Genomic DNA, 72,089 nt, shown 5'->3' with positions numbered 1-72,089 from the left:
ATGATACAGATAAACATAAATAGTGAGCATACAGGTGGGTTATCCGAGCGCACCGTGAATGCATACATATCTGATCAGCAGTGGCGGTTTTACACGGAGGCCAAGGGTGGCCCGTGCCTCTGTAGACATGTCCCTGGACACCCCTGTGGCCACCCCGTGCTGACCAAATAAAAAAGTATAAATTTATTTAGATTTTACACGCGAGGAACTAATGCGACGCAACGTTCTACATGGGCAAATAAGAACGGCGCACCCAACCATTGTTGCTGGCTGCGGGTGCTGCTCGGCGAGTGTCTCAATTCGTTCAAGCTCCCGATGTTGTGAATGTGTATGCAGGTTTGGGCACTGGTAAGGATTCTAACTCACTTGACATTGAGACACTGTTCACTTGTTCTCCTGTGACGTGGCTGCTTAAGGGCGTTTGGACATTTGGACTGTGCTTCCTCCTCTGCTAATTTGTTTTCATCTGCTTATTATAACTCATTATTATGCCCCACATTTTGGCTATTTGGATGATATCTCCTGTCTTTGATGAATTGTATTGTTGTCTATGCCCTGCTGCTGATGATTACAATTAGCAATTTATTGCCCAACAGCTGAACATGCTTGAGTGAAAGGGGATAAAAAACTGTTTATTTGGGAGAGATGGGTTCTTTCTGGGGAACTGTGATTTTTGCTGCCAATGTGTAATACACTTCCCTGCTCTGCAAAGAAGGTTTGGGTTCCCAGGACATTTGTCGAACACCGGTGTACTGCTCTGGATTTCCTCAACGCTCTCTATTGTTGCCTAAGGGCTGTAAATATATTTTTACTACTGAACCGTGTGAATGTGTGTCCATTTGCTATTTGTGGTGTTGGTGTTTATGGTGGTTGCTTGCTTCTAGTCCCAGCAATACCTATCTGGTAGTTCCAGCGGGTGGCGTTGTCCTGAAGACCATGGTTATCCTCGAAACTTTCTCAACGCTTGCTATGGTTGCCTGAAGCCTCTGCAATACCTTTCTTGTGGTCCCGGTAGTGGAGTTGTCCTGAAGACAGTGGTTACCCTCGAACCTCTCTCAAGGCTCGCTATTATCGCCTGAAAGGCCGTAACTTTATTTTGTCGTACTACAGTGAGAGTGTGACCTCTGCTGTCTGTGGTGCTGGTGGTTATTGTTGGTGCTCTCTTCTAGCCTTTGGGTTGTCCTGCTGGTGGTCTTGGCCCAGTGCTGCTGTGAAGCCTGTCTTGGTTACCCGGAATCTTCCTCGACGCTTGCTGTTTGCTGCTTAAAGTACCGTCACTTTCTCCTGTGGGTTTGACGACTGCCGTGACTTTCTGATGTATCTGCTCGACTGTTTGGAGGAAAGACGCTGGAGCGGACTGCCAAGAAGCCACCGAACCTTAACCTCGCCCCCATTTTCTATATAGACTTTAGTGAACTTCTTTCCCCTATGTAACAGTGTTTCCTATTTAATGCTTTCTGGCCTAATAATAAATAGTATTTTTGCATTCATACATTGACTGTCTGTTTTGTTTCCGTGGCTGGGACCTGAGTCATTTTATTTTTTAACGTTGTCACTAGGTCGCAGTTGTTTGCCGCCCGCGGGGGGAGGGCGAGCAGAAAGACCACCTGAACTCGAAACGGCGTAGACAATACTTTAAGAACGTATCCCGCTCTCGGTCTGAGGATCACTTCGCTATCATTAGGACCAAATTTCAGACATGAGGGGTCAATGGAAAACGTCTCGGTTACGGATGTAACCCTCGTTCCCTGAAGGAGGGAACGGAGACGTCACGTCGTGACCGACGAATTGGGAACTCGCTAAGAGAGACCAATCTTCTTCGAATACTACTAAAATGCCAATGAACTTGGCATTGAGATATTTGCATAATGCTGGCGCCGCCCCACCAGGGCGTATATAAGCAGCAGGTGCAAATAGGGAAATTAGCTTATTTTTCGCTGAGAAAGCCAGAAAGTGTGACCGGCCGTAACAGCAGGTGGTAGCACCTGTTGCGACGGGACGTGATGTCTCCGTTCCCTCCTTCAGGGAACGAGGGTTACATCCGTAACCGAGACGTTCCCTTTCAGTCGGTCACTATGACATCACGTCATGACCGACGAATTGGGAATCCCTACCAAAACGCCACTAGGGGCTGACCTCTTCCAGTGTCTGCAGAAAAACCCTCCAAATCCCCTTAAGGAATGGAGAAATAGGATAAGGCAGAAAGGCCGGGCACTAGATGTTCCTTTAACCCCACAGAAGTGCCAGCGACTAGGAAGCGCCCTACCTGAGCGGGATAGGATACAGCTAGTGAAAGGCTGACAGCCAATGATCCGCAACAAAGGCTGCCAAGTCAGCGGAGGAAAAACAATTCAAACCATTACGCATTTTTGTTCTGAAGGCCTTCCATACTGACACAGCTATGGCGCATCAGTTGGAGGCTGCAAGCCGACCTGCGAGACTGCTCTCCGTGCTCCCCCTGATGAGGAAAGAACACGAGAGGAAACAGGCTCGATACGAACACTGTATTTCAATCTAATGAACATATTAGGTGTCGCCCAACCAGCAGCTCTGCAGATGTCTGTTAGTAAGGAACCACGAGCGAGAGCCCAAGATGAGGCAATTTGTTGCCTGTAAAAAACTGTATTGAGTGAGCCCGGGATGTAAATGGCACGAAGGGACCTCAGATGCTTCTGACTCCAAAGGAGGAGATGACGAGCGAGATGCGACAGGTGACGGGAGCGCAAACCGCCTTGACGGTTGATATACGCAACAGTCACAGTGTTGTCGGTGCGTACTAGTACATCCTTCCCTCGCAGCTTTGTAGCGAAGCGTACAAGTCCCAGATATACAGCCCACAACTCGCGGCAATTGATATGCCAGTGCAACTGGGGTGCTGTCCACACCCCTGAAGCTGTAAGCTAGTCGTACGTGGCTCCCCAGCCCGTGTCGGACGCATCTGTGTGGACAACAGCATGCCGAGAGACCTGTCTCATGGACACACCGGCCCTGAGAAACGCGGGGTCCGACCACGGGGGGAATGTTAGGCGACACGCAGGTGTAATAGCTACACGATGGATGCCGGCACGCCACGCTCTCCTCGGGACTCGATCGTGAAGCCAACGCTGAAGCGGTCTCATATGGAGCAGCCGGAGCTGTGTCACAGCCGCTGCTGCTGCCATATGCCCCAGGAGCTTCTGAAATTGTTTCAGCGGGACCGCATTCTTCCCTCGAAATGAACCGAGGCAAGTCAGAATTGACTGGACGCGCTCTTCTGTCAAACGCGCCGATAAATCGATTTCCCATTTCCCAGTTGACCCGAAGACCCAAACGGGCGAGATGCCGAAGCGTTAAATCTCTGTGCTCGCAAAGCGTCCGCCGAGAATGCGCTATTATAAGCCAATCGTCGAGGTAAGCCAAAATGCGAACACCGCTCTCTCTTAGGGGTTTTAACGCCGCCTCCACTACTTTCGTGAACACACGGGGAGAGAGAGACAGCCCAAACGGTAAAACTTTGTACTGGTATGCCCGGCCCTCGAATGCAAACCGGAGAAACGGTCTGTGAAGAGGGAGAATGGACACATGAAAGTATGCGTCTAGATGTGGATCCTTCGCCAGCAGGACTTCGACCTCTGCACGCAGTACATGTGCACCGGACGCTTTCACCGTGGTGAAACGGATGCCCGAGAATTTGGGTGTGTGCTGGTTGAATTGTATTTCGTAACCGAGGCGGATCGTGCATAAAACAGCACTACAGGTGTACTCGCGGTGGGGCAGCGAAGCAAGACAGGTGGTACTGCCGGTACGTCTGCTGTGACATCATAAGTATCTACAGTATGTGTGTGTGTGACAGTGACCTGAGCCCGCTGAGGGTGACGGTCGTCTGGTCTCCTCAGCGGAGAGGGCGCCCTCGGCGAGGAGCAGACGGGACAGCCGGCGCTGGAGGGCGAGATGCAGGTCGCTTGCGCCAGGGCATGATCTGGGCGATCGCCTCCGTCTCCTTCTGGGCGGCAGAGAACTGCTGGGCGAAAGACTCCACCAACTCACCGAAGAGACCAGTCTGGGACACTGGAGCGTCTAAGAACTTGTTCTTCTCCACGTCTGACATGTCCGCTAGACATAGCCATAAGTGGCGTTCCTTTACCACCATCGTGGACATGGCACGACCAATCGCCTGCGCTGTCACCTTCGTAGCGCGGAGAGCCAGATCAGTGGCAGCCCGGAGCTCCAATAGGATAGGCGAGTCGTGTCCTCCCTCGTGCAGATCCCTCAAGGCCTTCGCTTGGTGAACGCCATTGCGTGCAGGGCTGAAGCCGCCTCTCCACATGCCTGGTGGGCAGCGCCCGTTAAACCGGACGACTGTCTGCAAGCACGGGAGGGGAGGGTTGGGCGGTCCTTCCAGGAGGGAGCAGTGGCCGGACACAGCTGCATCGCGACCGCACGCTCCACGGGGGGAACCCGTATAACCCTTAGCGGCTCCGCTGGTAAGGGAGGTGAGGGGGGTGGGCTGAAACGGCCATAATCGGGTTGAAAACGGCAACTTCCAGGTTCTAGTCAGCTCCTCGTGCACCTCGGGGAAGAATGGCACTGGCGGAGAGGGTTGTGAAACCCGGGCAGCTCCAAAGAACCAATCATCCAGGCGGGACGGCTCGGGCTGAGGGGGGTTAACCCACTCTAACCCTACGGTCTCCGCTGCTCGAGCGAGCACGGCCACCATCTCTGGATCGAACTCCGGCGTCCCAACCCGACCAGAGGGAGGAAGGGCGTCGGGGTCCACGTCAGGGGGAGGAGGCCCACCCCGGGATGCTGCGGCTTCCGTGGATCCGGAGGGAGGCACAACAGATTCTAGAGACATCGTAGAACACGACGCTGAAGTATCCATTGGCACATCTACCGGCTGTGGATGAGGAGGCTGAGAGCTGGAGGACGAATCCCCCGACCGGCTCAGCACAGTGATGCGCAGGTCGTCTTTTGAGAGCTTAACAGCCGCACCGTGGCGGCGCTCAGCACTCGCATGATGCGGGTTGCGTTTTTCCCGAAGGAAAGACAACCGTCTCCGCAAATCCACAAGGGACATGTTCTCGCAGTGAGAACACTTACCCCCAGCAAACGCTGCCTCCGCGTGCTCGATGCCCAAGCACGAAAGACAACGCTCGTGACCGTCCTTTGGACCCATATACTTGCCGCACCCAAGATCCCAAGGACGAAAAGCCATCCTGAAAAGGACGCTGATCTCCGGATATACGAGAGAGTGGCTGCCTTTAACAAGGCACAAAGCTCTCTCGTATCACTCTTTTAGGGAAATTCACTCAGATGCTCAGTTGATGATGCGCACAGGGAGATGCAACGCACACACTAAACTCAAAACAAACAGATGCAGAGCCGTGGAATACTGCAAAGCGTCCGCTGTGGTACTGTCAGTCCAACCAACTTCAGCAATCGATCCCAACAGAGTAAAGTAGCTTCTCAGTAGCAGATACTGCCGGCTTTCGAAGCGATAAAAAGCTAATTTCCCTATTTGCACCTGCTGCTTATATACGCACCTGGCGGGGCTGCGCCAGCATTATGCAAATATTTCAATGCCAAGTTCATTGGCGTTTTAGTAGTATTCGAAGCAGATTGGTCTCTCTAAGCGAGTTCCCAATTCAACGGTCACGACGTGACGTCGTAGTGACCGACTGAAAGGGAACGCATGTTTTAAACGAGAGAGCTCACAAGTCTGCCTGTTCGAGAGGCTCGAAGGGAGGACTGCGTAGCACTTTCAGGACCGTGGATAGATCCCATGATGGAACAGTGCGCGGTCATGACGGGTTGAGTCTACATGTGCCTCTAAGGAATTTAACGACAAATCATGCTTTCCAATAGAGTGACCGTCTATAGAAGCATGTTTCGCTGCAGTCGCCGCTATGTGAGTCGCCTGATTCGCTGTGCGCTGCCGGGACCGTCTCCATAGCGTCCTTTAATAGTAAAGAGCGCACCTCGTCTCTGAGGATCTGTATGCAATCGTCTGAGACTGTGGTGTGGAGAACGCCATAAAACCTGGGTGGTCTGCGAGCGAATTTAAGTTTTGAATTGAGCCCGGCATACCGGGGATGGATTGCCAAACGTGAAGTTTTATGGGGAGCTTCCATGTGAGTTTGGATGGCGAGCCGTGTGTGTGTGCGTGCATGGAGGAGGAAATAACTCTTTTTGTGAAAAGGTACATTTTTTTGTTTCGCTATTGCAGCGAGGGTGTGTCCAGACTGAAGCACGCAGAACTTTCGAAGGTGGGCTGGCCGAAGCAGGACCTAAGCCTTGTTTCCTCCTCAGACTCTCTTCAGGGAAGCGGCGGTGGCGCTGGGTCCAGCGTGATCTTGGGACGGGGACCTTGATGCCTCGGGGGGTGGGGGGGGGTTGGGGAGGGGCAGCATGCCCTGCTGGACATTGGCGCTTGACGTCAGGCTCTGCGCTTTTGAGGTTGCACCAATGGTGTGGGCTTCGGGCGTTGTGCCGGCGGCGGTTTTGGATGGCCGAGGATGCAGAGGATGCCTGTTAAGGCAGGAAGTGCCGCATTGCCTGTGAAGACTTCTGAGCCTCAGTGAAGCGCTGGGTAAAGCCCTCCACGGCGGCACTGAAGAGACCCGATGGCGAAACAGGAGAGTCCGGGAGAGCTACGCGATCAATGTCCTTAATCTCCATCAGGTTCAGCCACAAGTGTCATTCCAGCACAACGAGGCTTGCCATAGCTCAGCCCACTGCCTGGGTGGCGATTTTGGTAGCACGTAGGGCCAGGTCTGTGACGCTGTGTAGGTCTTTAAATGACGCGGGGTCTGGGCCCGACTTATCCATGTCACAGAGGAGCTTTGCCTTGTATACCTGCAGCACTGCCAACGTATGGAGGGCATAAATGGCGTGGCCGTCAGATGTGTAATACTTGGTCACCAGGGAGGATGTAAGATGGCAGGGCTTCGAAGGGTGGTTCAGCTGGGATCTCCAGCTGCTGGCCGATGACAGGCAGAGGTGGGCAGCCACAGATTCTTTGAGCAGAGGTAGTTTCAAATAGCTGCGTTCGTCCGCGCCGTCTACCACTGACAACACCCGGGTGACAGAGCTCTGGGAAAGAGTGGAATGCGAGGCATGCCATGAAAGTGTGAGCTGCTGATGGAACCACTCATTGATCCGGCTGTGTTCGTCCGAAACCGCCCAATCCTCCAGCTCGAAGGCGGATGACATCAGCTCCACCATGTCGTCCAATACACTGAACGAGACCATGCCGCTGGCACTCGGCAGGGGGCACTGGTCATCATGGTTGAATGTAACAAGTTGATGGCGAGGAGTTGGAGCACACTGAGCCGGCGTGAGCTCGTCATTCTGACGTCTTTCAGGTTCACGGCTCTGCTGCTTTTTAGGTGGTGGAGCACGGGAAGCGGTGCCTCTGAAGGCAGCGACGCGGGCGCACAGCACAGCGAGAGGGAAACACTCGCAGTGGACGCAGCCGGCCTCGAGCCTGTCTCAAGCGCTGTCTCGGCGTGGGCGGGACCCAGGCAGGTGACGCACTCAGAGTGGAAATACTCCATTGGCAAAGGAGCTCTGCAGAAGCCACAATGCCAAGCGATAATATAACAACGTACTTCTGCTCTTTTAGAGGATATTTGCTCTAGGAAATTCAGCGATCCGGAAAGCAGCAGGGGAAGACGCCAGGGCATGGATTCCGCTGCAGGGCTTAAATCAACGATGAGTACAGATAAAGGCTTCTTCTTCGGTGCAGCGAGATGATCGCGCTGAAGGAGAAAAATTGTGAGTTTATGCGTTGGACCTGGACTTATAAAGGGCGTAACCCTGCCCCTGTTGCGAGCTCAAACGCCCTTTGCCTGTAATTTTTACAGACATGAACCAATAGGCTTCAATCGCGAAGTAAACAGGAGTTTCCCCATATCGTCAGATACCGGCGCAATGTGAAGTGAACCGTATTGAAAGGGAACGTGTTGTTTTGTTTGCAGACAGCAAAAGCATATTTTGCTAAATTAGCATAGATGAACAAATAAGATTTTACTTGGATCAGTGATTCGCTCAAGATGAAATAGATTTGACGATTTGACGAAGACCCCAACTCATATCAGCAGTCCACTTCAAAATAAACTAAATATTATGGACAGGAAATTACATTATGGCATTTGGATTATCATGTCAGGATAACAAGAAAACAACTTTTATTATCTCGAGATCATGAAAAAATCAAGTCGTGATCACGAGAAAACAACTTTTGTTATCTCGAGATCACGAGGAATTAAGTCATGATCACGAGAAGAGCAAGCAAAAATAAAAATATAGATGACCTCTCTCGGCTTCCGAACTTTTTTTTTGTTTCTGTCGGTAATGATTTGCTCTTGGTATTAATTTTTTTTTTTTTGCTCTGGGTCGTCTAAAAGTGCTAACAAGAAAATAACAACAAAATATCCACATTCTTAGAATTACAGTGCTTGTCTGATCAAAGTAATGTACACGATGAGATCTAACATAAATAACACCAAATTTGCTGTTGTTGGCACACTTTGTAGACAAAAAAATAAAAATAAAATGTTTTCACAAAAAAAGAAGACTTGAAGAGTTGAAAGGGAGGCTGCAAAGGCAGTTCAACATTGCAAACATGGATTCAAAGCTTCAGCACGTAAATCGTATAGAATATTAAGCAGTAACACTTTAAAACACTTTAATTCTTGTTATTAAGTATATTTCCCATTATAATCACTTCTCTTATTTGATACTTATCTATAACACATCATATTCATCTATTCATCCCTGATAATAATGTCTTTAAATGGTTAACAATTTAATTAAAATTTGACATTCAAATAGTTTAAATGCATGACATGGAAGGTCACTCTTGCTTTGTGTATTAAAATTATGTTTATTCAAAAGAGCATTGCTGCTGTCAGGTCACAAGGGTGTCAATTAAAAGGTACAAATGAGCACAAAATGTGTATTAATGGCCAAGAGTTTTCATACACAAACTGAAAAAAACTACTGTGACATCAAAACCTCAATTCACACAGCATTTTGGTCCCAGAAAATTTCCGTAAAATTGGCAGAGAGGCTTCTGTGTGAACACAAACGCGTCCCGTAAAGAGGACCTAGTAACATTGCCGTAACACTCACTGAAAGCATTCTGTGTGAACCTAAGCCGTTTTTAAGCTCTGCCAAAATCAACATTTTCACTTCAGAGCACTTATATTATTATACTACATGTATAAACATACAGTGCACTTCAAAATGAACATAAAATAGCTTAAAACACTGGGTTACATTTTATATTCTATGCCACTACTGTTAGCAATGTTCCGTATACTGCCTGTGGAAGGGACGCACCTCGCTGTCCCATGAGCAGCAAGTTAGGAGTGAGGGGATCAGGGTCAGATACATCTGAAGATGCATATCCAAGAGGTTTCGAGTTCATAATGCCCTCAACTTCGATGAGTACTGTTCTTAATACTTCTTCAGGAAGTATCAAATCCTTAAGAACTACTTGGAGAGAAGCTTTGATGGATTTTATCTCCCTTTCCCATGTCCCACCAAAGTGAGGAGCATGTGGTGGATTGAACTTGAAATTAATATTTTGCTTTGCTAGTTGTTTTTGCAATGCAGGCTCTAGATCGGCAAATTCTCATGTAGTTCTCTCTTTCCTCCCCGAAAGTTCATGTATATGAGTGCTAATAAGAAGGAGTCAGTATCCATACTACAAAGAAGGTCCAAATGTACACATCTCATAGTTAGGCACTTGAAAACGATTCCCCATCGTTTTTATATGCCGTTTCCCAGTTTTCACATTGTATGGACCAAAACAGTCCACGCCAGTTGACCAGAAGGGGGGTTTGAACAGACGTAATCGTGCAGTAGGCAGATCAGCCATTTTAGGCACAGTGGGCTTGTTGCGCCATTTGACACAGTCTACACAACTGCGTTGGTGTTTCTTGACAGCCTGTCTACCTCTTAGAATCCAGTAGGTCCTTCTTAATATAAAATACCCTATCAGGACCAGCATGAAGAAGGCGATTGTCAAAGTCCTTGATTATTAGTTTTGTGACTGGATGACTGGGTTCAAGTACCATAGGGTGGATTTCATCCTCCTCTAGTATCTCCGCTTTACGAAGCCGGCCAACAACACGAATTACACCAAGGGACTGATCATAAACTGGAGACAGGGGTCTCAGGCGACTGTTGGTAGAGACTAGTTTGTGATTTTGAAGGGCTTTGAGTTCGTCAGGAAAACTATCTGCTTGAACTATACGCAAGAGGGCAGTTTCAGTCTTTATGCGTGCTTCTGCGGACATGGATGGTGCAGCTACTCCATAAATGTGCTGGTACATAGCATCAACTAACTCATCCCAAGATTCATACTTTGTTAGATCAAATTTTGGGTTATCACTAACTGAGAGGTTGCCACAGAAGGTAGTCTTACGTAACTCTTCTTTTCCTGCCAAATTAAATGAAGGGCAAGTGGGCCACTGATTTGGAGGTTGAAGCAAGAAAGAAGGACCATCTCTCCAACAACAGGGAACAGACAACTCCAACAATGTCCTTCCTCTCGTTATGTCATCTGCTGGATTGTTGTTAGAATCAACGTATCTCCAATTCTCAGCTCCTACAAGATCTTGAATCTCTGAGATTCGGGTGCCCACAAACACTTTATACTGGCAGGACTCTGATTTTATCCAACTCAGTACTATTGTGGAGTCTGACCACATGGTTGTTTGCTTGAGATTAATGTTGAGTTCTGTGTGAAGTACTTTGGCTAGTTGAGCTCCCGTCAATGCAGCACAAAGTTCTAAACGAGGCATAGATAACTGTTTCTTTGGGGAAACTCTGGACCTGGCCATTACGAAAGACACATGTATATGACTCTGCTCATCCTCCAAACGAAGGTATGCTACAGACCCGTATGCCCTTTCTGATGCATCACAAAAGATGTGAAGATCAGCAACAATGGATGGTAAGTCAGCACATATGGGAAAATAACATCTTGGCAGAGATATTTTCTGTAGAGTGGGCAGTTCGTTTTGCCATGTTTGCCATACTGAGAGAAGACGATTCTCAATAGGAGGCCCTCAGTCTATCTAGCGGTGTCCCTCAAGGATCAATTTTAGGACCTTTGTTGTTCTCACTCTATATAGATGACCTACCATCTGTTTGTCCAGATGTTTTTGTGCAGATGTATGCTGATGACACTGTAGTGTATGTTCATGGTAGCAGTATCTCTCAGGTAGCTGAGAAAATCACCAACTCTATGGTTAATATTACAGATTGGTTGAAACAGTCTCGCCTGCAATTGAATACATCAAAAACAGTAGCAATGTTTTTCACCAAGTCTAATAATAATTTTAGTGTTGAGCCAGATGTTTTTGTGTCAGGGGAAAAGTTACAGATTGTGTCAGAGTACAAATATTTGGGGGGTTTTAATTGATTCAAAGCTGTCTTTTAAATCACATGTAAAAAAGGTTTGTCATATGATCAAATTCAACCTCAGTAATTTTAGATATATTCGCCATCAAATGTCCACACAGGCAGCAAAAATGTACATGTACTCTATGATTCTTTCTCACATCTTTTACTGTTTGCCCATTTGGTCACAAGCTAGTGTTACAACTCTGAAACCACTGCAATCACTTTACAAACAAACTGTAAAAATTCTGGATAAGAAACCGAACATTTTTCATTAATGTCCAATACTACAAAAATATAGATTACTCAGTTGGGAAAACATGGTAAAATTTTCAAATCTATGTCTTGCTTATAAAATTATTCATGGTTTATCTTCCCCTCCCCTCCATCAGTTTATCAACATCCGAACAGCTGATTATAGTAGAACCAGAGGTGCAGTGAGGGGGGATTGTATCATTCCCCTTAGGAAAAGTGTTTTTGGTCAAACAGCTTTCTCTTTTCGAGCTGCTACTGAATGGAACCTTACTCCTATAAACATCAGAAACCTGAACACGTACAGTACATTTAAGATCCAGTTAAAGAAATGGTTGCTTAATAACCAGAGCTGTCAACATTAGCTTACTTTATGACCTTTTCTTGTTGCTCCCTGACGGTTTCTTGCTTGTGTGTGTGTGTATATGTTCATGTATTTGGCTAATGTTTGTTTGATTGTTGATTGTGTTTTTAATGAAAATTCTTAGTTTAATAGTATTTTTAGTAAATATACTGAAGTTGTTTTATTGTTATTTAAATATGTACTTTTATCATTTTTTTTGTGTGTGTTTTTAGAGTGACTATTACCATCTGTCTAGGGACTACAGGTGAAAAATAGCCATTTGGCTAACTCTGGCATATTGGCTTAAATGTTTATTAATATGCACTGTCCCTGTAATAAAAAAATAAAAAAACTGATTATCCCATCCTCTATCCTTTTTCCAAAGACACTGAATGAGAACTTTGGCACGAGTCGTATATGGAATAAGGAACCCAAGAGGGTCGTATTGGCTTGCCAGTGTTTTGTACACATTTCTCATGGTGGGTTTCATTTCAGGCAGGGTTCGGTGTTTATAACCAATAGTGTCAGAGAGACAATGCCACTTCAGCCCTAATGTAGATTGTTGGGGGTCATCTTTGTCATCCATTAGCCAAAGTTCACACTCAGGTGATCTTGCTTCAGTTGGAAGATGAGCTATAATATCTGGGACGTTGCTCGCCCATTGCCATATCTTGAAGCCTCCAGTAGCGAGTAAATTCCTGAGCTTACTGATGAATTATTTGGCTTGGTTTGGAGAATGGAACGACTGCAAACAATTGTCTACATAGAAAGAGTGTAGTATGGACTCCATCACATCCTCGTTGCCAGTTAAATGATCTCGAACGTACCGCTGGAGAGCATAGACAGCACAGCAAGGGCTACAAGTTGTTCTGAAGGGTAAAACTCTCCATTCATATATGTCTGGGCTGCGCTCTCTTTCCATGTTTCTCCACACGAAACGAAGCAGGGGTTGGTCTTCAGGTAGAAGTCTCACTTGATGAAACATGGCTTTAATGTCTCCACTAATAGCTACTGCATGTTCTCTGAATCGTAGGAGTACACCAAGTAATGAAGACCCAAAAGTAGGTCCTGGTAGCAGGTTGTTATTCAGACATTCTTGCTGATATTGATACGAGCAATTAAAAACAACTCTGGCCTTTCCATTGTGATATACCATGTGATGTGGTATATACCACGACTCAGAGGATTGCTTAGCATCATCGGTAGTGATTTTTACAGCGTAACCAGCTAGTTTATCAATTTCAGCATTGAATAGTGTCGCTTTCTCAGGATCACAACTCAGCCTGCGTTCCGTAGATCTGAGGAGAGACATCACAGCAGTCGGAGGAGCCTGGAGAGGTACAGCATTCTTGCGGCAGAGAAGAGGTGTAGCATACCGTTCTACTCCATCCACCAAAACTGGTAATGTTTTCTCTTCCAGAATTTCCAGAGCCATTTGGTCCTGTTTAGAACGAGTCACATCCTTGGTATTCTGAAATGGTAATGTGTCAAGCTGCCAGAGTTTCTCAATGTGCTGACGCAGAGTTTGAGCAGGAGAAAGAAACGTGGTGTGCAGACAAGAACTTGGACTTATTGGATGGTTTAGGAAGCTAGTAGGACCTTGAACTGTCCATCCCAACATTGTATGGGCAGCAACAGGAGTCCCTGATGGACCCAAACGAACAGGGCTGATAGGAGTTATCAGATGAGGATGATCAGATCCAATAAGAACCATGGGGTGCACTTTATTGAAAGTATTTAATGGGATTCCTTTCAGATGGTCATACCTTTGTTGTAGGGTATATGCTGGGCATGACTGTTGAGCCAGGTTAAACTCACTTGCTGTGAAAGCATGTCCTATCTGATGTTTTAGCCTTGGGTTGGAGATAGCAGACACTTCAAATGAAACAGCAGTCCCTTTTAGTTGCACAATGTCCTGTCTAATTGTTCTTAGTGTCAAGACCTCATCTGTACCGTTCAGACCGAGATGCTTAGCAGCTGCTTCCAGTAAGATTGTCCTCTCGGATCCATCATCCAATACTGCATATGTGTTAAGTGTTATCTTGCCATTTCGTAGCTGAACAGGTACTACCTTTAGCATGACCTTCCTGAATGGCTGACTTTATCCATGTAGATGTTACGGGAGGATGTACTAAGTGTGAGAACACTGGGGGTTTCTGCTGTTGCGATCTCATGTAAAACATCAAGATGTTGCCCGCCGCAACCAGAGCAAGGTTTCTAAAGTGTGCACTTTTCAGGTTTGTGCCCGCGACCACACCGCCAACACCTTTCCTTCTCCTTTATCCAGTTTGTCTTTTCTGATCGGTTCAATTTGGCAAATTCAGTACAAGCATTAAGATAATGGTCCTGATTACTACAGTAAGGACAAAATGGCTTGAATCGCTCTCTTCTTTTCGTTGTTACTGGAACTGTAGGGCGAGGAGGTGTGAGAGAAGGGTTTGATGCATCACCAGTTTTGTGCTTGTTTCCAAGAAGAATAGTGGTGGTCTTGAATCTTTGAGGCTTTGGCTGTCTTGTTTCTCGGCGTGTGGGCTCTACATGTGTTGTCTCTGAAACTCTACGAGAAATCTGGATAGCTTGAGATTTCTTATCTAGCCATTGAGCTAAGTGACACAATGTGTAGGTACGAGTAGTACCACTTAGTAGAATTCCCTGAGCGAGACAATGTTCAATAAATGAGTCTCTGTAATTAACAGGCAACTTAGTGAGTAAAGTGTCCACATGAAACCCACTCTGTAGTTCAGCTCTAGCAGGGCCATCTAGTGTGCTTAACATACTGCCTAAAGTGTTTACTGCAGCTGCAAAATCTTCCAACGCTTGAGCGTCACCTGGTTTAATGTTTGAAGCATTAAGTATCCCCTTAAGTTCACTTTGAACCAACAGTCTTGGTTGACCATAACGTTGCTGTAAGGCTTGCATTGCATAGGTGTATGGCATTAGACTGTTAACAAATCGTTTTGCAACCTGATAGGCCGTCAGAAATTTAAGATGATCCAAAAGAACATGGTACTTGTAATCTTCAGTTAAATGGGGGTGAGGACCAAGTATGCTATCAAGGCCCTTTCTCAGTATGAGAAAATCACTTTCTTTGCCTGTGACGCTGTGTAGGTCTTTAAATGACGTTGGGTCTGGGCCCGACTTATCCATGTCACAGAGGAGCTTTGCCTTGTATACCTGCAGCACTGCCATCGTATGGAGGGTAGAAATGGCGTGGCCATCAGATGTGTAATACTTGGTCGCCAGAGAGGATGTAAGATGGCAGGGCTTCGAAGGGTGGTTCAACTGGGATCTCCAGCCGCTGGTCGATGACAGGCAGAGGTGGGCAGCCACAGATTCTTTGAGCAGAGGTAGTTTCAAATAGCTGCGTTCGTCCGCGCCGTCTACCACTGACAACACCCGGGTGACAGAGCTCTGGGAAAGAGTGGAATGCTAGGCATGCCATGAAAGTGTGAGCTGCTGATGGACCTCCGGGAAAAACAGAGCTTGTCTCTGACGAGCCGGCTGCCGGTGCCCCGGCTGCAGGAACCACTCATTGATCCGGCTGTGTTCGTCCGAAACTGCCCAATCCTCCAGCTCGGAGGCGGATGACATCAGCTCCACCATGTCGTCCAATACACCGAACGAGACCATGCCGCTGGCGCTCGGCAGGGGGCACTGGTCCTTATGGGTGAATGTAACAAGTTGATGGCGAGGAGATGGAGCACGCTGAGCCGGCGTGAGCTCGTCATTCTGACGTCTTTCAGGTTCACAGCTCTGTTGCTTTTTAGGTGGTGGAGCACGGGAAGCGGTGCCTCTGAAGGCAGCGACGCGGGCTCACAGCACAGCGAGAGGGAAACACTCACAGTGGACGCAGCCGGCCTCGAGCCTGTCTCAAGCGCTGTCTCGGCGTGGGCGGGACCCAGGCAGGTGACGCACTCAGAGTGGAAATACTCCATTGACGAAGGAGCTCTGCAGAACCCAAAATGCCAAGCGATAATATAACAACGTACTTCTGCTCTTTTAAAGGATATTTGCTCTAGGAAATTCAGCGATCCGGAAAGCAGCAGGGGAAGACGCCAGGGCGTGGATTCCGCTGCAGGGCTTAAATCAACGATGAGTACAGATAAAGGCTTCTTCTTCGGTGCAGCGAGATGATCGCGCTGAAGGAGAAAAATTGTGAGTTTATGCGTTGGACCTGGACTTATAAAGGGCTTAACCCTGCCCCTGTTGCGAGCTCAAACGCCCTTTGCCTGTAATTTTTACAGACATGAACCAATAGGCTTCAATCGCGAAGTAAACAGGAGTTTCCCCATATCGTCAGCTACCGGCGCAATGTGAAGTGAACCGTATTGAAAGGGAACGTGTTGTTTTGTTTGCAGACAGCAAAAGCATATTTTGCTAAATTAGCATAGATGAACAAATAAGATTTTACTTGGATCAGTGATTCGCTCAAGATGAAATAGATTTGACGATTTGACGAAGACCCCAACTCATATCAGCAGTCCACTTCAAAATAAACTAAATATTATGGACAGGAAATTACATTATGGCATTTGGATTATCATGTCAGGATAACAAGAAAACAACTTTTATTATCTCGAGATCATGAGAAAATCAAGTCGTGATCACGAGAAAACAACTTTTGTTATCTCGAGATCACGAGGAATTAAGTCATGATCACGAGAAAAGCAAGCAAAAAAAAAAGCTCTAGATCGGCAAATTCTCATGTAGTTCTCTCTTTCCTCCCCGAAAGTTTGTACCCTGATCACAAAGGAGTTCATAAGGTTTCCCTCGCCTTGCCACAAATCGTCGGAGTGCTAATAAGAAGGAGTCAGTATCCATACTACAAAGAAGGTCCAAATGTACACATCTCATAGTTAGGCACTTGAAAACGATTCCCCATCGTTTTTATATGTTGTCTCCCAGTTTTCACATGGTATGGACAGTCCACGCCAGTTGACCAGAAGGGGGGTTTGAACAGACGTAATCGTGCAGTAGGCAGATCAGCCATTTTAGGCACAGTGGGCTTGTTGCGCCATTTGACACAGTCTACACAACTGCGTTGGTGTTTCTTGACAGCCTGTCTACCTCTTAGAATCCAGTAGGTCCTTCTTAATTCAGAAAATACCCTATCAGGACCAGCATGAAGAAGGCGATTGTCAAAGTCCTTGATTATTAGTTTTGTGACTGGATGACTGGGTTCAAGTACCATAGGGTGGATTTCATCCTCCTCTAGTATCTCCGCTTTACGAAGCCTGCCAACAACACGAATTACACCAAGGGACTGATCATAAACTGGAGACAGGGGTCTCAGGCGACTGTTGGTAGAGACTAGTTTGTGATTTTGAAGGGCTTTGAGTTCGTCAGGAAAACTATCTGCTTGAACTATACGCAAGAGGGCAGTTTCAGTCTTTATGCGTGCTTCTGCGGACATGGATGGTGCAGCTACTCCATAAATGTGCTGGTACATAGCATCAACTAACTCATCCCAAGATTCATACTTTGTTAGAACAAATTTTGGGTTATCACTAACTGAGAGGTTGCCACAGAAGGTAGTCTTACATAACTCTTCTTTTCCTGCCAAGTTAAGTGAAGGGCAAGTGGGCCACTGATTTGGAGGTTGAAGCAAGAAAGGAGAACCCTCTCTACAACGACAGGGAACAGACAACTCCAACAATGTCCTTCCTCTCGTTATGTCATCTGCTGGATTGTTGTTAGAATCAACGTATCTCCAATTCTCAGCTCCTACAAGATCTTGAACAACCTGATCTCACGAATTTCCGTGGCATAGTCACAGAATTTTTTGCTCATTTTTCCGTGGCATTCTCACGGATCTCCGCATATTTCACGGACTTTCTTTTCCATGGCATTCTCACGGATTGGTTACTCAACTGTTTTGTCCTATTTTCTTACCATTGTCGCTTCGTTTTAGGGTTAGATTTACATAAAATGACATCCCTACCCAAACCCAACTCTAACCCCAATGCCAGGCGACAATTGATTAAAGTTTAGAAAATATAAAAGAATACATCAGAAAAAATTGTATAAACCAAAACTTACAGTGACATACTAACGCAAACACCAAATCTAACCCTAAACCGAAGCGACAATGGTTTGAAAATAGGAAAAAGCAGTTGAGTAACCAATCCGTGAGAATGCCACGGAAAAGAAAGTCCGTGGCAGGGCCACGGAAATATGCGGAGATCCGTGAGAATGCCACGGAAAAATGAGCAAAAAATTCCGTGACTATCCCACGGAACTTTGTGAGATCATGTTGTCTTGAATCTCTGAGATTCGGGTGCCCACAAACACTTTATACTGGCAGGACTCTGATTTTATCCAACTCAGTACTATTGTTGATTCTGGCCACATAGTTGTTTGCTTGAGATTAATGTTGAGTTCTGTGTGAAGTACTTTGGCTAGTTGAGCTCCCGTCAATGGAGCACAAAGTTCTAAACGAGGCATAGATAACTGTTTCTTTGGGGAAACTCTGGACCTGGCCATTACGAAAGACACATGTATATGACTCTGCTCATCCTCTAAACGAAGGTATGCTACAGACCCGTATGGCCTTTCTGATGCATCACAAAAGATGTGAAGATCAGCAACAATGGATGGTAAGTCAGCACATATGGGAAAATAACATCTTGGCAGAGATATTTTCTGTAGAGTGGGCAGTTCGTTTTGCCATGTTTGCCATACTGAGAGAAGACGATCCTCAATAGGAGGCCCTCAGTCTATCTAGCGGTGTCCCTCAAGGATCAATTTTAGGACCTTTGTTGTTCTCACTCTATATAGATGACCTACCATCTGTTTGTCCAGATGTTTTTGTGCAGATGTATGCTGATGACACTGTAGTGTATGTTCATGGTAGCAGTATCTCTCAGGTAGCTGAGAAAATCACCAACTCTATGGTTAATATTACAGATTGGTTGAAACAGTCTCGCCTGCAATTGAATACATCAAAAACAGTAGCAATGTTTTTCACCAAGTCTAAGAATAATTTTAGTGTTGAGCCAGATGTTTTTGTGTCAGGGGAAAAGTTACAGATTGTGTCAGAGTACAAATATTTGGGGGGTTTTAATTGATTCAAAGCTGTCTTTTAAATCACGTGTAAAAAAGGTTTGTCATATGATCAAATTCAACCTCAGTAATTTTAGATATATTCGCCATCAAATGTCCACACAGGCAGCAAAAATGTACATGCACTCTATGATTCTTTCTCACATCTTTTACTGTTTGCCCATCTGGTCACAAGCTAGTGTTACAACTCTGAAACCACTGCAATCACTTTACAAACGAACTGTAAAAATTCTGGATAAGAAACCGAACATTTTTTATTCTTGTCCAATACTACAAAAATATAGATTACTCAGTTGGGAAAACATGGTAAAATTTTCAAATCTATGTCTTGCTTATAAAATTATTCATGGTTTATCTTCCCCTCCCCTCCATCAGTTTATCAACATCCGAACAGCTGATTATAGTAGAACCAGAGGTGCAGTGAGGGGGGATTGTATCATTCCCCTTAGGAAAAGTGTTTTTGGTCAAACAGCTTTCTCTTTTCGAGCTGCTACTGAATGGAACCTTACTCCTATAAATATCAGAAACCTGAACACGTACAGTACATTTCAGATCAAGTTAAAGAAATGGTTACTTAAATGTCTATTAATATGCACTGTCCCTGTAATAAAAAAATAAAATAAAAAATAACAAAAAAATTATCCCATCCTCTATCCTTTTTCCAAAGACACTGAATGAGAACTTTGGCACGAGTCGTATATAGAATAAGGAACCCAAGAGGGTCGTATTGGCTTGCCAGTGTTTTGTACACATTTCTCATGATGGGTTTCATTTCAGGCAGGGTTCGGTGTTTATAACCAATAGTGTCAGAGAGACAATGCCACTTAAGCCCTAATGTAGATTGTTGGGGGTCATCTTTGTCATCCATTAGCCAAAGTTCACACTCAGGTGATCTTGCTTCAGTTGGAAGATGAGCTATAATATCTGGGACGTTGCTCGCCCATTGCCATATCTTGAAGCCTCCAGTAGCGAGTAAATTCCTGAGCTTACTGATGAATTATTTGGCTTGGTTTAGAGAATGGAACGACTGCAAACAATTGTCTACATAGAAAGAGTGTAGTATGGACTCCATCACATCCTCGTTGCCAGTTAAATGATCTTGAACGTACCGCTGGAGAGCATAGACAGCACAGCAAGGGCTACAAGTTGTTCCGAAGGGTAAAACTCTCCATTCATATATGTCTGGGCTGCGCTCTCTTTCCATGTTTCTCCACACGAAACGAAGCAGGGGTTGGTCTTCAGGTAGAAGTCTCACCTGATGAAACATGGCTTTAATGTCTCCACTAATAGCTACTGCATGTTCTCTGAATCGTAGGAGTACACCAAGTAATGAAGGCCCAAGAGTAGGTCCTGGTAGCAGGTTGTTATTCAGACATTCTTGCTGATTTTGATACGGGCATTTAAAAACAACTCTGGCCTTTCCATTGTGATATACCATGTGATGTGGTAAATACCACGACTCAGAGGATTGCTTAGCATCATCGGTAGTGATTTTTACAGCGTAACCAGCTAGTTTATCAATTTCAGCATTGAATAGTGTCGCTTTCTCAGGATCACAACTCAGCCTGCGTTCCGTAGATCTGAGGAGAGACATCACAGCAGTCGGAGGAGCCTGGAGAGGTACAGCATTCCTGCGGCGGAGAAGAGGTGTAGCATACCGTTCTACTCCATCCACCAAAACTGGTAATGTTTTCTCTTCCAGAATTTCCAGAGCCATTTGGTCCTGTTTAGAACGAGTCACATCCTTGGTATTCTGAAATGGTAATGTGTCAAGCTGCCAGAGTTTCTCAATGTGCTGACACAGAGTTTGAGCAGGAGAAAGAAACGTGGTGTGCAGACAAGAACTTGGACTTATTGGATGGTTTAGGAAGCTAGTAGGACCTTGAACTGTCCATACCAACATTGTATGGGCAGCAACAGGAGTCCCTGATGGACCCAAACGAACAGGGCTGATAGGAGTTATCAGATGAGGATGATCAGATCCGATAAGAACCATGGGGTGCACTTTACTGAAAGTATTCAATGGGATTCCTTTCAGATGGTCATACCTTTGTTGTAGGGTATATGCTGGGCATGACTGTTGAGCCAGGTTAAACTCACTTGCTGTGAAAGCATGTCCTATCTGATGTTTTAGCCTTGTGTTGGAGATAGCAGACACTTCAAATGAAACAGCATTCCCTTTTAGTTGCACAATGTCCTGTCTAATTGTTCTTAGTGTCAAGACCTCATCTGTACCGTTCAGACCGAGATGCTTAGCAGCTGCTTCCAGTAAGATTGTCCTCTCGGATCCATCATCCAATACTGCATATGTGTTAAGTGTTATCTTGCCATTTCGTAGCTGAACAGGTACTACCTTTAGCATGACCTTTCCTGAATGGCTGACTTTATCCATGTAGATGTTACGGGAGGATGTACTAAATGTGAGAACACTGGGGGTTTCTGCTGTTGCGATCTCATGTAAAACATCAAGATGTTGCCCGCCGCAAGCAGAGCAAGGTTTCTAAAGTGTGCACTTTTCAGGTTTGTGCCCGCGACCACACCGCCAACACCTTTCCTTCTCCTTTATCCAGTTTGTCTTTTCTGATCGGTTCAATTTGGCAAATTCAGTACAAGCATTAAGATAATGGTCCTGATTACTACAGTTAGGACAAAATGGCTTGAATCGCTCTCTTCTTTTCTTTGTTACTGGAACTGTAGGGCGAGGAGGTGTGAGAGAAGGGTTTGATGCATCACTAGTTTTGTGCTTTTTTCCAAGAAGAATAGTGGTGGTCTTGAATCTTTGAGGCTTTGGCTGTCTTGTTTCTCGGTGTGTGGGCTCTACATGTGTTGTCTCTGAAACTCTACGAGAAATCTGGATAGCTTGAGATTTCTTATCTAGCTATTGAGCTAAGTGACACAATGTGTAGGTACGAGTAGTACCACTTAGTAGAATTCCCTGAGCGAGACAATGTTCAATAAATGAGTCTCTGTAATTAACAGGCAACTTGGTGAGTAAAGTGTCCACATGAGACCCACTCTGTAGTTCAGCTCTAGCAGGGCCATCTAGTGTGCTTAACATACTGACTAAAGTGTTCACTGCAGTGGCAAAATCTTCAAACCCTTGAGCGTCACCTGGTTTAATGTTTGAAGCATTAAGTATCGCCTTAAGTTCACTTTGAACCAACAGTCTTGGTTGACCATAACGTTGCTGTAAGGCTTGCATTGCATAGGTGTATGGCATTGGACTGTTAACAAATCGTTTTGCAACCTGATAGGCCGTCAGAAATTTAAGATGATCCAAAAGAACATGGTACTTGTAATCTTCAGTTAAATGGGGGTGAGGACCAAGTATGCTATCAAGGCCCTTTCTCAGTATGAGAAAATCACTTTCTTTCCCTGTGACGCTGTGTAGGTCTTTAAATGACGCTGGGTCTGGGCCCGACTTATCCATGTCACAGAGGAGCTTTGCCTTGTATACCTGCAGCACTTCCATCGTATGGAGGGCAGAAATGGCGTGGCCGTCAGATGTGTAATACTTGGTCGCCAGCGAGGATGTAAGATGGCAGGGCTTCGAAGGGTGGTTCAGCTGGGATCTCCAGCCGCTGGCCGATGACAGGCAGAGGTGGGCAGCCACAGATTCTTTGAGCAGAGGTAGTTTCAAATAGCTGCGTTCGTCCGCGCCGTCTACCACTGACAACACCCGGGTGACAGAGCTCTGGGAAAGAGTGGAATGCGAGGCATGCCATGAAAGTGTGAGCTGCTGATGGACCTCCGGGAAAAACAGAGCTTGTCTCTGACGAGCCGGTTGCCGGTGCCCCGGCTGCAGGAACCACTCATTGATCTGGCTGTGTTCGTCCGAAACCGCCCAATCCTCCAGCTCGGAGGCGGATGACATCAGCTCCACCATGTCGTCCAATACACCGAACGAGACCATGCCGCTGGCGCTCGGCAGGGGGCACTGGTCCTCATGGGTGAATGTAACCAGTTGATGGCGAGGAGATGGAGCACGCTGAGCCGGCGAGAAGGGTCTAGCTGCGGCTTGGGTGTTCCCGTAATGACACAAGAACGCCCTCAGGGCGTTCCTGGTAGCGTTTCATCGACCAATCGCGAAGAGTTTCGCGAGCCCCGGTACAGTAGGTGGCGGTATATGGCGAGTGGATGCTGACAATTCAAAGCTTTCCCAGAAGAAGGAAAAGGAGCAGCCTTCCCTTATGTCGCCGTCAGTCCGTGTGAAGTTTTGAATGGATTTGATTGTGACTGCAGACGAAAGACCGGCGGCGATGTCACGGCGAGTGCATGAAGAATCGTTTACCGGCGGCGACGCGACGACGGCGCATGTTCGAAATTTATATAAAAATGTACGTATACTAAGTACGTCTGAACTATGTACGTCGCCTTATAACACGCCTGATACATAGGTCGCCACTAAGCAAGTGCCATCCAAACGTCATCGCCAAATAACTGTGTGGTTAAAACGAGTTTTACTGTTACAGACCCAACTGATTGAACTTCATTTTCAGCAACAAAAGGACACTAATGCAAGGTGGACAATAATCAGAGGGTGAGTGACCTACTGAATGTAAATTAACTTTCATGTCTTTAACTTTTTTGTGCAGTTTAAGGCATCAGAACTGGTTTGAAAGTTAGCAGATTTGCTAATATAGTTAAAGCCACTACATATTAGCTTCTGATAGCTTTTTGTGTGATCACAACTGTGTTGATCCTTTATTCTAGACTCTAGAGGAACATCAGTGTAAGTTTAACAAATCAGCTGTCTTTAGTATTAAAGTTAATTTTAACATTATTTTTTGTTTTTATTAATATAGACTAATCAAACTAATTTAACTCGGGCAGTTATTGATCTGCTAACTACTGTGGTAGATTTAGTCTGTAATCATTCAATGTGTTTTATTTATGTACTAACTATACAGTCTTCCTCTTTGGCCCAGTTTACCATCACAAGAAAAATGTTAAAGTTTTTTCATGACTGGTGTACACCTTTCATGTGTTTCAAATATTTATCCTTAACAGTGATTGTTTTCTCTGTTTATTAATTCAGTGAAGTGGAGGGATTTAACAGAGTGTTTACTAGTTCACCTGCCCATTTAGTCTTAATTAACTTTGCTTTCTGTCCTCAAAGGGAGTTGTGAACCTGAGGCCAAGGCTTGAGCCCAAATCCCCCGTAACAGAACTGCAGAGAGGAAGAAAAAAACTGTGAAGGAGAAGATGGAAAGGAGCTAGGCTTGGAGGCACAGACTGGTGCTTTTATTATGTTCTTGATGATTGACAGGCCTAAATGATTAGGCTTTTCAAGAACCATATAAACAAACAATTGAGAAAAGAGGGGGATAATCTTAACAATCAAAGGTTTAAATATTTAACCTCTTAAGACCAGAGCTTTGGTTTCATTTTAATTTCAGATTTCTATGGAAATTAAAAAGAACCAATTAATATAATATCCAAATATTTTTCTTTGAACTTGAAGCAGTGTAATTGTCCACATTTGTGTACAACATGTTCCAGTTACACAGAAGTAATTATTATGGTGCAAACAACAAAAACATCTAGGTCTTAGGAGGTTAAAGGTCAGTTGAAGACATATGTCAACAACTTTATTTATTGAGATGATACTAAGTTATTTAATTATATTCAGACAGTACACAATAACAGCAACATGAACATTAATTAACAGTAATAATATTATATATTATGATAGTGTTTCTTTCATGCATGTGTGTGCGGATGCATACATTGGCTACAGTATGTGTGTCCTAATGATTCACAGTTGTAAGTGAACTTTGTGGCATGTTAAAACTTATTGGACAGCAGTATATGTCCCGTCTTCTTAAAGCAGTATTTACAATTTTAAGAGGTCATTAAGCTTTTTTAATTTAAAAGTTACATCTTAATGAATAAAATAGTAAATTAATATTTTGTAATTTGTATTTGATAGGGTTAATGAAATGCATTTGTATTTTGTATCAAAATACTTAAGTGTTTTGTATTTTTAAAATACTGTATAATACGTTGTACAATACTTTGCCTACTGAGTAGTTTGCCTAGCCCTAGACCGGAAAATGTATTCATGTGAAAGGTGGTGGTCAATGTTAGAAACGTGCAGGCTGCTGCGAGCAAATGATTAAATAGTTAGAAAGCTGCTATGAATACAGGTGCCATCAGTTGTCTTCTTATGAATTACTTTTTTGTCAGTGTTGCTAATGCAATGTAGGCCCTTCAGTTCGTACCCGGTTGCATATGTCAGATTTTTTCATGAATCAGAGCCAATGTAAAGGTGAAGCAAAAGATCAAATAGCCCAACTCAGGTTTGCAAAGAAATGTCATGCTCCCCTCTAAAACTATTTTTAGTATTTTCAAAATACAAAAATGCAGTAGTTCATTTTGATACATGTTGTGGCTGCTGTATTTTGTAGTTTATTTTGATACACTTGAATCTAAGGTATTTGGTATTCTGGTTAAAATACATTTTTAATGTATCTTTGCCCAACTCTGATATTTATGTAATTGTAATTCACAAAACTGCATACTGTTTATAACTTCATTGTAACAGGAGCTGCAAAATTAGTTGTATTGACAATCTCATGTAGTTTAAGCTATATACGGCTACCTGCTGCTGCAACCCACATTTTGGAAAACATTGTAAAGCATATGGCTAAAAGGAGCAGTGTATAATAAGTGTTGTCTGTGTATAATAGCTTACTCTTCTGTAGTAATAAAATGGTGTAATTATACAATTTTTATGTTCTCCTGGTAGCTCATCATACATGGTCTGGCTGTGCAAGCAGGAAGCTGAGCAGATTTACTTCACGAGCCAGTTAACTCTACAGCAGTTTAATCCATATAGCAGCTGATGAATTAAGTTTTTTTGTGAGTAAGGGTTGGGGTTTGTTGTGATGTTATTATTTTGCACCACAATGAACAACAAAATGTGTCATTTTTCTTTATTTCAGAAATTCCCAAGAAAAAGTACAAATTATTTACATCAATGTCTATAAAAATATCAAAAGTTAACAATGGCATGTTTAAAAAATATGTATGTGTGTGTATGTGTGTGTTTATACTAGATTGTAATTATTTAACTTACGTGTTGACTTTAAAACATATTGACCACCATACTGTTGGTTTTAAACTATTAAAGATGATTGTGCAACATACAGCTCTGTGTTTAATTTTGCAATGTTATTAATACATTTGCATTTTGCTGATTATAGTTTACAGTGGCACTTATAACAATGTGTAGGCTATTATCCTAAATATTATAACACAGCCACACACTTAACTGGGCACATACTGTATATTTGCCTTTGGGATTCTCTAGTAGGAAGGTTTTGTAGTTAAAATTCGTATATTCTAAACTTAAAATAGAGTCAATGCTTATAAATACAAATAAGAACATACATTCCAGCCTCCTGAATCAAAAACAGAATATTTACGTTTAGCTTTTAAGACCTTTAGCTACACCTGCTGAGGTTTGTACGATCACACACACACTTTTAAAAAGATCTGACAGCATCTGCAACTACTTTTGAGTTAAGTGTCCATGGCGGCGACGCGCTTAACCACAACGTTGGTGTCTCGCGGCAGTGGAGGCGACGTATCCTTATCTCGCGTAAAAGTACACGACTGTCCCCTTTGCTTGGTAATCCGTGTCATTATCCACTGTTGTTATATTAATCCGGATAACCGGATGTTGACAGTTAACGTTACAGTTCAGCAAGGCGGCGAAGAAGAACGGGGCGTGTCTGTCTGCGAAAACGGGAACCCCCAGCAGTACGAGACCGCCCATTTGTGGCCGCAGTTGGATGATATTGGAGCCGGCGTGAGCTCGTCATTCTGACGTCTTTCAGGTTCACGGCTCTGCTGCTTTTTAGGTGGTGGAGCACGGGAAGCGGTGCCTCTGAAGGCAGCGACGCGGGCGCACAGCACAGCGAGAGGGAAACACTCGCAGTGGACGCAGCCGGCCTCGAGCCTGTCTCAAGCGCTGTCTCGGCGTGGGCGGGACCCAGGCAGGTGACGCACTCAGAGTGGAAATACTCCATTTGCAAAGGAGCTCTGCAGAAGCCACAATGCCAAGCGATAATATAAAAACGTACTTCTGCTCTTTTAGAGGATATTTGCTCTAGGAAATTCAGCGATCCGGAAAGCAGCAGGGGAAAACGCCAGGGCGTGGATTCGGCTGCAGGGCTTAAATCAACGATGAGTACAGATAAAGGCTTCTTCTTCGGTGCAGCGAGATGATCGAGCTGAAGGAGAAAAATTTTGAGTTTATGCGTTGGACCTGGACTTAGAAAGGGCGTAACCCTGCCCCTGTTGCGAGCTCAAACGCCCTTTGCCTGTAATTTTTACAGACATGAACCAATAGGCTTCAATCGCGAAGTAAACAGGAGTTTCCCCATATCGTCAGCTACCGGCGCAATGTGAAGTGAACCGTATTGAAAGGGAACGTGTTGTTTTGTTTGCAGACAGCAAAAGCATATTTTGCTAAATTACCATAGATGAACAAATAAGATTTTACTTGGATCAGTGATTCGCTCAAGATGAAATAGATTTGACGATTTGACGAAGACCCCAACTCATATCAGCAGTCCACTTCAAAATAAACTAAATATTATGGACAGGAAATTACATTATGGCATTTGGATTATCATGTCAGGATAACAAGAAAACAACTTTTATTATCTCGAGATCATGAGAAAATCAAGTCGTGATCACGAGAAAACAACTTTTGTTATCTCGAGATCACGAGGAATTAAGTCATGATCACGAGAAGAGCAAGCAAAAATAAAAATATAGATGACCTCTCTCGGCTTCCGTACTTTTTTTTGTTTCTGTCGGTAATGATTTGCTCTTGGTATTAATTCTTTTTTTTTTTTGCTCTGGGTCGTCTAAAAGTGCTAACAAGAAAATAACAACAAAATATCCACATTCTTAGAATTAGAGTGCTTGTCTGATCAATGTAATGTACACGATGAGATCTAACATAGATAACACCAAATTTGCTGTTGTTGGCACACTTTGTAGACAAAAAAATAAAAATACAATGTTTTCACAAAAAAAGAAGACTTGAAGAGTTGAAAGGGAGGCTGCAAAGGCAGTTCAACATTGCAAACATGGTTTCAAAGCTTCAGCACGTAAATCGTATAGAATATTAAGCAGTAACACTTTAAAACACTTTAATTCTTGTTATTAAGTATATTTCCCATTATAATCACTTCTCTTATTTGATACTTATCTATAACACATCATATTCATCTATTCATCCCTGATAATAATGTCTTTAAATGGTTAACAATTTAATTAAAATTTGACATTCAAATAGTTTAAATGCATGACATGGATGGTCACTCTTGCTTTGTGTATTAAAATTATGTTTATTCAAAAGAGCATTGCTGCTGTCAGGTCACAAGGGTGTCAATTAAAATGTAGAAATGAGCACAAAATGTGTATTAATGGCCAAGAGTTTTCATACACACACTGAAAAAAACTACTGTGACATCAAAACCTCAATTCACACAGCATTTTGGTCCCAGAAAATTTCCGTAAAATTGGCAGAGAGGCTTCTGTGTGAACACAAACGCGTCCCGTAAAGAGGACCTAGTAGCATTGCCGTAACACTCACTGAAAACATTCTGTGTGAACCTAAGCCGTTTTTAAGCTCTGCCAAAATCAACATTTTCACTTCAGAGCACTTATACATGTATAAACATACAGTGCACTTCAAAATGAACATAAAATAGCTTAAAACACTGGGTTACATTTTATATTCTATGCCACTACTGTTAGCAATGTTCCGTATACTGCCTGTGGAAGGGACGCACCTCGCCGTCCCATGAGCAGCAAGTTAGGAGTGATTGGATCAGGGTCAGATACATCTGAAGATGCATATCCAAGAGGTTTCGAGTTCATAAGGCCCTCAACTTCAATGAGTACTGTTCTTAATACTTCTTCAGGAAGTATCAAATCCTTAAGAACTACTTGGAGAGAAGCTTTGATGGATTTTATCTCCCTTTCCCATGTCCCACCAAAGTGAGGAGCATGTGGTGGATTGAACTTGAAATTAATATTTTGCTTTGCTAGTTGTTCTTGCAATGCAGGCTCTAGATCGGCAAATTCTCATGTAGTTCTCTCTTTCCTCCCTGAAAGTTTGTACCCTGATCACAAAGGAGTTCATAAGGTTTCCCTCGCCTTGCCACAAATCGTCGGAGTGCTAATAAGAAGGAGTCAGTATCCATACTACAAAGAAGGTCCAAATGTACACATCTCATAGTTAGGCACTTGAAAATGATTCCCCATCGTTTTTATATGTTGTCTCCCAGTTTTCACATTGTATGGACCAAAACAGTCCACGCCAGTTGACCAGATGGGGGGTTTGAACAGACGTAATCGTGCAGTAGGCAGATCAGCCATTTTAGGCACAGTGGGCTTGTTGCGCCATTTGACACAGTCTACACAACTGCGTTGGTGTTTCTTGACAGCCTGTCTACCTCTTAGAATCCAGTAGGTCCTTCTTAATTCAGAAAATACCCTATCAGGACCAGCATGAAGAAGGCGATTGTCAAAGTCCTTGATTATTAGTTTTGTGACTGGATGACTGGGTTCAAGTACCATAGGGTGGATTTCATCCTCCTCTAGTATCTCCGCTTTACGAAGCCGGCCAACAACACGAATTACACCAAGGGTCTGATCATAAACTGGAGACAGGGGTCTCAGGCGACTGTTGGTAGAGACTAGTTTGTGATTTTGAAGGGCTTTGAGTTCGTCAGGAAAACTATCTGCTTGAACTATACGCAAGAGGGCAGTTTCAGTCTTTATGCGTGCTTCTGCGGACATGGATGGTGCAGCTACTCCATAAATGTGCTGGTACATAGCATCAACTAACTCATCCCAAGATTCATACTTTGTTAGATCAAATTTTGGGTTATCACTAACTGAGAGGTTGCCACAGAAGGTAGTCTTACGTAACTCTTCTTTTCCTGCCAAGTTAAGTGAAGGGCAAGTGGGCCACTGATTTGGAGGTTGAAGCAAGAAAGGAGGACCATCTCTCCAATGACAGGGAACAGACAACTCCAACAATGTCCTTCCTCTCGTTATGTCATCTGCTGGATTGTTGTTAGAATCAACGTATCTCCAATTCTCAGCTCCTACAAGATCTTGAATCTCTGAGATTCGGGTGCCCACAAACACTATATACTGGCAGGACTCTGATTTTATCCAACTCAGTACTATTGTGGAGTCTGACCACATGGTTGTTTGCTTGAGATTAATGTTGAGTTCTGTGTGAAGTACTTTGGCTAGTTGAGCTCCCGTCAATGCAGCACAAAGTTCTAAACGAGGCATAGATAACTGTTTCTTTGGGGAAACTCTGGACCTGGCCATTACGAAAGACACATGTATATGACTCTGCTCATCCTCCAAACGAAGGTATGCTACAGACCCGTATGCCCTTTCTGATGCATCACAAAAGATGTGAAGATCAGCAACAATGGATGGTAAGTCAGCACATATGGGAAAATAACATCTTGGCAGAGATATTTTCTGTAGAGTGGGCAGTTCGTTTTGCCATGTTTGCCATACTGAGAGAAGACGATCCTCAATAGGAGGCCCTCAGTCTATCTAGCGGTGTCCCTCAAGGATCAATTTTAGGACCTTTGTTGTTCTCACTCTATATAGATGACCTACCATCTGTTTGTCCAGATGTTTTTGTGCAGATGTATGCTGATGACACTGTAGTGTATGTTCATGGTAGCAGTATCTCTCAGGTAGCTGAGAAAATCACCAACTCTATGGTTAATATTACAGATTGGTTGAAACAGTCTCGCCTGCAATTGAATACATCAAAAACAGTAGCAATGTTTTTCACCAAGTCTAATAATAATTTTAGTGTTGAGCCAGATGTTTTTGTGTCAGGGGAAAAGTTACAGATTGTGTCAGAGTACAAATATTTGGGGGGTTTTAATTGATTCAAAGCTGTCTTTTAAATCACATGTAAAAAAGGTTTGTCATATGATTAAATTCAACCTCAGTAATTTTAGATATATTCGCCATCAAATGTCCACACAGGCAGCAAAAATGTACATGCACTCTATGATTCTTTCTCACATCTTTTACTGTTTGCCCATTTGGTCACAAGCTAGTGTTACAACTCTGAAACCACTGCAATCACTTTACAAACGAACTGTAAAAATTCTGGATAAGAAACCGAACATTTTTCATTATTGTCCAATACTACAAAAATATAGATTACTCAGTTGGGAAAACATGGTAACATTTTCAAATCTATGTCTTGCTTATAAAATTATTCATGGTTTATCTTCCCCTCCCCTCCATCAGTTTATCAACATCCGAACAGCTGATTATAGTAGAACCAGAGGTGCAGTGAGGGGGGATTGTATCATTCCCCTTAGGAAAAGTGTTTTTGGTCAAACAGCTTTCTCTTTTCGAGCTGCTACTGAATGGAACCTTACTCCTATAAATATCAGAAACCTGAACACGTACAGTACATTTAAGATCAAGTTAAAGAAATGGTTACTTAATAACCAGAGCTGTCAACATTAGCTTACTTTATGACCTTTTCTTGTTGCCCCCTGACGGTTTCTTGCTTGTGTGTGTATATTTTCATGTATTTGGCTAATGTTTGTTTGATTGTTGATTGTGTTTTTAATGAAAATTCTTAGTTTAATAGTATTTTTAGTAAATATACTGAAGTTGTTTTATTGTTATTTAAATATGTACTTTTATCATTTTTTTGTGTGTGTTTTTAGAGTGACTATTACCATCTGTCTAGGGACTACAGGTGAAAAATAGCCATTTGGCTAACTCTGGCATATTGGCTTAAATGTCTATTAATATGCACTGTCCCTGTAATAAATAAATAAAAAAAAATAAAAAAAAGATTATCCCATCCTCTATCCTTTTTCCAAAGACACTGAATGAGAACTTTGGCACGAGTCGTATATGGAATAAGGAACCCAAGAGGGTCGTATTGGCTTGCCAGTGTTTTGTACACATTTCTCATGGTGGGTTTCATTTCAGGCAGGGTTCGGTGTTTATAACCAATAGTGTCAGAGAGACAATGCCACTTCAGCCCTAATGTAGATTGTTGGGGGTCATCTTTGTCATCCATTAGCCAAAGTTCACACTCAGGTGATCTTGCTTCAGTTGGAAGATGAGCTATAATATCTGGGACGTTGCTCGCCCATTGCCATATCTTGAAGCCTCCAGTAGCGAGTAAATTCCTGAGCTTACTGATGAATTCTTTGGCTTGGTTTGGAGAATGGAACGACTGCAAACAATTGTCTACATAGAAAGAGTGTAGTATGGACTCCATCACATCCTCGTTGCCAGTTAAATGATCTCGAACGTACCGCTGGAGAGCATAGACAGCACAGCAAGGGCTACAAGTTGTTCCGAAGGGTAAAACTCTCCATTCATATATGTCTGGGCTGCGCTCTCTTTCCATGTTTCTCCACACGAAACGAAGCAGGGGTTGGTCTTCAGGTAGAAGTCTCACCTGATGAAACATGGCTTTAATGTCTCCACTAATAGCTACTGCATGTTCTCTGAATCGTAGGAGTACACCAAGTAATGAAGGCCCAAGAGTAGGTCCTGGTAGCAGGTTGTTATTCAGACATTCTTGCTGATTTTGATACGAGCAATTAAAAACAACTCTGGCCTTTCCATTGTGATATACCATGTGATGTGGTATATACCACGACTCAGAGGATTGCTTAGCATCATCGGTAGTGATTTTTACAGCGTAACCAGCTAGTTTATCAATTTCAGCATTGAATAGTGTCGCTTTCTCAGGATCACAACTCAGCCTGCGTTCCGTAGATCTGAGGAGAGACATCACAGCAGTCGGAGGAGCCTGGAGAGGTACAGCATTCTTGCGGCGGAGAAGAGGTGTAGCATACCGTTCTACTCCATCCAGCAAAACTGGTAATGTTTTCTCTTCCAGAATTTCCAGAGCCATTTGGTCCTGTTTAGAACGAGTCACATCCTTGGTATTCTGAAATGGTAATGTGTCAAGCTGCCAGAGTTTCTCAATGTGCTGACACAGAGTTTGAGCAGGAGAAAGAAACGTGGTGTGCAGACAAGAACTTGGACTTATTGGATGGTTTAGGAAGCTAGTAGGACCTTGAACTGTCCATACCAACATTGTATGGGCAGCAACAGGAGTCCCTGATGGACCCAAACGAACAGGGCTGATAGGAGTTATCAGATGAGGATGATCAGATCCGATAAGAACCATGGGGTGCACTTTACTGAAAGTATTCAATGGGATTCCTTTCAGATGGTCATACCTTTGTTGTAGGGTATATGCTGGGCATGACTGTTGAGCCAGGTTAAACTCACTTGCTGTGAAAGCATGTCCTATCTGATGTTTTAGCCTTGTGTTGGAGATAGCAGACACTTCAAATGAAACAGCAGTCCCTTTTAGTTGCACAATGTCCTGTCTAATTGTTCTTAGTGTCAAGACCTCATCTGTACCGTTCAGACCGAGACGCTTAGCAGCTGCTTCCAGTAAGATTGTCCTCTCGGATCCATCATCCAATACTGCATATGTGTTAAGTGTTATCTTGCCATTTCGTAGCTGAACAGGTACTACCTTTAGCATGACCTTTCCTGAATGGCTGACTTTATCCATGTAGATGTTACGGGAGGATGTACTAAGTGTGAGAACACTGGGGGTTTCTGCTGTTGCGATCTCATGTAAAACATCAAGATGTTGCCCGCCGCAAGCAGAGCAAGGTTTCTAAAGTGTGCACTTTTCAGGTTTGTGCCCGCGACCACACCGCCAACACCTTTCCTTCTCCTTTATCCAGTTTGTCTTTTCTGATCGGTTCAATTTGGCAAATTCAGTACAAGCATTAAGATAATGGTCCTGATTACTACAGTAAGGACAAAATGGCTTGAATCGCTCTCTTCTTTTCGTTGTTACTGGAACTGTAGGGCGAGGAGGTGTGAGAGAAGGGTTTGATGCATCACTAGTTTTGTGCTTGTTTCCAAGAAGAATAGTGGTGGTCTTGAATCTTTGAGGCTTTGGCTGTCTTGTTTCTCGGTGTGTGGGCTCTACATGTGTTGTCTCTGAAACTCTACGAGAAATCTGGATAGCTTGAGATTTCTTATCTAGCTATTGAGCTAAGTGACACAATGTGTAGGTACGAGTAGTACCACTTAGTAGAATTCCCTGAGCGAGACAATGTTCAATAAATGAGTCTCTGTAATTAACAGGCAACTTGGTGAGTAAAGTGTCCACATGAGACCCACTCTGTAGTTCAGCTCTAGCAGGGCCATCTAGTGTGCTTAACATACTGACTAAAGTGTTCACTGCAGCGGCAAAATCTTCAAACCCTTGAGCGTCACCTGGTTTAATGTTTGAAGCATTAAGTATCTCCTTAAGTTCACTTTGAACCAACAGTCTTGGTTGACCATAACGTTGCTGTAAGGCTTGCATTGCATAGGTGTATGGCATTGGACTGTTAACAAATCGTTTTGCAACCTGATAGGCCGTCAGAAATTTAAGATGATCCAAAAGAACATGGTACTTGTAATCTTCAGTTAAATGGGGGTGAGGACCAAGTATGCTATCAAGGCCCTTTCTCAGTATGAGAAAATCACTTTCTTTCCCTGTGACGCTGTGTAGGTCTTTAAATGATGCTGGGTCTGGGCCCGACTTATCCATGTCACAGAGGAGCTTTGCCTTGTATACCTGCAGCACTGCCATCGTATGGAGGGCAGAAATGGCGTGGCCGTCAGATGTGTAATACTTGGTCGCCAGCGAGGATGTAAGATGGCAGGGCTTCGAAGGGTGGTTCAGCTGGGATCTCCAGCCGCTGGCCGATGACAGGCAGAGGTGGGCAGCCACAGATTCTTTGAGCAGAGGTAGTTTCAAATAGCTGCGTTCGTCCGCGCCGTCTACCACTGACAACACCCGGGTGACAGAGCTCTGGGAAAGAGTGGAATGCGAGGCATGCCATGAAAGTATGAGCTGCTGATGGACCTCCGGGAAAAACAGAGCTTGTCTCTGACGAGCCGGCTGCCGGTGCCCCGGCTGCAGGAACCACTCATTGATCCGGCTGTGTTCGTCCAAAACCGCCCAATCCTCCAGCTCGGAGGCGGATGACATCAGCTCCACCATGTCGTCCAATACACCGAACGAGACCATGCCGCTGGTGCTCGGCAGGGGGCACTGGTCCTCATGGGTGAATGTAACCAGTTGATGGCGAGGAGATGGAGCACGCTGAGCCGGCGTGAGCTCGTCATTCTGACGTCTTTCAGGTTCACGGCTCTGCTGCTTTTTAGGTGGTGGAGCACAGGAAGCGGTGCCTCTGAAGGCAGCGACGCGGGCGCACAGCACAGCAAGAGGGAAACACTCGCAGTGGACGCAGCCGGCCTCGAGCCTGTCTCAAGCGCTGTCTCGGCGTGGGCGGGACCCAGGCAGGTGACGCACTCAGAGTGGAAATACTCCATTTGCAAAGGAGCTCTGCAGAAGCCACAATGCCAAGCGATAATATAAAAACGTACTTCTGCTCTTTTAGAACATATTTGCTCTAGGAAATTCAGCGATCCGGAAAGCAGCAGGGGAAAACGCCAGGGCGTGGATTCGGCTGCAGGGCTTAAATCAACGATGAGTACAGATAAAGGCTTCTTCTTCGGTGCAGCGAGATGATCGCGCTGAAGGAGAAAAATTTTGAGTTTATGCGTTGGACCTGGACTTATAAAGGGCGTAACCCTGCCCCTGTTGCGAGCTCAAACGCCCTTTGCCTGTAATTTTTACAGACATGAACCAATAGGCTTCAATCGCGAAGTAAACAGGAGTTTCCCCATATCGTCAGCTACCGGCGCAATGTGAAGTGAACCGTATTGAAAGGGAACGTGTTGTTTTGTTTGCAGACAGCAAAAGCATATTTTGCTAAATTAGCATAGATGAACAAATAAGATTTTACTTGGATCAGTGATTCGCTCAAGATGAAATAGATTTGACGATTTGACGAAGACCCCAACTCATATCAGCAGTCCACTTCAAAATAAACTAAATATTATGGACAGGAAATTACATTATGGCATTTGGATTATCATGTCAGGATAACAAGAAAACAACTTTTATTATCTCGAGATCATGAGAAAATCAAGTCGTGATCACGAGAAAACAACTTTTGTTATCTCGAGATCACGAGGAATTAAGTCATGATCACGAGAAGAGCAAGCAAAAATAAAAATATAGATGACCTCTCTCGGCTTCCGTACTTTTTTTTTGTTTCTGTCGGTAATGATTTGCTCTTGGTATTAATTTTTTTTTTTTGCTCTGGGTCGTCTAAAAGTGCTAACAAGAAATAACAACAAAATATCCACATTCTTAGAATTACAGTGCTTGTCTGATCAAAGTAATGTACACGATGAGATCTAACATAAAAAACACCAAATTTGCTGTTGTTGGCACACTTTGTAGACAAAAAAATAAAAATACAATGTTTTCACAAAAAAAGAAGACTTGAAGAGTTGAAAGGGAGGCTGCAAAGGCAGTTCAACATTGCAAACATGGTTTCAAAGCTTCAGCACGTAAATCGTATAGAATATTAAGCAGTAACACTTTAAAACACTTTAATTCTTGTTATTAAGTATATTTCCCATTATAATCACTTCTCTTATTTGATACTTATCTATAACACATCATATTCATCTATTCATCCCTGATAATAATGTCTTTAACCCTTGTATTGTGTTCGATTTTTGTGACGATTTTGATGGAGCGGGTCAAATTGACCCGCATTGGATTCAATGCAATTCCTTAAATATCACATTATGAAAAACAAGAAGGAATTAGGTATGAACCAAACCATTTTAGTATCAGTCTTTGTCACACATTACAAACATTTAAAATTAAAAAGTATGATTTTAAAAAAATGCATTTAACCACAATTTTTAACATGTTTGTTTTAACAAATGTTGCACAAAAACTGTTGCAACATTTAACATTTTAAATTTTAATTCAACATGTTTTTTTAACATACCTATGTTTAAGACATCCTAAATGAACTATTTAATATTGCTTTGAAATGAAATGAAGCTTTTCTTTTTCTAAATAGGCCCATCTTTTGTTCTTGAGGCTCATTGTACAAATTCAAGAAATCACTGTTTACATGATCTGCATACATCAAGCATGTGCTTTCTGACTTCTTGCATTTTACACAAATGGTGCTTATTTTGGTGTCATGTTTTATGGGGCACAGCTAGCATCACCTGTATTCACCTCTGGATTTTCTGTGGGTCTGAATTCATCAGCTATACACAGTATTTCATTTACATTGAAAATAGAAATGATAGTTTACATTTACTTTTCTGTGTCTGAGGAAGTCTTTATCAGTACAAAAAAAGTGGGAAAAGCCCACTTTCCCTTTCCAGGGTAGTAAAACACCAAAATATATGCAATAAATGTATTTAATTTGTGTCTGTACAGTTGCCTTGGAACAAACAAATATGGGTCAAATTGACCCGCGAACATCAAAATCGTACCAAAATCATTATTTGTGCTAAAAAAAAACACTTCAAAACACATCAGTGTATCCTAACTTTGCATGCATGTTCATGGCCCTAAATGAGAAAAAGTGACAAAATTTCTGGAAGAAAACTTTAACTTAAGTAGTATTTCATATAAATTGTAAATAGAAATTATAGCTCACTTTTACCATCTGTGTCTGTAAAAGTCTTTTTCAGTACTCAAAATAGTGAGGAAAAGCATTTTTACCCCCATTTTAGGGTAGGTAAACACCAATATAACAACAAACACTAAAAATATATATTTAATTTAGGTCTATACAGTTGCTTTGGCGCAAAACAAAATGCGGGTCAAATTGACCCGCGAACCTCAAAATCGTTACAAAATTATTTTGGTACACTTCAAAACATATCAGCATGTCTAAACTTTGCATGCATGTTCATGGCCATAAATGAGAAAAAGTCACAAAATTTCAAGAATAGAATCACAGGTTAACTGGTTTATCCGACAGCTTAAAAATCAAAACGGGTCAAATTGACCCGGAACATAATATGAGGGTTAAATGGTTAACAATTTAATTAAAATTTGACATTCAAATAGTTTAAATGCATGACATGGAAGGTCACTCTTGCTTTGTGTATTAAAATTATGTTTATTCAAAAGAGCATTGCTGCTGTCAGGTCACAAGGGTGTCAATTAAAAGGTACAAATGAGCACAAAAATGTGTATTAATGGCCAAGAGTTTTCATACACAAACTGAAAAAAAACTACTGTGACATCAAAACCTCAATTCACACAGCATTTTGGTCCCAGAAAATTTCCGTAAAATTGGCAGAGAGGCTTCTGTGTGAACACAAACGCGTCCCGTAAAGAGGACCTAGTAACATTGCCGTAACACTCACTGAAAGCATTCTGTGTGAACCTAAGCCGTTTTTAAGCTCTGCCAAAATCAACATTTTCACTTCAGAGCACTTGTATTATTATACTACATGTATAAACATACAGTGCACTTCAAAATGAACATAAAATAGCTTAAAACACTGGGTTACATTTTATATTCTATGCCACTACTGTTAGCAATGTTCCGTATACTGCCTGTGGAAGGGACGCACCTCGCCGTCCCATGAGCAGCAAGTTAGGAGTGAGGGGATCAGGGTCAGATACATCTGAAGATGCATATCCAAGAGGTTTCGAGTTCATAATGCCCTCAACTTCGATGAGTACTGTTCTTAATACTTCTTCAGGAAGTATCAAATCCTTAAGAACTACTTGGAGAGAAGCTTTGATGGATTTTATCTCCCTTTCCCATGTCCCACCAAAGTGAGGAGCATGTGGTGGATTGAACTTGAAATTAATATTTTGCTTTGCTAGTTGTTTTTGCAATGCAGGCTCTAGATCGGCAAATTCTCATGTAGTTCTCTCTTTCCTCCCCGAAAGTTCATACCATGATCACAAAGGAGTTCATAAGGTTTCCCTCGCCTTGCCACAAATCGTTGGAGTGCTAATAAGAAGGAGTCAGTATCCATACTACAAAGAAGGTCCAAATGTACACATCTCATAGTTAGGCACTTGAAAACGATTCCCCATCGTTTTTATATGCCGTTTCCCAGTTTTCACATTGTATGGACCAAAACAGTCCACGCCAGTTGACCAGAAGGGGGGTTTGAACAGACGTAATCGTGCAGTAGGCAGATCAGCCATTTTAGGCACAGTGGGCTTGTTGCGCCATTTGACACAGTCTACACAACTGCGTTGGTGTTTCTTGACAGCCTGTCTACCTCTTAGAATCCAGTAGGTCCTTCTTAATTCAGAAAATACCCTATCAGGACCAGCATGAAGAAGGCGATTGTCAAAGTCCTTGATTATTAGTTTTGTGACTGGATGACTGGGTTCAAGTACCATAGGGTGGATTTCATCCTCCTCTAGTATCTCCGCTTTACGAAGCCGGCCAACAACACGAATTACACCAAGGGACTGATCATAAACTGGAGACAGGGGTCTCAGGTGACTGTTGGTAGAGACTAGTTTGTGATTTTGAAGGGCTTTGAGTTCGTCAGGAAAACTATCTGCTTGAACTATACGCAAGAGGGCAGTTTCAGTCTTTATGCGTGCTTCTGCGGACATGGATGGTGCAGCTACTCCATAAATGTGCTGGTACATAGCATCAACTAACTCATCCCAAGATTCATACTTTGTTAGATCAAATTTTGGGTTATCACTAACTGAGAGGTTGCCACAGAAGGTAGTCTTACGTAACTCTTCTTTTCCTGCCAAGTTAAATGAAGGGCAAGTGGGCCACTGATTTGGAGGTTGAAGCAAGAAAGGAGGACCATCTCTCCAACAACAGGGAACAGACAACTCCAACAATGTCCTTCCTCTCGTTATGTCATCTGCTGGATTGTTGTTAGAATCAACATATCTCCAATTCTCAGCTCCTACAAGATCTTGAATCTCTGAGATTCGGGTGCCCACAAACACTTTATACTGGCAGGACTCTGATTTTATCCAAATCAGTACTATTGTGGAGTCTGACCACATGGTTGTTTGCTTGAGATTAATGTTGAGTTCTGTGTGAAGTACTTTGGCTAGTTGAGCTCCCGTCAATGCAGCACAAAGTTCTAAACGAGGCATAGATAAATGTTTCTTTGGGGAAACTCTGGACCTGGCCATTACGAAAGACACATGTATATGACTCTGCTCATCCTCTAAACGAAGGTATGCTACAGACCCGTATGCCCTTTCTGATGCATCACAAAAGATGTGAAGATCAGCAACAATGGATGGTAAGTTAGCACATATGGGAAAATAACATCTTGGCAGAGATATTTTCTGTAGAGTGGGCAGTTCGTTTTGCCATGTTTGCCATACTGAGAGAAGACAATCCTCAATAGGAGGCCCTCAGTCTATCTAGCGGTGTCCCTCAAGGATCAATTTTAGGACCTTTGTTGTTCTCACTCTATATAGATGACCTACCATCTGTTTGTCCAGATGTTTTTTGTGCAGATGTATGCTGATGACACTGTAGTGTATGTTCATGGTAACAGTATCTCTCAGGTAGCTGAGAAAATCACCAACTCTATGGTTAATATTACAGATTGGTTGAAACAGTCTTGCCTGCAATTGAATACATCAAAAACAGTAGCAATGTTTTTCACCAAGTCTAACAATAATTTTAGTGTTGAGCCAGATGTTTTTGTGTCAGGGGAAAAGTTACAGATTGTGTCAGAGTACAAATATTTGGAGGTTTTAATTGATTCAAAGCTGTCTTTTAAATCACATGTAAAAAAGGTTTGTCATATGATCAAATTCAACCTCAGTAATTTTAGATATATTCGCCATCAAATGTCCACACAGGCAGCAAAAATGTACATGCACTCTATGATTCTTTCTCACATCTTTTACTGTTTGCCCATTTGGTCACAAGCTAGTGTTACAACTCTGAAACCACTGCAATCACTTTACAAACGAACTGTAAAAATTCTGGATAAGAAACCGAACATTTTTCATTATTGTCCAATACTACAAAAATATAGATTACTCAGTTGGGAAAACATGGTAAAATTTTCAAATCTATGTCTTGCTTATAAAATTATTCATGGTTTATCTTCCCCTCCCCTCCATCAGTTTATCAACATCCGAACAGCTGATTATAGTAGAACCAGAGGTGCAGTGAGGGGGGATTGTATCATTCCCCTTAGGAAAAGTGTTTTTGGTCAAACAGCTTTCTCTTTTCGAGCTGCTACTGAATGGAACCTTACTCCTATAAACATCAGAAACCTGAACACGTACAGTACATTTAAGATCCAGTTAAAGAAATGGTTACTTAATAACCAGAGCTGTCAACATTAGCTTACTTTATGACCTTTTCTTGTTGCCCCCTGACGGTTTCTTGCTTGTGTGTGTGTATATGTTCATGTATTTGGCTAATGTTTGTTTGATTGTTGATTGTGTTTTTAATGAAAATTCTTAGTTTAATAGTATTTTTAGTAAATACACTGAAGTGGTTTTATTGTTATTTAAATATGTACTTTTATCATTTTTTGTGTGTGTTTTTAGAGTGACTATTACCATCTGTCTAGGGACTACAGGTGAAAAATAGCCATTTGGCTAACTCTGGCATATTGGCTTAAATGTCTATTAATATGCACTGTCCCTGTAATAAATAAATAAAAATAAATAAAAAAAAGATTATCCCATCCTCTATCCTTTTTCCAAAGACACTGAATGAGAACTTTGGCACGAGTCGTATATGGAATAAGGAACCCAAGAGGGTCGTATTGGCTTGCCAGTGTTTTGTACACATTTCTCATGGTGGGTTTCATTTCAGGCAGGGTTCGGTGTTTATAACCAATAGTGTCAGAGAGACAATGCCACTTCAGCCCTAATGTAGATTCTTGGGGGTCTAGCCAAAGTTCACACTCAGGTGATCTTGCTTCAGTTGGAAGATGAGCTATAATATCTGGGACGTTGCTCGCCCATTGCCATATCTTGAAGCCTCCAGTAGCGAGTAAATTCCTGAGCTTACTGATGAATTCTTTGGCTTGGTTTGGAGAATGGAACGACTGCAAACAATTGTCTACATAGAAAGAGTGTAGTATGGACTCCATCACATCCTCGTTGCCAGTTAAATGATCTCGAACGTACCGCTGGAGAGCATAGACAGCACAGCAAGGGCTACAAGTTGTTCCGAAGGGTAAAACTCTCCATTCATATATGTCTGGGCTGCGCTCTCTTTCCATGTTTCTCCACACGAAACGAAGCAGGGGTTGGTCTTCAGGTAGAAGTCTCACCTGATGAAACATGGCTTTAATGTCTCCACTAATAGCTACTGCATGTTCTCTGAATCGTAGGAGTACACCAAGTAATGAAGGCCCAAGAGTAGGTCCTGGTAGCAGGTTGTTATTCAGACATTCTTGCTGATTTTGATACGAGCAATTAAAAACAACTCTGGCCTTTCCATTGTGATATACCATGTGATGTGGTATATACCACGACTCAGAGGATGGGTTAGCATCATCGGTAGTGATTTTTACAGCGTAACCAGCTAGTTTATCAATTTCAGCATTGAATAGTGTCGCTTTCTCAGGATCACAACTCAGCCTGCGTTCCGTAGATCTGAGGAGAGACATCACAGCAGTCGGAGGAGCCTGGAGAGGTACAGCATTCTTGCGGCGGAGAAGAGGTGTAGCATACCGTTCTACTCCATCCACCAAAACTGGTAATGTTTTCTCTTCCAGAATTTCCAGAGCCATTTGGTCCTGTTTAGAACGAGTCACATCTTTGGTATTCTGAAATGGTAATGTGTCAAGCTGCCAGAGTTTCTCAATGTGCTGACACAGAGTTTGAGCAGAAGAAAGAAACGTGGTGTGCAGACAAGAACTTGGACTTATTGGATGGTTTAGGAAGCTAGTCGGACCTTGAACTGTCCATACCAACATTGTATGGGCAGCAACAGGAGTCCCTGATGGACCCAAACGAACAGGGCTGATAGGAGTTATCAGATGAGGATGATCAGATCCGATAAGAACCATGGGGTGCACTTTACTGAAAGTATTCAATGGGATTCCTTTCAGATGGTCATACCTTTGTTGTAGGGTATATGCTGGGCATGACTGTTGAGCCAGGTTAAACTCACTTGCTGTGAAAGCATGTCCTATCTGATGTTTTAGCCTTGGGTTGGAGATAGCAGACACTTCAAATGAAACAGCAGTCCCTTTTAGTTGCACAATGTCCTGTCCAATTGTTCTTAGTTTCAAGACCTCATCTGTACCGTTCAGACCGAGATGCTTAGCAGCTGCTTCCAGTAAGATTGTCCTCTCGGATCCATCATCCAATACTGCATATGTGTTAAGTGTTATCTTGCCATTTCGTAGCTGAACAGGTACTACCTATAGCATGACCTTTCCTGAATGGCTGACTTTATCCATGTAGATGTTACGGGAGGATGTACTAAATGTGAGAACACTGGGGGTTTCTGCTGTTGCGATCTCATGTAAAACATCAAGATGTTGCCCGCCGCAAGCAGAGCAAGGTTTCTAAAGTGTGCACTTTTCAGGTTTGTGCCCGCGACCACACCGCCAACCCCTTTCCTTCTCCTTTATCCAGTTTGTCTTTTCTGATCGGTTCAATTTGGCAAATTCAGTACAAGCATTAAGATAATGGTCCTGATTACTACAGTAAGGACAAAATGGCTTTAATCGCTCTCTTCTTTTCGTTGTTACTGGAACTGAAGGGCGAGGAGGTGTGAGAGAAGGGTTTGATGCATCACTAGTTTTGTGCTTGTTTCCAAGAAGAATAGTGGTGGTCTTGAATCTTTGAGGCTTTGGCTGTCTTGTTTCTCGGTGTGTGGGCTCTACATGTGTTGTCTCTGAAACTCTACGAGAAATCTGGATAGCTTGAGATTTCTTATCTAGCTATTGAGCTAAGTGACACAATGTGTAGGTACGAGTAGTACCACTTAGTAGAATTCCCTGAGCGAGACAATGTTCAATAAATGAGTCTCTGTAATTAACAGGCAACTTGGTGAGTAAAGTGTCCACATGAGACCCACTCTGTAGTTCAGCTCTAGCAGGGCCATCTAGTGTGCTTAACATACTGACTAAAGTGTTCACTGCAGCGGCAAAATCTTCAAACCCTTGAGCGTCACCTGGTTTAATGTTTGAAGCATTAAGTATCTCCTTAAGTTCACTTTGAACCAACAGTCTTGGTTGACCATAACGTTGCTGTAAGGCTTGCATTGCATAGGTGTATGGCATTGGACTGTTAACAAATCGTTTTGCAACCTGATAGGCCGTCAGAAATTTAAGATGATCCAAAAGAACATGGTACTTGTAATCTTCAGTTAAATGGGGGTGAGGACCAAGTATGCTATCAAGGCCCTTTCTCAGTATGAGAAAATCACTTTCTTTCCCTGTGATGCTGTGTAGGTCTTTAAATGACGCTGGGTCTGGGCCCGACTTATCCATGTCACAGAGGAGCTTTGCCTTGTATACCTGCAGCACTGCTATCGTATGGAGGGCAGAAATGGTGTGGCCGTCAGATGTGTAATACTTGGTCGCCAGCGAGGATGTAAGATGGCAGGGCTTCGAAGGGTGGTTCAGCTGGGATCTCCAGCCGCTGGCCGATGACAGGCAGAGGTGGGCAGCCACAGATTCTTTGAGCAGAGGTAGTTTCAAATAGCTGCGTTCGTCCGCGCCGTCTACCACTGACAACACCCGGGTGACAGAGCTCTGGGAAAGAGTGGAATGCGAGGCATGCCATGAAAGTGTGAGCTGCTGATGGACCTCCGGGAAAAACAGAGCTTGTCTCTGACGAGCCGGCTGCCGGTGCCCCGGCTGCAGGAACCACTCATTGATCCGGCTGTGTTCGTCCGAAACCGCCCAATCCTCCAGCTCGGAGGCGGATGACATCAGCTCCACCGACATGGTCCAATACACCGAACGAGACCATGCCGCTGGCGCTCGGCAGGGGGCACTGGTCCTCATGGGTGAATGTAACAAGTTGATGGCGAGGAGATGGAGCACGCTGAGCCGGCGTGAGCTCGTCATTCTGACGTCTTTCAGGTTCACGGCTCTGCTGCTTTTTAGGTGGTGGAGCACGGGAAGCGGTGCCTCTGAAGGCAGCGACGTGGGCGCACAGCACAGCGAGAGGGAAACACTCGCAGTGGACGCAGCCGGCCTCGAGCCTGTCTCAAGCGCTGTCTCGGCGTGGGCGGGACCCAGGCAGGTGACGCACTCAGAGTGGAAATACTCCATTTGCAAAGGAGCTCTGCAGAAGCCACAATGCCAAGCGATAATATAGCAACGTACTTCTGCTCTTTTAGAGGATATTTGCTCTAGGAAATTCAGCGATCCGGAAAGCAGCAGGGGAAAATGCCAGGGCGTGGATTCCGCTGCAGGGCTTAAATCAACGATGAGTACAGATAAAGGCTTCTTCTTCGGTGCAGCGAGATGATCGCGCTGAAGGAGAAAAATTTTGAGTTTATGCGTTGGACCTGGACTTATAAAGGGCGTAACCCTGCCCCTGTTGCGAGCTCAAACGCCCTTTGCCTGTAATTTTTACAGACATGAACCAATAGGCTTCAATCGCGAAGTAAACAGGAGTTTCCCCATATCGTCAGCTTACGGCGCAATGTGAAGTGAACCGTATTGAAAGGGAACGTGTTGTTTTGTTTGCAGACAGCAAAAGCATATTTTGCTAAATTAGCATAGATGAACAAATAAGATTTTACTTGGATCAGTGATTCGCTCAAGATGAAATAGATTTGACGATTTGACGAAGACCCCAACTCATATCAGCAGTCCACTTCAAAATAAACTAAATATTATGGACAGGAAATTACATTATGGCATTTGGATTATCATGTCAGGATAACAAGAAAACAACTTTTATTATCTCGAGATCATGAGAAAATCAAGTCGTGATCACGAGAAAACAACTTTTGTTATCTCAAGATCACGAGGAATTAAGTCATGATCACGAGAAGAGCAAGCAAAAATAAAAATATAGATGACCTCTCTCGGCTTCCGTACTTTTTTTTGTTTCTGTCGGTAATGATTTGCTCTTGGTATTAATTTTTTTTTTTTTTTGCTCTGGGTCGTCTAAAAGTGTAACAAGAAAATAACAACAAAATATCCACATTCTTAGAATTACAGTGCTTGTCTGATCAAAGTAATGTACACAATGAGATCTAACAAAAATAACACCAAATTTGCTGTTGTTGGCACACTTTGTAGACAAAAAAATAAAAATACAATGTTTTCACAAAAAAAGAAGACTTGAAGAGTTGAAAGGGAGGCTGCAAAGGCAGTTCAACATTGCAAACATGGTTTCAAAGCTTCAGCACGTAAATCGTATAGAATATTAAGCAGTAACACTTTAAAACACTTTAATTCTTGTTATTAAGTATATTTCCCATTATAATCACTTCTCTTATTTGATACTTATTTATAACACATCATATTCATCTATTCATCCCTGATAATAATGTCTTTAAATGGTTAACAATTTAATTAAAATTTGACATTCAAATAGTTTAAATGCATGACATGGATGGTCACTCTTGCTTTCTGTATTAAAATTATGTTTATTCAAAAGAGCATTGCTGCTGTCAGGTCACAAGGGTGTCAATAAAAAGGTAGAAATGAGCACAAAATGTGTATTAATGGCCAAGAGTTTTCATACACACACTGAAAAAAACTACTGTGACATCAAAACCTCAATTCACACAGCATTTTGGTCCCAGAAAATTTCCGTAAAATTGGCAGAGAGGCTTCTGTGTGAACACAAACGCGTCCCGTAAAGAGGACCTAGTAGCATTGCCGTAACACTCACTGAAAGCATTCTGTGTGAACCTAAGCCGTTTTTAAGCTCTGCCAAAATCAACATTTTCACTTCAGAGCACTTGTATTATCATACTACATGTATAAACATACAGTGCACTTCAAAATGAACATAAAATAGCTTAAAACACTGGGTTACATTTTATATTCTATGCCACTACTGTTAGCAATGTTCCGTATACTGCCTGTGGAAGGGACGCACCTCGCCGTCCCATGAGCAGCAAGTTAGGAGTGATTGGATCAGGGTCAGATACATCTGAAGATGCATATCCAAGAGGTTTCGAGTTCATAATGCCCTCAACTTCGATGAGTACTGTTCTTAATACTTCTTCAGGAAGTATCAAATCCTTAAGAACTACTTGGAGAGAAGCTTTGATGGATTTTATCTCCCTTTCCCAAGTCCCACCAAAGTGAGGAGCATGTGGTGGATTGAACTTGAAATTAATATTTTGCTTTGCTAGTTGTTCTTGCAATGCAGGCTCTAGATCGGCAAATTCTCATGTAGTTCTCTCTTTCCTCCCCGAAAGTTTGTACCCTGATCACAAAGGAGTTCATAAGGTTTTCCTCGCCTTGCCACAAATCGTCGGAGTGCTAATAAGAAGGAGTCAGTATCCATACTACAAAGAAGGTCCAAATGTACACATCTCATAGTTAGGCACTTGAAAACGATTCCCCATCGTTTTTATATGTTGTCTCCCAGTTTTCACATTGTATGGACCAAAACAGTCCACGCCAGTTGACCAGAAGGGGGGTTTGAACAGACGTAATCGTGCAGTAGGCAGATCAGCCATTTTAGGCACAGTGGGCTTGTTGCGCCATTTGACACAGTCTACACAACTGCGTTGGTGTTTCTTGACAGCCTGTCTACCTCTTAGAATCCAGTAGGTCCTTCTTAATTCAGAAAATACCCTATCAGGACCAGCATGAAGAAGGCGATTGTCAAAGTCCTTGATTATTAGTTTTGTGACTGGATGACTGGGTTCAAGTACCATAGGGTGGATTTCATCCTCCTCTAGTATCTCCGCTTTACGAAGCCGGCCAACAACACGAATTACACCAAGGGACTGATCATAAACTGGAGACAGGGGTCTCAGGCGACTGTTGGTAGAGAATAGTTTGTGATTTTGAAGGGCTTTGAGTTCGTCAGGAAAACTATCTGCTTGAACTATACGCAAGAGGGCAGTTTCAGTCTTTATGCGTGCTTCTGCGGACATGGATGGTGCAGCTACTCCATAAATGTGCTGGTACATAGCATCAACTAACTCATCCCAAAATTGATACTTTGTTAGATCAAATTTTGGGTTATCACTAACTGAGAGGTTGCCACAGAAGGTAGTCTTACGTAACTCTTCTTTTCCTGCCAAGTTAAGTGAAGGGCAAGTGGGCCACTGATTTGGAGGTTGAAGCAAGAAAGGAGGACCATCTCTCCAATGACAGGGAACAGACAACTCCAACAATGTCCTTCCTCTCGTTATGTCATCTGCTGGATTGTTGTTAGAATCAACGTATCTCCAATTCTCAGCTCCTACAAGATCTTGAATCTCTGAGATTCGGGTGCCCACAAACAATTTATACTGGCAGGACTCTGATTTTATCCAACTCAGTACTATTGTGGAGTCTGACCACATGGTTGTTTGCTTGAGATTAATGTTGAGTTCTGTGTGAAGTACTTTGGCTAGTTGAGCTCCCGTCAATGCAGCATAAAGTTCTAAACGAGGCATAGATAACTGTTTCTTTGGGGAAACTCTGGACCTGGCCATTACGAAAGACACATGTATATGACTCTGCTCATCCTCCAAATGAAGGTATGCTACAGACCCGTATGCCCTTTCTGATGCATCACAAAAGATGTGAAGATCAGCATCAATGGATGGTAAGTCAGCACATATGGGAAAATAACATCTTGGCAGAGATATTTTCTGTAGAGTGGGCAGTTCGTTTTGCCATGTTTGCCATACTGAGAGAAGACGATCCTCAATAGGAGGCCCTCAGTCTATCTAGCGGTGTCCCTCAAGGATCAATTTTAGGACCTTTGTTGTTCTCACTCTATATAGATGACCTACCATCTGTTTGTCCAGATGTTTTTGTGCAGATGTATGCTGATGACACTGTAGTGTATGTTCATGGTAGCAGTATCTCTCAGGTAGCTGAGAAAATCACCAACTCTATGGTTAATATTACAGATTGGTTGAAACAGTCTCGCCTGCAATGGAATACATCAAAAACAGTAGCAATGTTTTTCACCAAGTCTAATAATAATTTTAGTGTTGAGCCAGATTTTTTTGTGTCAGGGGAAAAGTTACAGATTGTGTCAGAGTACAAATATTTGGGGGGTTTTAATTGATTCAAAGCTGTCTTTTAAATCACATGTAAAAAAGGTTTGTCATATGATTAAATTCAAGCTCAGTAATTTTAGATATATTCGCCATCAAATGTCCACACAGGCAGCAAAAATGTACATGCACTCTATGATTCTTTCTCACATCTTTTACTGTTTGCCCATTTGGTCACAAGCTAGTGTTACAACTCTGAAACCACTGCAATCACTTTACAAACGAACTGTAAAAATTCTGGATAAGAAACCGAACTTTTTTCATTATTGTCCAATACTACAAAAATATAGATTACTCAGTTGGGAAAACATGGTAAAATTTTCAAATCTATGTCTTGCTTATAAAATTATTCATGGTTTATCTTCCCCTCCCCTCCATCAGTTTATCAACATCCGAACAGCTGATTATAGTAGAACCAGAGGTGCAGTGAGGGGGGATTGTATCATTCCCCTTAAGGCTCGTACAGACTACATGACTTTAAAACGTTGGTCCGAACTGTGCGGTTCACACTACATGACTTGCTCTCTGTGAAATCAGGAGTGTTCACGTTGTTGAGCAGTTCACACCACACGACATAACGTGACTGCCCCACAACAGGAGGTAACGCACTACACGAGTTGAGAACAACTCTATCACCCGGCGATTCTACCTTGTCCACAAACCACGTTTTGTCACGAAAAATCACGCGATAAAACAAACCGGAAATGACGCGAAACAACACGCGCACCAGTAAACCCACAGAAGAAGAATGAAGACGACGCGCAAAACTTTTGTTTGTATATATAGACTTCATACAGAAATTCGTGCTGCAAACCGTTTGCGCGATGCAAAGCCGCAAAAGAAAAAAATGAAGAGATGTGTATGTGGAGAGGTGGATCAACACCACACGCGGACAGCAGGGATTTAAGAGTTGCAGGTGAGTACAGCTTGTTTATATAGGAAATATAGCTGCATGCTTATGTTTGGCTATGATCACATTTAAAATATCAACGTGTTGTCTACTGTGTTTAAAAGCTGTGTTTCTTGATTTAATTATCGTTCAAATAGAATAGGACAGGCTTCGCAAAGCATGACTTGGAGAGCGTTTGTCTTTGACCCTGCGATTCTATGCAACAGGTTTGTGTGATTTCATTTCAAACGAATATGAACTGAATGTTGTCATTACGTTTTTTTTCTGTCTGGGTATGTTTTTGAACTTTTTGGTGTCATGCAGGTGACACGTTCAAGTCCCTCAGGTTCAAGTCCAGGATGGGGGACCAGCACCATCCCACAAATAGTTTTGGATACCTGTTCTGTACCAGGTTATAAAGGACGATTTCTTGAAGGTAGGGTTATTACAAAATATAAAGCTATCTATCTATCTATCTATCTATCTATCTATCTATCTATCTATCTATCTATCTATATATATATATATATATATATATATATATACTACTTCATTTAAAAAAATGAACACCCATAACATTGTGGACATCAGCAGTTGACTGTCTTTGATAAAAAGTATTTTAGTAAAAACTATTATTAGAAACAGGGATATAGTTCCGAAAAGCACAAGTAATATTTATTTTTATGTCTATACATACCTGTATACATTAATTTCATAATTTTATCTGAGCTTACACTATGTGTATATTAAAGTATTTTGTGTATAAACATGAATTATGTTAACACAGCAATAAATATAAAATTACTTCCAAACCTTATATTGTAATATTTGTAATTATTCTACATGTTGTTTAGTCCCTAGTTTATCTTTATACTTATTTATATGGATTAAGTAAGAAGGGGTCTCATTTATAAAGCATGCGTATGCACAAAACAGTTCTGGAAACATGCGTACGCCAGTTACCTCACAAATGTTGTGATCTTTAAAAAAAAAAAACCTTAATGGGAGAATAGGCTTGCATGGTGGGATCAGAAGATAATTAATGTACGCACACTTGCAGAAAGGGAACATTGCTTTGTCTGTATTTTTTGGCGTATGCCATTTTTGGCTTTTGTGCATACATAGACTTTTAGTAAGGATCCTACACACAGTTTTATAAATGAGACCCAAGGTGTTTGTTCTACATATAACTATGCAAATAAATCCATTGGAAACTGTAGTCTTGAATATATAATAATTTAATCAGTGACATTTGGTGTGTCCTATTGTTTTAGACACCATCAACGGAAGGAGAGTGGCATAGCCGTGGACTTCGAAAGGAAGTGGCAGTTTCCACATTGCTTTGGGGTACTTGCTACCACTCCAGCTGTAGCAGACTGCTGACCAAAACATGGTTGATGGGCAATGGAAGAATCGTGGGACGGGTGCTTTTCAACCGATGAACACCACCTCACATCGCAATTGTATGGCAACAGCAAAAGTGCAACGCAATCTGATGCGGGACTACTTTGTCTCACCAGCGTGTAGTGTTTATTGGCAAGTTCAACACATTTTAAAAGGAACTGATGTAGAGTTATCCCTGCAAACAGCAGATTAAAGCCAGTTATTGTCAGTTTAGGACATTCGTTTTCTTGTGTGTTCTAAAGTCCTGTATTTGTAAAGAACACTATGTGGTTCACTTTTTCATTGTTTTAAGTATTCTGTTTATTGTTGTGTTATTATTCAATTAATTTTAATTGCATACAAATCAAAAGGTGCAGGAATGTAACAAATAAAAGCAATCTGCATGTTGCAATTAAGTGCCTTATACTAACTTTATTTCGTGATCCACACTCATTATTCACAGAACATTAACAATGTTTCTATACTACGGCGCTAAACATCCACATATCTGATCATGATAAAATTTATGGGGATTGTGATGATAAGCTCTGGGCATTTTTACTCAATGTGGATTAATCTAACAGCCAATCACACACAATTATATTACGATATTTATATATCACCCAGCCCTTAAAAGGGCTCTACATAGGGATTTTTGTAATGTTTAATTGTGTTAATGTGGTGCACTGCACGTGTTCTAACAATGTATATTTTGTCTGTCCACATAATATACATTCAAATGTACTACATTGTTTTCAAGTTGCACAAACAACAATGCAAGGCTATAAAGCACTATTCATATTGGCGTTTTTTGTAAAATATGACAATGTGTTTTATACTTTTATACTTTGTTGCATTAAATGTATTACTTTCGATAGACCATTTATTTCATGAAACAGCACTGGGAAATTCAATCTAAACCCTTCAACAAGTTTAATCACCTTATTGATAAATGTAATACATAGTAAAGTCAATAGTTTGTAAACAAAAACACATCGGGACCGGACCGCACATGTCATGCATGATATATGCATAGGGTAGGTTGTTCAGGTGACAACATTGATCCGCTTCTGTCGGTCTCCTGGGCGTTGTATATCATCACCATTATGCTTCTTTTGAGATGTGATAAGAGAACTGGGTCTTCAATATTCCTCAATTCCAAAGCCATGGTTCCCAAATGAAGTTAATGTATCCCTAGTTGTTTGTGAGTCCACTTGTGCAACAGTAAAGTCTAAAATCAATAAATAAATGCAATGTTTCCAGTTAATTTTTACCTCCACACTTCATTTTATTTGTCTATTCAAACTAAATATGAGAATTTATTCCTTTGTTTACAAGCTCTTTCGACTGGTACAAAAGGCAGATTGTAATGTAACTGAATATCCTCTAATACACAATATATAACAATAAACAGAATTACAGTAAAAAGAATTATACCCTTTATAATGTTTTACAGACATATCCCAAAAATAGGATTACGCAAGCTTCTATAATATGCATGTATATGGAAATATGACCAATTAATTTACATTTTACCCTATAACATTTAGATAATGTAATAATAACATTTGCTCACCTGGCTGTTTTACAGCGTTTGCTCTTTCTCTCCACCGTTTCTTTTTCTCAGCGCAATTGTGGTAAATATATGTGAAACGTCATACAGACATTTATGCCTGAGTTCAATGTTTTCTTGGTGACATGCTGCTCATCTTTCCGTGTGACGTCAACCCCTCGTCGGATTGGCTGTAGCTCGTGACATCATAGGAGGTCGAGTCGCGCGACAGCTCCAGATATCTAACAAGCTAGATATTTTTCTGGTGTCGGCGACGCGTCTGCGAGCCGTCTGCGAGCGTCTTTGATGCGTTGTTGGCTCTTTCATACCAACAGATTGGCGAACGTCGATCGCCCGCTAATCCCCCGCGATTTGCACCCGATCACACCCCGACCTGTCGGCGAGCGAACGATTTGCAAATCGGGCTTAAATCTGGCTTAAAATCATGTAGTGTGAACTAAGCATTAGGAAAAGTGTTTTTGGTCAAACAGCTTTCTCTTTTCGAGCTGCTACTGAATGGAACCTTACTCCTATAAACATCAGAAACCTGAACACGTACAGTACATTTAAGATCCAGTTAAAGAAATGGTTACTTAATAACCAGAGCTGTCAACATTAGCTTACTTTATGACCTTTTCTTGTTGCCCCCTGACGGTTTCTTGCTTGTGTGTGTGTATATGTTCATGTATTTGGCTAATGTTTTTTGATTGTTGATTGTGTTTTTAATGAAAATTCTTAGTTTAATAGTATTTTTAGTAAATATACTGAAGTTGTTTTATTGTTATTTAAATATGTACTTTTATCATTTTTTTTTTTGTGTGTTTTTAGAGTGACTATTACCAGCTGTCTAGGGACTACAGGTGAAAAATAGCCATTTGGCTAACTCTGGCATATTGGCTTAAATGTCTATTAATATGCACTGTCCCTGTAATAAAAAAATAAAAAAAAATAAAAAAACAGATTATCCCATCCTCTATCCTTTTTCCAAAGACACTGAATGAGAACTTTGGCACGAGTCGTATATGGAATAAGGAACCCAAGAGGGTCGTATTGGCTTGCCAGTGTTTTGTACACATTTCTCATGGTGGGTTTCATTTCAGGCAGGGTTCGGTGTTTATAACCAATAGTGTCAGAGAGACAATGCCACTTCAGCCCTAATGTAGATTCTTGGGGGTCATCTTTGTCATCCATTAGCCAAAGTTCACACTCAGGTGATCTTGCTTCAGTTGGAAGATGAGCTATAATATCTGGGACGTTGCTCGCCCATTGCCATATCTTGAAGCCTCCAGTAGCGAGTAAATTCCTGAGCTTACTGATGAATTATGGAGAATGGAACGACTGCAAACAATTGTCTACATAGAAAGAGTGTAGTATGGACTCCATCACATCCTCGTTGCCAGTTAAATGATCTCGAACGTACCGCTGGAGAGCATAGACAGCACAGCAAGGGCTACAAGTTGTTCCGAAGGGTAAAACTCTCCATTCATATATGTCTGGGCTGCCCTCTCTTTCCATGTTTCTCCACACGAAACGAAGCAGGGGTTGGTCTTCAGGTAGAAGTCTCACTTGATAAAACATGGCTTTAATGTCTCCACTAATAGCTACTGCATGTTCTCTGAATCGTAGGAGTACACCAAGTAATGAAGACCCAAAAGTAGGTCCTGGTAGCAGGTTGTTATTCAGACATTCTTGCTGATATTGATACGAGCAATTAAAAACAACTCTGGCCTTTCCATTGTGATATACCATGTGATGTGGTATATACCACGACTCAGAGAATTGGTTAGCATCATCGGTAGTGATTTTTACAACGTAACCAGCTAGTTTATCAATTTCAGCATTGAATAGTGTCGCTTTCTCAGGATCACAACTCAGCCTGCGTTCCGTAGATCTGAGGAGAGACATCACAGCAGTCGGAGGAGCCTGGAGAGGTACAGCATTCTTGCGGCAGAGAAGAGGTGTAGCATACCGTTCTACTCCATCCACCAAAACTGGTAATGTTTTCTCTTCCAGAATTTCCAGAGCCATTTGGTTCTGTTTAGAACGAGTCACATCCTTGGTATTCTGAAATGGTAATGTGTCAAGCTGCCAGAGTTTCTCAATGTGCTGACGCAGAGTTTGAGCAGGAGAAAGAAACGTGGTGTGCAGACAAGAACTTGGACTTATTGGATGGTTTAGGAAGCTAGTAGGACCTTGAACTGTCCATCCCAACATTGTATGGGCAGCAACAGGAGTCCCTGATGGACCCAAACGAACAGGGCTGATAGGAGTTATCAGATGAGGATGATCAGATCCAATAAGAACCATGGGGTGCACTTTACTGAAAGTATTTAATGGGATTCCTTTCAGATGGTCATACCTTTGTTGTAGGGCAGGGATTCCCAAAGTGTGGTACGCGCACCCCCAGGGGTACGCGAGCTGCCACCAGGGGGTGCGCGAGAGGAAAAATGTAATGGCAGTCTGTTTCTTTAAGTGGGATTTTTCCATACAATAAATACATTAAAAAATGAACCGTAAACATTTCCTTTGTAATCGCTTTTATTTTAAATAAAAAACTATAATTTATTAGTTATAGTTTATTAGTTTGATAGAAACGTAGAAGACAGCTGCTGTCTTTTTCTACGCACTGCTCTTCTATTATGTACTGCAGCCGCTATATGCGTGCCAACTCGTTTCATTCATTCCATATATATTATAAATATGCTTAACTGACTGAAATCAGGGAAACTGTCATGTGGGACGTCTTATGATAAAGTTGTTAGTCACGAAGGAGGAGAGGGACCAAGAGAGAGAGACTTTTTTATGGCAAAAATAGAAATAATGAAATGTGACGAGACATGGGCACAGGATACGCGAGCAATGTGTTTTCATGCATGGTAAAGAGACCGCCAATGAATTATATAATAAAATACATAAATACTTACTGTAGATAACTTATTAAAAGCTTTCATTTAATTTTGTTTGAAACTTGAGCTTTTATAATGAATCTGCAAACTATTATACACTGTTGTGCGAACAGTAAAGGCTTTCGTTAATGTGTTTGATGGGTCTGCACGTGACGCACTGGTAAACATGAGGAAACCTCTCATATGTCATCTATTAGCTGACGGCAGTAAATGTAAGTTTTTTACCATAGTAAACTCGAATGGCGTCTAAATATCACAGTGGTTAAACGCATACACGGGGGCGCGCATCATCTACGCTGAGCGTAGTTTCAGATGGTGCAATAGGCGTAAATATTTTTCACAATGTTGGACGTAGCTAAGCCCGACGTAGGACTATTACACCCAACTTCTTAACGTCCGGCTAGTGCAACCGGCCCTTGGTTATTTGCGCATGATTAAACATGAGTATTTATGGTGAGAAAACAAAGCTTTTTTGGATTTTTTTTAAATGGGGATTGGGGGTGCGCCAACCCGGTTGGGACATAGAAGGGGGTGCGCAGGAAAAAAAGTTTGGGAACCCCTGTTGTAGGGTATATGCTGGGCATGACTGTTGAGCCAGGTTAAACTCACTTGCTGTGAAAGCATGTCCTATCTGATGTTTTAGCCTTGGGTTGGAGATAGCAGACACTTCAAATGAAACAGCAGTCCCTTTTAGTTGCACAATGTCCTGTCTAATTGTTCTTAGTGTCAAGACCTCATCTGTACCGTTCAGACCGAGATGCTTAGCAGCTGCTTCCAGTAAGATTGTCCTCTCGGATCCATCATCCAATACTGCATATGTGTTAAGTGTTATCTTGCCATTTCGTAGCTGAACAGGTACTACCTTTAGCATGACCTTTCCTGAATGGCTGACTTTATCCATGTAGATGTTACGGGAGGATGTACTAAGTGTGAGAACACTGGGGGTTTCTGCTGTTGCGATCTCATGTAAAACATCAAGATGTTGCCCGCCGCAAGCAGAGCAAGGTTTCTAAAGTGTGCACTTTTCAGGTTTGTGCCCGCGACCACACCGCCAACACCTTTCCTTCTCCTTTATCCAGTTTGTCTTTTCTGATCGGTTCAATTTGGCAAATTCAGTACAAGCATTAAGATAATGGTCCTGATTACTACAGTAAGGACAAAATGGCTTGAATCGCTCTCTTCTTTTCGTTGTTACTGGAACTGTAGGGCGAGGAGGTGTGAGAGAAGGGTTTGATGCATCACTAGTTTTGTGCTTGTTTCCAAGAAGAATAGTGGTGGTCTTGAATCTTTGAGGCTTTGGCTGTCTTGTTTCTCGGCGTGTGGGCTCTACATGTGTTGTCTCTGAAACTCTACGAGAAATCTGGATAGCTTGAGATTTCTTTTCTAGCCATTGAGCTAAGTGACACAATGTGTAGGTACGAGTAGTACCACTTAGTAGAATTCCCTGAGCGAGACAATGTTCAATAAATGAGTCTCTGTAATTAACAGGCAACTTAGTGAGTAAAGTGTCCACATGAAACCCACTCTGTAGTTCAGCTCTAGCAGGGCCATCTAGTGTGCTTAACATACTGCCTAAAGTGTTCACTGCAGCGGCAAAATCTTCAAACCCTTGAGCGTCACCTGGTTTAATGTTTGAAGCATTAAGTATCTCCTTAAGTTCACTTTGAACCAACAGTCTTGGTTGACCATAACGTTGCTGTAAGGCTTGCATTGCATAGGTGTATGGCATTGGACTGTTAAAAAATCGTTTTGCAACCTGATAGGCCGTCAGAAATTTAAGATGATCCAAAAGAACATGGTACTTGTAATCTTCAGTTAAATGGGGGTGAGGACCAAGTATGCTATCAAGGCCCTTTCTCAGTATGAGAAAATCACTTTCTTTCCCTGAAGTGAAAGGCAACAGCCTGGTATGCCATAAGAAGCAGCGATGGCCATCTCCATTAGACCTGGTGCTACATAATGGTTTGTGTAGTTAGTAGGTATAGCTGCTTGCACGGGAGGTGGATAGCTAGCAGCTTGAGCTGAAGCATAAGGAGGAAGAAAATGAGAAGAATAGTTTGGTTGCGATGGGGCAAAAGAAGTCTGAGGTGGAGGAGAGTAATAAGTACTTTGAGTCATGGGATGACTTTGAGAGCCTGGCATCTGTATAGTTTGTTGCATATGCTGTACGGGAGGTTGCAGAGTAGCTGGAACTGCCGATGTCCAAAGTAATAATTGTGTTGCATGTAACTGTGATTGCAGTTGAGTTACACCCTGAGATGGCAGCTGAGGCACTGATTGTGACCGGGAAATTTGCCGCGGCAGCACAGTGTGTGCAAGCTGGTTGGGTGGTAAGGCACTAGGAATCACCGAGTTTTGAACAGTCTTTGCATGTACAGCAGGCTGAATAAGATCAGATGGCTCATTATGATTCATTTCTACATCAGTATTAAGGCGATGCACAACTTAAACTGGTGATTGAGTAAGTTCACCTTTAAGATGACTAGCTGGGTGAAAAGGCAACGGAGAGGGACTCTCATAGTGCATAGGATGACTCTTTGTACATGAAATACGTCTCACACTGTCCATCTCTATTTGCAAGTCTCTCATATCATCAGCCAGTTTCCTCCACTGTGTCTCTAGATGCTGCAATCCTGATTCACTTTCACTGTGGACAGCTATTGCTGGTGTGGAGGATGCACACATTACTTGATATGGAATATGATGCTCTGTTCTACCTTGACTGGATTCCATCATTTCAGGAGGGATGTTCTGTTGAGGTAGATGGCTGTACACAAAGTCCTCCAGATAGGCTGGTACCCTCTGTGTGCGGGCTGGCCAAGCATAGTAGTCTCTAGATGTTGCCATGACGCAGTTGGCGATCCGGCTCGAAGGACCATTTGTTAGCAATGTTGTGTTTAACTGGGTATCGCCCCTGGCCAATCTCTTCCATTAAAAAGAGGTGCAGAAATCCAGAGTATCAAACAGAATTTAATCCAGTATGCAATATTGTGATGTTGATGAGTGTTTGAGTTTTCTATACAAAATACAGAAATAAACATATATAAATGTCAGGCAATTACACTCCTTATAAATAAAGAGGTGATATAAATGTACAATGAATACAAATATAACCTTAATCATGCTGTTGTGAATCAAAAATAAGTTGCAGTCTAAATAATCATTACTGACCTATTTAAAGAGCACAAAATGGCGGACAAACGGCCATTATATGTACCTGTCATGGTCTTGTCAGACTTCTGTGCTAGATTAAGGTCTGAGTGCATCTGACAGGACCATGACAGTATTATGTTCTGTGTGGGGACACGTGGAGTTATATTGTGTATGTGGCTTCCACGTGTTCCCACGGTCTTGTCGCTGTCATGGTCTTGCCTGACCTTGGTGTATTATTCAGGTCCTATTTCTGAGGGCAAGGTCATGGCAGCATTGTGTTTGTGTGGGGACACATGTGTTTCACATTATGTATTTGTGTCATGTGTTCCCAGTGTCTCGTCACTTTTACCCTACTCCCTTATGTGTTTGTGTCTTACGTAATTAATTATGTTCACCTATTCCCCATTGATGTCGTGTCTTTATAATGCCCTCTCATTCTCTGTAGTGTGCGCGTTCGTTAGTCAAGATTCAGTGTTTGTGTTCCCGTCATCCGGGCTTCCTGAATCGTGTTATCTGTTCCTGACTCTGTGTATCCTGTGTTATTTTCAGTTCAGTGTTTCATCACTGTGTTCATCATCTGTTTTACCCCCACGTGGGTTTTTGTGTTTACGTTTAATAAACCTTCAGTTTATTATTTAATTCGTGTCTGCGTGTGGGTTCTCTCTTTTGTTTATACGTAACGTGACAGAACGAACGCGCCAAACTGAACCCAGCGGACATGTACACGGGTAGTCGCCTGGCTATACGGGGAAGGGGCTCCCGTCCCGCATACGAGTCGGGGTATGAATTCTATGACCTGCTCGTATGCGGACCCAAGACGAACGCCAGGCGGAGACCAGTCGGGTCTGACGGATCCTGCCCGACATCATCCTGCCCGAGGGGCATTCTCACCGGGGCGATTAGGTTGGGGAGGACGCCTGCCGTCTCTCTGGCACCGGAGACTACGCCTGCGCCCGATCCTCGTCCTGCTATCCCGACCTCCAGACGAAGGAGGAAGGAGAGGACGAAGGAGGCATCGGAGCAGCGGCTGCAACCGGCGCAGCCGGAGACACGTCACCCGCCGGCGCAGCCAAGGACGCATTATCCCCCTATGTCTCAGCCGTTTATTTTTGGGACTCATTGTTATCACCCTGGACATTGTTCCCATCCTGTTGTTGCCCCACCCTCCCTCCCTTATTTGTTATTTCTGTTAAATCATCCCAACCCCTTTGTTACTTATGTTTGTTTGCCTTTGATGTTTATTGTTGTGTTGTCATGGGTGTTGTCTATTGTACAGTCTCTCGTTCCTCATGTTTGATGTGTTGGTTTTCATGGCGTCTTGTATCCGCCTTTAAAGAGGGGGGTACTGTCATGGTCTTGTCAGACTTCTGTGCTAGATTAAGGTCCGAGTGCATCTGACAGGACCATGACAGTATTATGTTCTGTGTGGGGACACGTGGAGTTATATTGTGTATGTGGCTTCCACGTGTTCCCACGGTCTTGTCGCTGTCATGGTCTTGCCTGACCTTGGTGTATTATTCAGGTCCTATTTCTGAGGTCAAGGTCATGGCAGCATTGTGTTTGTGTGGGGACACGTGTGTTTCACATTATGTATTTGTGTCACGTGTTCCCAGTGTCTCGTCACTTTTACCCTACTCCCTTATGTGTTTGTGTCTTACGTAATTAATTATGTTCACCTGTTCCCCATTGATGTCGTGTCTTTATAATGCCCTCTCGTTCTCTGTCGTGTGCGCGTTCGTTAGTCAAGATTCAGTGTTTGTGTTCCCGTCATCCGGGCTTCCTGAATCGTGTTATCTGTTCCTGACTCTGTGTATCCTGTGTTATTTTCAGTTCAGTGTTTCATCACTGTGTTCATCATCTGTTTTACCCCCACGTGGGTTTTTGTGTTTACGTTTAATAAACCTTCAGTTTATTATTTAATTCGTGTCTGCGTGTGGGTTCTCTCTTTTGTTTATACGTAACGTGACAGTACCAGTAAAGATAGCAAATTAAATAAACAAGTCAAACAGTCCTTTAAATATCTACCAAAACAGATTAATGTAGTTTTAGTGTAAGATACAATGATATTCATTTTACAAATAAACTATATCAATATCACAACTGAATAACGGTCGCTATTGTAAACTGCTGCATCATGCATCGATTTAAATGAACACAAACTTAACAAGAAACTCTGCTATAAACATTCATGAGCATTATAGCAATTCATTTATTGATTATTATTGTTACTTACTTGGTCAATAATTCAAAACCGTGTTCAAATAACCAACAATCACAACCGGATGTTTGGCACATATTCAACGCGTGCTTGCAGCAGAAAGGAATGACCTAGATTTTTTATCAAGTATATAATGCGTCCTACTGACCTATGACTTCGCAATACTGCCACCTACTGGTAAAGGCATGTAATATAGGAAACTTTGTACAACTACTATCTTCAAGTTTTTTCGCAAGAAGATCAGTTTGTTAACATTTACACACAGAACGCAATGTGTGCTGTTTCGGTCTCACCTGCGATCGCGTGCTATCAACAACACCCTGGTGATGACGACGCAATAAGTGACTCGTCATATTAGATGTATTGCCTTGAGCATACGGCACTCGCGTATTTTACCATTTTGTCCACGTTTTCTTGAGCATCACTGCTGCAGTAGACTTAAATAAAGCTGGCGGTGCCTCTATTAGAGTCTTTTCTCCTTCACTTGCCGCGCTAAACGGTCCGCACCACACACACGCACACACGTGAGGAGGAACTGTGAGGTTGGCAACAGATTTGCATACTTCCAGTTGATTGGACAGGTACTCTCACCTAAACACACGCAGAGCTTATTCAGAACCATTCATTAGCGGTTTATGCATTGTTTTTTCACTAAACAATATTAGAAATGCGTGGTCGAATCAAACACGGTGCACCATGGTGCACGTGCATCCCTAACCGTGGGAGCATAACAGGACGATTTGATTCTTTACCGAGAACCGTTACACCCCTACTCCTTATGATCTTGTCATTAATTAAAATGCACGCCTGTGGTTTCTCAAGAGAGAAATCACGCATAATTATCAAACTTCAGATGCTGTGGAAAAAAATTCATGTGTCTCTACGGGATTTTTATGGTATGTGTTAATGCACATGCAGATTTCGGAAAATCATTGGCAGTGTGAATGAACCAAAAATCAAACAATCCCGGATGATGCATTTTCCGTGTGTTTTGAAATGGCTACATGTGTTCCCTAGGGGCAGATTATGATTTCAAAAGGCCCTGGAGCCAATTTTTTCTCACACTTATGAAGTGGTAATTTGAACATGTTATACTAAATTGTCTGTGAGGTATTTTGAGCTAAAACTTCAAATACATACTCTGGGGACACGAAAGACTTATTTTACATCTTAAGACGTCCCACAATATGACCCCTTTAAAGGTGATTGTGATATCTCATCTGCATGTTTGACGTATTTAATGAAAATGCAGATATTTACAGTATCGTACATCACCATATCCCAAAATTATCGTTCACCCGTAGTCCAAGCTATTTGTCATCACAAAAATTATTTGCATGTCAAAGAGATACTTGTTTATGGTGAATATTTTCTAGCACTAAAAGCATTTTGCAAAACAAGAATTAACAAGAGATCAGTAGTTTCCATATTTAAATAACTCATTTTGCATTTCAGTTCATCAGACATCACCTCGCAGGTCACTTAAGGACTCTTATTTTGTGCATTGAAATACAAATGCTTATTGAAGTAAAATGCATATTAAAATGTTTATTTTACAGTAGCTTTAGTGATTTCTGTTTAGTGATTTTAGAAAAGGATGCAGTATTGATCAAATGCTTAATAATGTATTGTGGGCAAATGTCTGGCTATAACAGACTAACACATCTCTTTTATCAGAAAATAATTGAAGACAAATAGATATTTTGATAAATGATGGTTTGTTCAGTTTCCAGTAACCTTTGACTTCCATAGTAGGATAAAGTAGAAAAATAAGTAGAAGTAGAAAAATAAAAAAGTTGACTGCTGCACTATAGTGGTAGCGATCTAACCTTAATAGTTGTGGATGTAGTTTGGATGTACTTTATTGCTTTAAATAGGGTGACTTTCCTAAAAGGTATAGAAATCTAAAGTAGTTGTGCAGCATTAAACATTTCGTAAGTTTCAATTTTTTTGTATAGTGCAGGGGTAGGTAACGTCGGTCCTGGAGTGCCGATGTCATGCAGAGTTTAGCTCCAGCTCTAATTAAGCACATCTGAACAAAGCTAATCAGGGTCTAAAGAGTCACCTGAAAACTACAGGTAGGCAAGGTTTTTTCAGTGTTGGAGCTAAAATTTGCAGGACATCGGCACTCCAGGACCGACGTTGCCTACCCCTGGTATAGTATCAGGTAAACAGAAAAGCAGAAATGCAAATATGATCAAGGCAAGGCATCTACATCAGTCAGGATTTGGCACAGACGTTGATATCCATCAGGCTATAGAGCCAGTTTCAGAGGTTATAAAGAAGAACATTCAACACTGTAAATACTGACTCTTTGAATAAATTGAATGTTTTTGCCATAAAAAGCCTTTTATTGTCAGAGTCCAGCTGAGAGATTGTTACAGTAATTTCACATGAGGTCCCTTCTGTTTAAAAGCAGCTGCTATTAGTTGGTTGATTGTGAGCTGTACATCAGATTGACAATACAAGAGTCACTGCTGGATCTAGGGTTGTGCGATATGGCGATATCTGATTGTGAACGATTGAAATGTCTCAACGATCCACTTTTTTTGGAAACATCGACCCTGTACCAAAATCGCACTACGCCCTAAGGTCTTCCTCGAAGTGGACATTTGTTAAAAGTGCACTTAGCAGAGTAGGTGCGCAAGGGCCCGAAGCTGTAAAGAACTGAATTGGGACAGTTTTGCACATGTCACTATCTACGTCACTTCTGTTGTGATCTGGGGCTGGATTCACAAAAACATTCTTAAGACAAAAAATAAGAAAGTTCTTTAGATAAATTATAAGAAGCAATTCTCGAACATTTTCTAAGTTGTTCTCAAATATTTACATAAGAACATCTTAAAGCAGCCATATTACCCTGTAGCCCAAGACAGCTTGCCCACTGAAGCTAAGCAGGTCTGAGCTTGGTCAGTACTTGGATGGGAGACCACCTGGAAAAAACAGGGCTGAATCTGAAATCGCATACTTACTGTGTAGGTACTGAATTTCACTGGGTACCTACTTAACGTGCGCTAAGACAGTACCTACGTTCGCGTTAAGTATGGACAGCATTCGCCATGTTGACGTTATCATGTGACATATGACATAGTAGACTTGTTCGAGTTCATGTGGAACCACAAGAATCGACAGGAGATTGACATCACAATACCGCGAGAGCAACTCGAAATCAGACTTCTCCGTGTGGTTTCTGGAATTGCTCTCACGGTACTTTGATGTCATCCACCTGTTGGTTCTTACAGCGGTGCATAAACTCGAACAAACCTAATAACAGACATGAAAACGTATGCGTGTGTATGAGGGACAGGTGTACTAACACCTGATTGCATCAGCAACTTGACAACTCTACTACGGTCTCTGTCAGTATTACAGATATATTACATAATTTTGTAGTGGACAAAAATAAGTAAAACAAGCAGATTGTAATTTAATATCTATTGTCAGATGACAGCTGTGCTTGAATACAGACTAGACAATGCAGGCAATGTGATTATATACATTTTAGTGAGGCAATCTCTTGTATTTACTTTAAACAACAGGAAACATGAATAAAAATGAATTAATAAAACCATCACAATAAATGAAAACGTGTAGAAGTGAATCCCATATGAAACAAAACTTTATTCAAATGTATTTTTCTAACAAACCATCACATATTTACTGTCATCTCAACACAGCTGTGACAATTCTGCAGATTTATTTTCATGAATCAGCTGAGCACTTTGTGGTAAATCCTGGGTCTGTGCGTAAAGTCAGGGTGCTGAGGAACAGTCCTAACGTATCGAAATCACCCGATTGGCTGGTCTCTGGTCGATTGCTTTGCTTTCCCGTGGCATCATGGGAAAGCTGGGATAGAAGTGTCCATCCGTGCATGCTTCCGAATCTCTGGGCGGACTCAGTAGGGCATCCGGGGATTTCTCGCCTACTGGTTTTATGGATACTGAGGATTCAGACGTACTACTCTGTTCACGTGCTGTTTCCCCTACTACATTCAGTAAGTAGGCGGTTTCGGACAATACTTAAGTACATGTGCCTCTGAATCTCGCGAGAAATAGTCCAAAATCCCGCTAATTCTCGCCTACCCTTTTATGTATACTGAGGTTTCGGACATACTATTCTTCGCCTACCGCTTTTTGCCTACTATATAGTATGGCAGTATGTGGTTTCGGATTCAGCCCAGGTTGCTGCTAGTAGTGGTGTTAGTGAGACCAGCAGGGGGCGCTAACCCTGTGGTCTGTGTGGGTCCTAACATCCCAGTCAAAAGGCACCGTCCTTTGGATGAGACGTTAAACCGAGGTCCTGACTCTCCGTGGTCAGTAAAAATCCCAGGATGTCTTTGTAGCGTAGCCACATATGGAGATGACTATTTATACGCTGTTAATATTAGCGTGTTGTTAAATGTCATTATTGTCTCCACCTGTACTGTTTTTGTCCCTTCTGTTTAGTGTTTTTTCCCGTCTATCGCGAGAGTTTGCCCGGCGATCTCACGTCACGTGTGAGGTTGCCGGAGACTTCCGTTATTTACATATATGGCGCCGGTTCCGGCGTGCGGGACAGCGTGTTTGATGGTTGGCAGGCAATCGCTAGTGAATACTGTACACATTTGCTGTCACTGTGAAGATACCTTTCCTTGAGGAATTAATCGTTTGTTGGGATTATTCACCTTGGAGGACACCTTCACACTCACTCTGTTGGATTATGCTGCTGGTTGCTATCATCACCGGTGGGACTTATCCACACTTGTAAATATACTGAACTTGAGACTTTCACGCACACACATACATTCACGGTATTACTTGTTGTTTGTCTTGTATATATTTTGTTATTGTATATATATCTGTGTCTTTTGTATAATACACTTGGGCAAGTTAAATGTTATTGGTGTCTGTCTCATTATATTATATTATCATATTTTACTGTTTTAAAGGAGAGCATTTTCCCCTTTATTATTTTTGTACACTCCGTGACTTATAATAGTTGCGGAGTGTTACATCTTACGAAAAAGAGTAGGGGTGTGCCCCGGCATCCTGGCAAAACTTGCCCGTTGGCCTACTAATCATCCCCCCATACTAATTGGCTATATCACTTGGTCTCCTCTCCACTTATAAGCTGGTGTGTGGTGGGCGTTCTGGTGCAATATGGCTGCCGTCGCATCATCCAGGTGGATGCTGCACATTGGTGCTGGTTGAGGAGAATCCCCCTTTTCATATGTAAAATAAATATGTAACTAATTATTAGTATAATTATTATAATTATTAAATGTTTGTCTCAAGAATAAAATGACAAGCTTTGAAATGAATTTTTTCTACCCTGCTCATGAGGTTATCCGTCCATTCATCTTTTAACCACCTTGTAATCATTAGCGCGAGATATACTACATAAATAAGTGATGTGTTAAGACTATAGAAGATGTTATTTGCTGTTGCAACAGAGACAAGCTAGTGTATGAAGGCGGTGCAGTAGGTAAATATCATTCCCTAATTTCCCAGTCATCCATCATGCGGGTGCTTCACTCTACGAGCCCGGTTTTGTCTCCCGGTTCTTTCAGGGAAGATCACAGTTTCCAGATTATATTGCGGTTCATTTTCACTTTGTTTTTTTTAGACTATTTTGCCATTACTCCACTTACCTCGCGTGGGGACCCTTCACACAATTTGACTGAAGGCATATTCTTTCAGGTGCTTTCTTTTGAAGTGGTTAAAAAGATTAGTTGTGTTGAAATTCTGCATTACAGAGATAGACGCGGAGGGTGAGGTGTGCCCGGGCTTTCGGAGCATTCGACTCGGATCGATTGCCAGTTTGACTCCCGCTCAGAGCGTTTTCAAGCTGTTAGTAATTTCACAATGAATGTATTATAAAGTCAAATGTTAGCTAATATAATTACTAATACTTGTGTTTTGTGACTCAAGCCAATAAACTCTATTATTTTAGGAGTGGTATGAAATTACTCATTAAACTAATCTTTGTGAAGTAAACATTTTAAATGTTTTCATGCTGAGTTTTCCCGGTGTCCGACCATATCAACCATTTTGCTCCCTCATTGGTTAGCTGTTCGAAATGTCACAACACTACAAGGATTCTGATTCGTGCCTACATCAAGTATACGACAAAGCGCAAGTACGCGACACTAAGGCGAACGCTATACGAAGGCAAGTTACAGGCTTGTATACTTCGCTTGTGAGTTTAGTAAGATTTAGTGCGCTACATGAAGGTGAGTTACCACCAGGCTTAAATACTTTGCTCGCGTCGCACGTTAGATTTAGCAACGCAGTGACAAAGAATGAAAACACGGAGGAGTTTGTCCCTAAAAAATATCAACATCAATAATATGGAAAAGGTTTGGATTTTCCCCAACAGACATGGAGCAAACAACAGTTATTTGCAAATGCTTCAATGATAAGATTCACACCTCAGATGGCAACACAACTAACCACCTCAAAAGAAAGCACCTGAAAAAATATGCCTTCAGTCAAATTGTGAAGGGACCCCACGCGAGTGCATCATACCTGATCAGGTAGTCTAACAACTACGCAGCCAGAAGCTTCAAGGCTTAAACAAACAAGATTAACGAAGGAAGCATTTGATAAAGGAACTCCACAGGGCGAGTAAGCGCTGGAAAGCTGTGACGGACGCAGTGACATTTTACCTGGCAAAGGATATGGTTCCCATAAAATCTGTGGAAAATGAGGGCTTCAAAAGACTGCTCTAAGTCGTAGATCTACGTTATGAGATGCCCAGCCGCAAAAAAAATTCATGCACTGCCATTCCACGTCTGTATTCCGAATGCCACAGCAAGATGGAAAGCAAAATTCAAAATGTTACGTGTTTTGCTACAACAGCTGATTTGTGGTCTAGCCGCACTTCAGAACCTTATTTAAGTTTAACCATTCATTTTATTCATGACCGGAAGTGGTGCTGTGCATGTCTAGAAACAAAATATTTCCCACAAGATCACACGGGTGAGCTTATAGCACAAGGCCTCAGTGAAGCGCCTGTAAATGACCTGCATGACTACATATATTGGAAGTAACATGGTGAAGGCTTTGGAGCTCAACAGTTGGACGTGTCTGCAGTGCTTTGGGCACAGACTTCACCTAACTATCGGTGACACTGGCATTTAGGAGTTTGTTTGTAATAAGAAATAATTACAAATGGCATTAGGAGCACTGAACAGTGTAAAATTAGAGAGATAAGTTTACAATATGAAATGCATTATTATATTTAAATGTTTTGTACATGAAAAAATATGGTATAGTAGATCTGTTTGGTTTCAATAAAATACAATTTAAAAATAAACATTTGTGAATAAACATTGTGCATTGTTAAATCTATGCTTTTGTATGTAGAGAAAAAGTGCCAAAGACCCCTGTGTTGAACACATGACATTTATCTGCAAGACAGTCGTCAGTACCTTTTCTTTCTGCTGGAAGAAAAAGAGGGAGCTGAAACTTCCTCGACAGAAACTCATCACGGAGTCCAGAACATAATGGGGTTCCAACATGATTGAGAAAGTTCTTGACCAGGAAAATGACATTTCTCAGGTCCTGAAGGCAGACAGGAAAATGAGACATTTGGTGCAAGACATTGACGTGATGGAGTCTGTGAAAAAGGCACTGAGTCCACTGATACTAATGCACTCTCAGGTGAGGACTATGTTAGTGTATCCTATGTAAAACCAGTGCTTAACCTATTGAAAGTCAACATCTTGAGCCTGAATGATGATGTCACTGAACTAACAAAAATAATGAAAACAACCATTCTCGATTACCTCACTGACAAATATCAGGATGCTGCCACTGATGACCTGCTGGATATGGCTTTGCTTGTCGATTCCAGGTTCAAAACGCAGTACATTGACAGAGACAAGATGGTGGAAAACAAGCCAGGGCTGTGTCTGAGATGGAGTCTTTGCCGACCATAAAGAATCCAGATGCTGCAACATCAGATCAGCAGCCTACATCTACCTCCACATCACAGAGTCCTGATGCAGAACAAACACCACCCAAGAAAGCAAAGAAATCACTTCCAAGCTCTTTGAAGACCTCAGGTGCTGTAAAAGTGCATCTGCAGCCGCAGGGTCAGCTCCCTTATCTTTAAAAGAGACAATAGAAGGGGAATAGAAGGGCTACTTGTCCACACCAAATGCAGAAAGTGAGGTGGATCCTCTGGAATGGTGGAGAGTTCATGAAGCCAGCTTGCTAGAAAATACTTGTGCATTCCAGCAACAAGTGCTCCCTCAGAAAGAGTCTTCAGCACTGGTGGCAATATTGTCACCTGCCAAAGGGCAACTCTCAAGCCAGATAAAGTCAATCAACTGGTTTTCCTCTCTAAAAATGTTGTGATTGTGATCATTCTTTGCGTTCGTTTAGAAGGAGATTTAAGTTGTAAGAAGGTAAAAGGTATGTTCTAAAGCTGCTAGTGCTAAGTTTACAAGAGTCAGGATTCAGGAATACTTTTGCACCTTTGGTTGACTTGTTTTGGTTCTCACATTACACTAAAAAAACCTACTTTAAAGATTATGAAGGTAAAAAATTTTATTTGATAATTATTTTTAATATATTTTTACATTTTAATCTATTTCGAGTGTTTTGTGTTCACTTTTTGAAGCCAATGTTTATTTTGTGAGTTATGTTAAAGTCTCTGACTGCACTTACATTTATTTAACCACAGACCAAGTTAATATTTTTATTGAAACATTTTTTTTTTTAAATGAGAAATTTTCATTTAAGCTAGCTTGAGTTCAACCTGATATGGATCATATATTGCTCTATGATATGTATTATATCTCAAAAATTTAATTTCCATGTTTGGCTGTTTTTTTATCTATAATGAGGTTTGTTGTAAAATTTTTGCAGTGCATAATAACGTAGTTTCCATGTTCTTGTAAAGTGAAAGCAGGTTCCTCTTTATATGTGAGTTGTTGACAAATGGGCAAAATATTGTAATTTATAACTGTGTGTCCATGTGTCTATGAACACGTAAATGACGTGCATACAGTATAAGTGTATGCATATGTACACATATTTAGCAAAAAACTTTTACAAGGTGTTTGAAGTGTGTGAACACAACAATGAACAAAATTCCCATGCATCGATTTTAATGTTAAACATCTATAAATCCAAATTAATACATATGGAATATATTCCAACAATTTAGGATATGAGGTTTGAATTTTAAAGTCTAAAAATATCTTATTTTTACTCCGCTGTGCAGGAGGCATGGCAAACTTAAACAAAACTTAAGACAAAAATATTACATTTACGTTTAAAAAATATAATTAAATGAAACCCGTGAATTGAAAGATCCACTAATCGCCTTAACTCGAGTGATGTCAATCCTTGTTAGAATTTATAAATATTAAAAACTTAAGCAAAGGAAACAAAGAAGGCGTAGGCTACTGGCACGAGTGAGAATGTAAAACTGGTTCCATACCTTCGACTTTCCTCCAAACTTGCTTAAAGTTTATTCTCCTGTTTTTCTTTTTTTCTTTACATCTTCAAACTCCATGTTGCATTTAAGCTACACCATACAGAACAGCAGACCCGTGCGTGATGGGTGCCAGAGGAGACTCCGCACATGACTCGCGTTGCATTTTGTAACTTTTACAAATCATTTTGTAGTTTGTGTAACTTTTTGGACACATTTGTTACTTTGGCCTAAATATAGTCTATATATATTATTTCTGATAATATGGCATAGTTTTCTCCCCACCCAATGAGGCTAATAGAGTAATGATTAAAAATATGCTTAATCAACGGTCCGGCCTGGCCAGAGGATAGTAGCAGAAAATAGAATTTTAGAATTAGAATTCTATAACTATAACCCCCCACCCCCACTCCGCCGCATCCGCACCCCAGCACCCCCTACCGAAAATATCTTCCCGCGCCTCTGGAGTGTATTTTCTGTTTCATTTTGCGATCTGAAGCCACACCAGCTCAAAACACTCGACTTCTGCTATAAAGTTAGTTTGAAGCAAAAATTTTAATCCCACTATTTGTCGTGTTTTGATGGTGTGCTAAACTAGCAAAGTGGTGTGTTTTAGCTATGAAAATAGGTTTTAGGAATATTTTCAAATGGTTAAGCTTATTGTTTTTTTTTTTTATAAGTGAGACATTTAATCAAAGAATAAGGGATTAAAACACTGTGATAGATCGGTTAACATGAAGATAAGATTTAATAATTGCTAACTCTTTTATACATATACACATATACGTTTACAACATGAACATGAAGTCCTAAAAACTTAATTCTCGCTGTTTTGTAAAATAATATTTTCCTAACTTCCCTATTTTAGTTTGACGTGTTATTCATTTGTTACAACATTATTTAAATAATTCCAAGGAAAGAAAGAATAAAAAACACCAAAGTAATAAATACATTTGATTGTTATTTGACGTAAAAAAATTATGCCCTTTTAAGTCCATCAGCCCCTGCCCCTGAGGAGGTCTGTGCATGCCACTGTGTACCTTAACTGGTTCCATACCTCCGACCTGCGGCTATTGCTTGTTGAAGCCTCCACCACACTTCCTTCCTCCTCCTCCTCCTCCATGATTAAACTAAATTATTTGTAATTCATTACTTTCCCCACTGTCAATATCCAAGCAAGGGTCGAGGCAGGCAGCAAACAATCAAAATAAAATAAACAGGCACGGGTCAAAAACAGAAAGACACAGATAGGCAGAATAATACGCTCGGTATGCAGACAGGCTAACAGGTACCAGAATTAAGTCTTATTCAACATACGTGGACATCACTTTTTTGTTGTTT

General features: G+C 42.1%; 2 long non-coding RNA genes across 3 annotated transcripts; one reads left to right on the top strand and one right to left on the bottom strand.

Moving 5' to 3' along the window:
- Window positions 1-49,671: 49,671 nt before the first annotated feature.
- Window positions 49,672-52,370, top strand: LOC135767142 (uncharacterized). Of its 2 annotated transcripts, XR_010541909.2 has the most exons (4): window positions 49,672-50,137; window positions 50,269-50,337; window positions 50,435-50,546; window positions 51,385-52,370. It is a non-coding gene; the product is annotated as an uncharacterized lncRNA (long non-coding RNA). The 2 variants fall into 2 exon arrangements; XR_010541908.2 differs by lacking the exon at window positions 49,672-50,137 and having other exon boundaries at window positions 50,144-50,337.
- Window positions 51,331-53,510, bottom strand: LOC135768552 (uncharacterized). Its single transcript, XR_010542188.2, has 2 exons — window positions 53,070-53,510; window positions 51,331-52,724 (listed from the first exon to the last, which is right to left on the bottom strand). It is a non-coding gene; the product is annotated as an uncharacterized lncRNA (long non-coding RNA).
- Window positions 53,511-72,089: the final 18,579 nt, after the last annotated feature.

This window comes from Paramisgurnus dabryanus, chromosome 6 (assembly GCF_030506205.2).
Source record: "Paramisgurnus dabryanus chromosome 6, PD_genome_1.1, whole genome shotgun sequence".
Classification (NCBI taxonomy): Eukaryota; Metazoa; Chordata; class Actinopteri; order Cypriniformes; family Cobitidae; genus Paramisgurnus; species Paramisgurnus dabryanus.
The sequence above is the reverse complement of the archived record's forward strand: the minus strand, read 5'-3'. Positions and strand labels throughout refer to the sequence as shown.